Genomic DNA, 72089 nt, shown 5'->3' with positions numbered 1-72089 from the left:
ATTTTTGTTCTCTCCTCTATGGTGCTTATCATAGCCCTCTGAGCGCTTTTAAAATTCTGTTTCAATCACTTGTTGTTTAATGGTAGATTGTAGTTTCTGGTACTATTACCTTGTTGGTATTGGTAGGTTGTAGTTTCTGCTACTACAACCTTGTTGTTTTGTGGTATTTGTAGTCTCTATTACCATGTTGTTCAGTGGTAGGTTGTAATTTCTGCTCTTGTTGTTTAGTGGTAAGTCGTAATTTCTGCTATTATTACCCAATGTTCCAAGTAGTAATTGATTCTACTACGTATTTAAGGAATTCTTCAGTTTTGTCTCGCAACTTCCTGAAGCTCTGATGATACTTGACCATCAGTGTTGGTAGGTAAGACACATAGGCAACAGTTAGGCAACTTTATTCCGAAACGTTTCGCCTACACAGTAGGCTTCTTCAGTTGAATACAGAAAGTAGGCAGGAACAGTAGAGGTGTGAAGACGATGTAATCAGTCCATCACCCTTGAAGTCGTAGAATTTGAGGTTGTCAGTCCCTCCAGGCCGAGGGACTGACAACCTCAAATTCTACGACTTCAAGGGTGATGGACTGATTACATCGTCTTCACATCTCTACTGTTCCTGCCTACTTTCTGTATTCGACTGAAGAAGCCTACTGTGTAGGCGAAACGTTTCGGAATAAAGTTGCCTAACTGTTGCCTATGTGTCTTACCTACCAACCTGTCGGTATTGTATACCATTTTGATGTTCACCATCAGTGTTGTTCTATCACTTATATTCCCGCTTTCGTCTCAGTGTTTGCTACCTTCTGGTAATATTATTTGCCTCTGTAATTGCCATGACAAGGTGTTTTCTCAATTATCCACTTATTTTCAGTTCAACGAGTGAGCGTAGTTTTTTGGGGGGAGAGGGTAATGGTTGATTATTAACAAAATGCAATTTCCTAATTATACAGTTCATCTTAGGGTTTAAACGATGAACGTTGAACTATATGGTGTAGTATTATAGTGAACAACATTAGGAGTGAGGGAAGGGGAAACGGAACAGGGTCTGGCTATAAAAACAGCTAATTGAGGTTTTTCTGACACTGGTACTGACGTCAAATTTTCTTCCGTAGTTCCCACCAACGTCAGGAACTGCCAGAGTCGAGGAGGGGAGTGTGTGCCCGCCGACCAGTGTGGCAAGGCTCCCAGTGATGCCCTGGGAAAGTGTTCGGAGGGCAAGGTCTGCTGTGTCTTCCTCTGGCGATAAATCTTCACGTTCCCCTTAGTCTCCCAGGTCCCTGATCCTCCAGGTCCCTCCTGTTGCAGGTACCTGCTGCTCCAGGTACCTGCGGCTCCAGGTCCACATAGTTTCCTCTCCCTGTGCAGTCTTCGAGTTCAGGTAGCCATCAAGTTCCATCAAAAAACAAATTTCGGCTTTCGTCAGGTCCAAGCAACCCCCAGATATCGGTAACTACCAGGTCCCAGCAACCCCTAGGATTCGGTAACTACCAGGTCCCAGCAACCCCCAGGACTCGGTAACTACCAGGTCCCAGCAACCCCCAGGACTCGGTAACTACCAGGTCCCAGCAACCCCCAGGACTCGGTAACTACCAGGTCCCAGCAACCCCCAGGACTCGGTAACTACCAGATCCCAGCAACCCCCGGGACTCGGTAACTACCAGATCCCAGCAGCCCCCAGGACTCGGTAACTACCAGATCCCAGCAACCCCCAGGACTCGGTAACTACCAGATCCCAGCAGCCCCCAGGACTCGGTAACTACCAGATCCCAGCAGCCCCCAGGACTCGGTAACTACCAGATCCCAGCAGCCCCCAGGACTCGGTAACTACCAGATCCCAGCAGCCCCCAGGACTCGGTAACTACCAGATCCCAGCAACCCCCAGGACTCGGTAACTACCAGGTCCCAGCAACCCCCAGGACTCGGTAACTACCAGGTCCCAGCAACCCCCAGGATTCGGTAACTACCAGGTCCCAGCAACCCCCAGGATTCGGTAACTACCAGATCCCAGCAGCCCCCAGGATTCGGTAACTACCAGGTCCCAGCAACCTCCAGGACTCGGTAACTACCAGGTCCCAGCAACCCCCAGGACTCGGTAACTACCAGGTCCCAGCAACCTCCAGGACTCGGTAACTACCAGGTCCCAGCAACCCCCAGGACTCGGTAACTACCAGGTCCCAGCAACCTCCAGGACTCGGTAACTACCAGGTCCCAGCAACCCCCAGGACTCGGTAACTACCAGGTCCCAGCAACCCCCAGGATTCGGTAACTACCAGGTCCCAGCAACCCCCAGGATTCGGTAACTACCAGATCCCAGCAGCCCCCAGGATTTGGTAACTACCAGGTCCCAGCAACCTCCAGGACTCGGTAACTACCAGGTCCCAGCAACCCCCAGGACTCGGTAACTACCAGATCCCAGCATCCCCCAGGACTCGGTAACTACCAGGTCCCAGCAACCCCCAGGACTCGGTAACTACCAGGTCCCAGCAACCCCCAGGACTCGGTAACTACCAGGTCCCAGCAACCTCCAGGACTCGGTAACTACCAGGTCCCAGCAACCCCCAGGACTCGGTAACTACCAGGTCCCAGCAACCCCCAGGACTCGGTAACTACCAGGTCCCAGCAACCCCCAGGACTCGGTAACTACCAGGTCCCAGCAACCCCCAGGACTCGGTAACTACCAGGTCCCAGCAACCCCCAGGACTCGGTAACTACCAGGTCCCAGCAACCCCCAGGACTCGGTAACTACCAGGTCCCAGCAACCCCCAGGACTCGGTAACTACCAGATCCCAGCAACCTCCAGGACTCGGTAACTACCAGGTCCCAGCAACCCCCAGGACTCGGTAACTACCAGGTCCCAGCAACCCCCAGGACTCGGTAACTACCAGGTCCCAGCAACCCCCAGGACTCGGTAACTACCAGATCCCAGCATCCCCCAGGACTCGGTAACTACCAGGTCCCAGCAACCCCCAGGACTCGGTAACTACCAGGTCCCAGCAACCCCCAGGACTCGGTAACTACCAGGTCCCAGCAACCTCCAGGACTCGGTAACTACCAGGTCCCAGCAACCCCCAGGACTCGGTAACTACCAGGTCCCAGCAACCCCCAGGACTCGGTAACTACCAGGTCCCAGCAACCCCCAGGACTCGGTAACTACCAGGTCCCAGCAACCTCCAGGACTCGGTAACTACCAGGTCCCAGCAACCCCCAGGACTCGGTAACTACCAGGTCCCAGCAACCCCCAGGACTCGGTAACTACCAGGTCCCAGCAACCCCCAGGACTCGGTAACTACCAGATCCCAGCATCCCCCAGGACTCGGTAACTACCAGGTCCCAGCAACCCCCAGGACTCGGTAACTACCAGGTCCCAGCAACCTCCAGGACTCGGTAACTACCAGGTCCCAGCAACCCCCAGGACTCGGTAACTACCAGGTCCCAGCAACCCCCAGGACTCGGTAACTACCAGGTCCCAGCAACCCCCAGGACTCGGTAACTACCAGATCCCAGCAACCCCCAGGACTCGGTAACTACCAGGTCCCAGCAACCCCCAGGACTCGGTAACTACCAGATCCCAGCATCCCCCAGGACTCGGTAACTACCAGGTCCCAGCAACCCCCAGGACTCGGTAACTACCAGGTCCCAGCAACCTCCAGGACTCGGTAACTACCAGGTCCCAGCAACCCCCAGGACTCGGTAACTACCAGGTCCCAGCAACCCCCAGGACTCGGTAACTACCAGGTCCCAGCAACCCCCAGGACTCGGTAACTACCAGGTCCCAGCAACCTCCAGGACTCGGTAACTACCAGGTCCCAGCAACCCCCAGGACTCGGTAACTACCAGGTCCCAGCAACCCCCAGGACTCGGTAACTACCAGGTCCCAGCAACCCCCAGGACTCGGTAACTACCAGGTCCCAGCAACCCCCAGGACTCGGTAACTACCAGGTCCCAGCAACCTCCAGGACTCGGTAACTACCAGGTCCCAGCAACCCCCAGGACTCGGTAACTACCAGGTCCCAGCAACCCCCAGGACTCGGTAACTACCAGGTCCCAGCAACCCCCAGGACTCGGTAACTACCAGATCCCAGCAACCTCCAGGACTCGGTAACTACCAGATCCCAGCAACCCCCAGGACTCGGTAACTACCAGATCCCAGCAACCTCCAGGACTCGGTAACTACCAGGTCCCAGCAACCCCCAGGACTCGGTAACTACCAGGTCCCAGCAACCCCCAGGACTCGGTAACTACCAGGTCCCAGCAACCCCCAGGACTCGGTAACTACCAGGTCCCAGCAACCTCCAGGACTCGGTAACTACCAGGTCCCAGCAACCCCCAGGACTCGGTAACTACCAGGTCCCAGCAACCCCCAGGACTCGGTAACTACCAGGTCCCAGCAACCTCCAGGACTCGGTAACTACCAGGTCCCAGCAACCCCCAGGACTCGGTAACTACCAGGTCCCAGCAACCCCCAGGACTCGGTAACTACCAGATCCCAGCAACCTCCAGGACTCGGTAACTACCAGATCCCAGCAACCTCCAGGACTCGGTAACTACCAGGTCCCAGCAACCCCCAGGACTCGGTAACTACCAGGTCCCAGCAACCCCCAGGACTCGGTAACTACCAGATCCCAGCAACCTCCAGGACTCGGTAACTACCAGATCCCAGCATCCCCCAGTTACCATAATGTGTACATCACCTTCGGGTGACCAGAGGGACACTTTGTTATTTCAGTCTGTGAAATAAAGAAGAATTATAGTATATCACCTCTAACATGAATGTTCTTCATCACCTCTACCATGAATATTAAAAAGTGATCATTTTTTTCCCTCAAGCAATTAACATAGTTATTTTATGCATTTCAGAAATACAAAAAGATAACGCTAAATTTGAAGACACTAAATAATGTGTAATCACGAAGTGTTTGTCTCTCAGTGTAAATATATTGGAGTTTAAACTCTTATTTTAGGGATTAAAGTATTCTTGACTGAGTTGGTTACATGAAGCCTTAATGACACCCGTGTAATCGATAGACTTTGTATCCATTAACCATCCAATCAATATTAGGTACAGGAGTACCTAATAAAGTGGCTACATAGTGTACATATTCACTGAATGACATATACTTCTCGGTGAATAGGTGCTTAATTATTGATTGGATGGTATACCTGGAGTATATCTGGAGAGGGTTTCGAGCGTCAATGCCCCAATGGCCCGGTCTGTGACCAGGCCTCATGGTGGATCAGGGCCTGATCAACCAGGCTGTTACTGTTGGCCGCACACAACCCGACGTATGAACCGCAGCCCGGCTGGTCAGGTACTGACTTTAGGTGCCTGTCCAGTGCCTTCTTGAAGACAGCCAGGGGTCTATTGGTAATTCCCTTAATGTATGCTGGGAGGCAGTTGAACAGTCTTGGGCCCCTGACACTTAGTGTGTTGTCTCTTATCGTGCTAGTGGCACCCCTGCTTTTCATAGGGGGAATGTTGCATCGTCTGCCGAGTCTTTTGCTTTCAAAGGGAGTGATTTTCGTGTGCAAGTTTGGTACTGATCCCTCTAGGATTTTCCAAGTGCGGGAGAGATACATGATTATATAATCATGTATCTCTCCCGCCTGCGTTCTAGGAAGTACAGGTTGAGGAACTTCAAGCGTTCCCAGTAACTGAGGTGTTTTATCGCAGTTATGTGTGCCGTAAAGGGTCTTTGTTTCTTTAAAGGTGTTTATAGGCCGCAATAGCTTGCGTTGTATTAAGTCTTGCTTCCAAGTTTCTGAAGAAGAAAGTGTGCTCCAAGTTGTGTAGAATTTCGGAAGGAAGCAGGCGTAAATTTACTTAGGTAGTTACGCTTAAGTACAATTATAATTTATAGTAACATATGTGATTTAGATTTTGCCACCGAAGTGGCTAGTTGATTGTGTACCCCATATCCATCCTGTGGACGGTAACGCGAGAGCATATGGATACACAAAAGGCCTAGGAACTAGGCCCCGAAAAGGGTTAACAAGTGTACATATTTTTTTTTATCTACAGTTCACTTATCTGTTACAAGCAAATTTAGGAAATTTGCTTAGTATATCTGGTATCTTATGTACACCCAATCACTATATTTATTTGTACAACTATGTATCATGTCCAAATAAAAAATAAATAAATAAATTAATTAATAAGATATCTTGACATGTCACATAGGTTATTATAGTATTTATCTCTGTATTCTTCAATAAGTGGACAATTAAGTACATAGTGTTCAAAACAGTGACCATATGCCTGATCACATAATTTACATTTAGTTTGATCATCATCTGTGTGTCTCCCAAACTGCCAGAAGTACTTGTAACCAAGCCTAAGCCTGGCCACTACAACATCAGTCAGTACTTGTAACCAAGCCTAAGCCTGGCCACTACAACATCAGTCAGTACTTGTAACCAAGCCTAAGCCTGGCCACTACAACATCAGTCAGTACTTGTAACCAAGCCTAAGCCTGGCCACTACAACATCAGTCAGTACTTGTAACCAAGCCTAAGCCTGGCCACTACAACATCAGTCAGTACTTGTAACCAAGTCTAAGCCTGGCCACTACAACATCAGTCAGTCTTCACATTGCAAGTTGCTCCATAAACACACTTATATATGTTCATGTTATCATAGTGGGTTATAGATCTACGCAGGCTTCTAACTGCATTCCTATAACAATCATTTTCATTATTTGCTTCTCTCTTAATATTATTCCTGATGCTAGACACAGATATACCAAAGTTATATTCTACATTCTCCTTCTGGGTACTCTTTTTGGCTAACATATCAGCTTTATCATGAAGGAGTAATCCAATGTGTGATGGGATCCATAGCAATTGTACATTAATTCATTTGTCCCTGATTTTTGAGTATCTATACCTGGATTCTCCAATGAGGATGTTGTTGGAATGATTCCCCTCAAGGAAGGTTCCTTGATGTTGGTGAGGGGCTCTTGATTTAGGGAATTGGATTTGTGCTCCAGTTCCCCGAATTAAGCCTGAATGCCTTCCACATCCCCCCCAGGCGCTGTATAATCCTCCGGGTTTAGCGCTTCCCCCTTGATTTTAATAATAATGTTGGAATGATTATATGAGTCAAGAGCCTTCAATGATGACATAGAATCAGCAATGATGATAGTCAAGCTAAGTGTCATAGGTTAGCTTTAGCGCCATTAGGATTGCAAACAATTCAGTTTGTAGTGCAGACGCCCAGTTGTTGATTCTTATGCCTAACTCAACTAATTTATTATCGTTCTTAACTAGGGAGGTGGCAACAAGAGCAGATGCAGCCCTGCCAGAAGAATCCTGTTTAGATCCATCAGTGTATATAACTTGTGATAACTTGTTACTACCAGCTAGGTGAGAAATTTCTTGAGCAGTTGCTCTAACAAGAGATTTAAGGAAGGGATTACTAGCAATGAGCTTCTTGGGAGGGACTTGTAGGTATGTGATATTAAATGAACACATCTTCCATGGAGGGGTGAAATGCTCTTGTTGCCTACAGTGATACAGTTCATGCAGGTTATAAAACTTAATGCAATTGCACGTTTTCACAATCCATTTAAATCTACGTGTATTTACTTCTAGACACTTATTAAGATTCATTGTGACAGTGTCTGGTTCATTTCTTAGCATTCTAATACAGTCCTATCACTGATACTATTAATACCAAGCTCCTTCCTCATATTAAGAACCTTTGTAGATTTGGGACACCCAAGAATAATTCTGAGAGCTTAATTTTGCAATGTTAACTCCAATGGTCGATTTTAGATTTTTGCCACCGAAGTGACTAGTTTATTGTGCACCCCATATCCATCCTGTGGACGGTAGCGCAAGAGCATATGGATACACAAAAGGCCTAGGAACTAAGCCCCAAAAGGGATTAACAGATATACATATGGGTTTTTATTTACCTACATATCTAAAGTTCACTTATCTGTTACATGCAAATTTAGGAAATTTGCTTAGTATATCTGGTATCTTATTTTCATTAATAAGATATCTTGATATGTCTACTCACAAGCCTGAGTAGATCTATATCCCATTATGGTAACATGAACGTAGATAAGTATGTTTATGGAGCAACTTGCAATGTGAACAGACTGACTGATGTTGTAGCAGCCAGGCTTAGGCTTGGTTACAAGTACTGACTGATGTTGTAGTGGCCAGGCTTAGGCTTGGTTACAAGTATTGACTGATGTTGTAGTGGCCAGGCTTAGGCTTGGTTACAAGTACTGACTGATGTTGTAGTGGCCAGGCTTAGGCTTGGTTACAAGTACTGACTGATGTTGTAGTGGCCAGGCTTAGGCTTGGTTACAAGTACTGACTGATGTTGTAGTGGCCAGGCTTAGGCTTGGTTACAAGTACTGACTGATGTTGTAGTGGCCAGGCTTAGGCTTGGTTACAAGTACTTCTGGCAGTTTGGGAGACACACAGATGATGATCAAACTAAATGTAAATTATGTGGTCAGGCATATGGTCACTGTCTTGAACACTATGTGCTTAATTGTCCATTTTTTGAGGAATACAGAGATAGACAGTATAATAACCTTTGTGACATGTCAAGATATCTTATTAATGAAAATAAGATACCGGATATACTAAATCAAATTTCCTAAATTTGCTTGTAACAGATAAGTGAACTATAGATATGTAGATATAAATCCAGTAAGATATAAATCGCGGGAAGAACTAAAAGCCATAAATGAAATCGAAAGAAACCCAAAGTATTTCTTCTCCTATGCCAAATTAAAGTCGAGAACAACGTCCAGTATTGGGCCCCTACTTAAACAAGATGGGTCCTACACAGATGACAGCAAGGAAATGAGTGAGCTACTCAAGTCCCAATATGACTCAGTTTTTAGCAAGCCACTAACCAGACTGAGAGTCGAAGATCAAAATGAATTTTTTATGAGAGAGCCACAGAATTTGGTTAACACAAGCCTATCTGATGTTATCCTGATGCCAAATGACTTCGAACAGGCGATAAATGACATGCCCATGCACTCTGCCCCAGGGCCAGACTCATGGAACTCCGTGTTCATCAAGATCTGCAAGAAGCCCCTATCACAAGCTTTTACCATCCTATGGAGAGGGAGCATGGACACGGGGGTCGTCCCACAGTTACTAAAAACAACAGACATAGCCCCACTCCACAAAGGGGGCAGTAAAGCAACAGCAAAGAACTACAGACCGATAGCACTAACATCCCATATCATAAAAATCTTTGAAAAGGTCCTAAGAAGCAAGATCACCACCCATCTAGAAACCCATCAATTACACAACCCAGGGCAACATGGGTTTAGAACAGGTCGCTCCTGTCTGTCTCAACTATTGGATCACTACGACAAGGTCCTTGATGCATTAGAAGACAAAAAGAATGCAAATGTAATATATACAGACTTTGCAAAAGCCTTCGACAAGTGTGACCATGGCGTAATAGCGCACAAAATGCGTGCTAAAGGAATAACGGGAAAAGTCGGTCGATGGATCTATAATTTCCTCACTAACAGAACACATAGTAGTCAACAGAGTAAAGTCCGAGGCAGCTACGGTGAAAAGCTCTGTTCCACAAGGCACAGTACTTGCTCCCATCTTGTTCCTCATCCTCATATCTGACATAGACAAGGATGTCAGCCACAGCACCATGTCTTCCTTTGCAGATGACACCCGAATCTGCATGACAGTGTCTTCCATTGCAGACACTGCAAGGCTCCAGGCGGACATCAACCAAATCTTTCAGTGGGCTGCAGAAAACAATATGAAGTTTAACGATGAGAAATTTCAATTACTCAGATATGGTAAACACGAGGAAATTAAATCGTCATCAGAATACAAAACAAATTCTGGCCACAAAATAGAGCAAAACACCAACGTCAAAGACCTGGGAGTGATCATGTCGGAGGATCTCACCTTCAAGGACCATAACATTGTATCAATCGCATCTGCTAGAAAAATGACAGGATGGATAATGAGAATCTTCAAAACTAGGGATGCCAAGCCCATGATGACACTCTTCAGGTCACTTGTTCTATCTAGGCTGGAATATTGCTGCACACTAACAGCACCTTTCAAGGCAGGTGAAATTGCTGACCTAGAAAATGTACAGAGAACCTTCACGGCGCGCATAACAGAGATAAAACACCTCAATTACTGGGAGCGCTTGAGGTTCCTAAACCTGTATTCCCTGGAATGCAGGCGGGAGAGATACATGATTATATACACCTGGAAAATCCTAGAGGGACTAGTACCGAACTTGCACACGAAAATCACTCACTACGAAAGCAAAAGACTTGGCAGACGATGTAACATCCCCCCAATGAAAAGCAGGGGTGTCACTAGCACGTTAAGAGACCATTCAATAAGTGTCAGGGGCCCGAGACTGTTCAACTGCCTCCCAGCATACATAAGGGGGATTACCAACAGATCCCTGGCAGTCTTCAAGCTGGCACTGGACAAGCACCTAAAGTCGGTTCCTGACCAGCCGGGCTGTGGCTCGTACGTTGGTTTGTGTGCAGCCAACAGTAACAGCCTGGTTGATCAGGCTCTGATCCACCAGGAGGCCTGGTCACAGACCGGGCCGCGGGGGCGTTGACCTCCGGAACTCTCTCCAGGTAAACTCCAGGTGTATTCATGTTAACCCCTTGGGGCCTAGTTCCTGGGCCTTTTGTGTATCCATATGCTCTTGCGCTACCGTCCACAGGATGGATGTGGGGTGCACAATAAACTAGCCACTTCGGTGGCAAAATCTAATCTAACTGCATTCCTATAATGATCATTTTCATTATTTACTTCTCTCCTAATATTATTCCTAATGCTAGACACAGATATGCCAAAGTTATATTCTACATTCTTCTGGGTACTCTTCTTGGCTAATATATCAACTTTATCATGAAGGAGTAATCCAATGTGTGATGGGATGAGAGAACTTTATCTAGCTAATATCAACATGGGAGCAGCATAATCAATTAAAGACCTAACATAGGCTATGTACATCACTCTCACGATTCTCACATTAGCACCATAGTTGGGGTTGTAGCCAGCAACAGCTTTGAGAGCATTTAGCCTATCTTTGCATTTCTTATTTAGTTGTGGTATAGTGGATTTGTTAAAGGGTACATCTACACCAAGATATCTGTAAGTTTTAACGTAGTTAATGTTTTCACCCGGCAAATAGATGGGTGGGGGATGTCGTTTGCTTGTTAATATCTTTGTTTTAGAGGAAGATATTATGAGGCCTAGTCGATTACAAATTGCTTGAACTTCATTAAGAATGGTATTCATCTTCTTATGCCCTGTTGTATGGATCATGATATCATCAGCATAGCTTATAGCTATATGTTTAGGTGAGGCAGGTAGAGCATTTAGGAGAGCATTAATCAGAATATTAAATAGCATGGGACTGAGAACTCCTCCCTGCGGTGTACCTAAAGACATTTCTTTAGACTCACCTCTAATAAAGCCTTGGTAGAGGACAGAGGATACTCTGTTTGACAAGTATCCTAATATCCAGCAGAGTAAGCTATCAAAAATACGTGTTCATTTTGGCTAGTTCATGTAGTATAACGGTCGAACTTTACTACTGAATATCAACAAAACATTTTTGTAATGACTTTATTTTATTGTTTTATTTTGGTATTTCATATTTTACTTTACTTTTTATGTTAGTACTCTATTTTATACTGTAAGGTTTAGGATAACACTGTGTACAACACAAATAGTTGTTCATTTCCCAGAAATTTGGCATAAAAAACACGGTCGTAAGTCAGATGGTAGGTGTATTACTAAATTTAACCCTTTGACTGTCGCAACCCCCAATCCTGAGGTGTCGCAAAATTTAAAAAAAAAATAATTTTTTCTTATGAAATGATAGAGAATCTTTTCCCGATTGTAATGACACCAAAAAAAATGAAATTTGATGGAAAACTGACGGAATTATGCTCTCGCGAAGTTAGCGACCTCGGCGCTGTTTACAAATCGGCAATTTCGCCCACTTTGAGCCCTATTTTTGGCTAATTCCATTGTTCCAGTCGACCAAACTCATAGCTATTTCTTTAGAACTCCATTTTTTCTATCGATTGAGTACAAGAAACTGCCCATTTACCGATTTCAACTACCTAATAATGTGGTCAGAAATTTGCAATTTGGCCAATTTCACGAAAACTAAAAAAATGACAATTTCAAAATAAGGTCCAGAATGAACAATGCAGACATTCCTGGCTCTAAAATAACATTTTCTTTGCTCATCAGTCATGTCTCCAGGCCCCTCTGATATTACTCTTGCTTTCTATTTTGAATTTTTATTCAAACAAAAAATAGAAGACTTACTATTATGCAGACTACTGCAATACTGTAATAATTGTATAAATAACATCAACCCATTCATGACTGCATATTAGAATGGCTAGTTGGACATTTATTGGACAATGGCATCATTTGTTTACTTTTAAACATTGGCAAAAATCAAACATTTCCCCTACTTTGAGCTCCATTTCTAGATTCTTTTTATAGTAAAATCAATCAAAATCACCTCTATTTCTATAATATGTTTTCCATTCTATCAAATAAGACCAAGAAAACGAGAATACAACCATAAATACGGTCGGAGTTTTTTTTTTCTCATTATGCACTGCGTGCTCCAGGATTTTTTTTATATGGTGCACACTGACCACACAGACCCATTCTCTCACATGTGGGCCTACCAGCTTTCTCCTGCTTGATTTGAAGCCTCTAGAATTTATGAGTATATATACGTCAAAGTTACTTCAAGAGTGTATCAGTCTGTAGTGGAAGGAAGGCGGGGTAGGGGTCGGCCTAGGAAAGGTTGAAGGGAGGGGGTAAAGGAGGTTTTGTGTGCGAGGGGCTTGGACTTCCAGCAGGCATGCGTGAGCGTGTTTGATAGGAGTGAATGGAGACAAATGGTTTTTAATACTTGACGTGCTGTTGGAGTGTGAGCAAAGTAACATTTATGAAGGGGTTCAGGGAAACCGGCAGGCCGGACTTGAGTCCTAGAGATGGGAAGTACAGTGCCTGCACTCTGAAGGAGGGGTGTTAATGTTGCAGTTTAAAAACTGTAGTGTAAAGCACCGTTCCGGCAAGACAGTGATGGAGTAAATGATGGTGAAAGTTTTTCTTTTTCGGGCCACCCTGCCTTGGTGGGAATCGGCCAGTGTGATAATAATAATAAAATAATATACATCAAACACAGTACCTTGTAAGACATATATATACGGCCGTGACAGTCAAAGGGTTAAAAGGAGAAGCTTTCATTTTTCCTTTTGGGCCACCCTGCCTTGATGGGCCACCCTGCCTTGATGGGCCACCCTGCCTTGATGGGCCACCCTGCCTTGATGGGCCACCCTGCCTTGATGGGCCACCCTGCCTTGATGGGCCACCCTGCCTTGATGGGCCACCCTGCCTTGATGGGCCACCCTGCCTTGATGGGCCACCCTGCCTTGATGGGATACAGCTGGTTTGTTGAAAGAAGATTATTGTTGCTCAAGATTAATAGATTGGCAACTTATTAGGAATTCATCCTGTGTAGGTGTGATTAATGTTATAATTATTTGCAGTTCTGTGATTGTCCATTGCAAGAACTGATTTAGAAAGACTTGCGTGTTTCTTTATCTAGCTAAATGTACAGTGGTACCTTGAGTTTTGAACAGCTCTCAACTTGAACAATTTTGCTAGTGTATTTTTGGGGGTTTGAAATGGACTAATCTAATTTACATTATTCCTTGTGGGAACAGATTTGTTCGGTAATGGCACTTGAGCAGCCTTCTGGAACGAATTATGGCCGAAACTCAAGGTACCACTGTGTATATATTTTGGGTGTTACTTTTTTTTTTTACATTGATCATCTCCCATCAGGTGGTGTGGAGGGTCTTTTGTAATGTCCAGATAATGGTACATGTGCCTTCTTATTTGGGTCATAGATGTGTTAACAAAATTTGCACCTTTTTTAGTTAAAAAAAAAAATCAAGCATTTTTATAGTTCATAATATAAATCCAACTACCTGGTTCCCATAACACTTGTAAATATTTCAGGCTTTTGGTGTCAAGAAACATCATACCAGCACATGAAGTAACTTATATGAAATCACTGCCTCTTTTTGTAAGTGGATCAAGCAGAGAAGAGAGAATAATTTATCCAGATTCAGTAAATTATGCAAATAGTCAGTCTACTGCTGTGAAGACTGACAATAATGTAAGTGTAAATAACATAAGTGAAACTAATGGCAAAACAGCACTTCCAGCTGATGACTTCTTAGCTACAAATAGTAAACCATCAGAATTAGGAAGTGCTTCTACAACTTTGAATTCTGAACATGTCCAGGGATGTTTAACCACCTCCCCAGGTCCTGGATCATCTAGACAGAAGCCTGAAGAATCGTTGCCTTGTAGGAAGAATCATGAACAAGTAGTTCCTTCTATCTCTTTCTCCAGGGTCCTGCTTCCGTCTCATCCTAGCACTGGATCTGAGTCAGAGTCTGTCTACAGTTGTCAAGGATATGAAACAGGTATGAAGACTTAAGTCGATAAATTAGACACGTGCAACTCTTGGGTATCTTTATTGAGGAAACGTTTCGCCACACAGTGGCTTCATCAGTCCATACAAAGGAGAATCTTGAAGAACAGGAGGAGAATGAGGTAATCAGTCCCTCAACCTTGAGTCGATGTGGTCAGTCCATCAATCTTGAATAGAATACGGCATACGTGCTGAGAAGGAGCTTATAAACCGTTGGCAGGAGAGGTGAAGCAGTCAGAGGTAGTGTAACATTTGTTCAATGTTGAAGTAGGTCGTGCCCAAGAATTAGGCAAGCGAAGAATTCCCAAGTATTAAGATCCCAAGAAGTTGCAGTGTCTGACAGGTTTGTAGATGAATGGTTCAGAGAACCGACATGTTGATAAATAAGACACATGTGCAACTCTTGGGTATCTTTATTGAGGAAACGTTTCGCCACACAGTGGCTTCATCAGTCCATACAAAGGAGAATCTTGAAGAACAGGAGGAGAATGAGGTAATCAGTCCCTCAACCTTGAGTCGATGTGGTCAGTCCATCAATCTTGAATAGAATACGGCATACGTGCTGAGAAGGAGCTTATAAACCGTTGGCAGGAGAGGTGAAGCAGTCATAGGTCGTGTAACATTTGTTCAATGTTGAAGTAGGTCGTGCCCAAGAATAAAGATACCCAAGAGTTGCACATGTGTCTAATTTATCAACATGTCGGTTCTCTGAACCATTCATCTACAAACCTGTCAGACACTGCAACTTCTTGGGATCTTAATACTTGGGAATTCTTCGCTTGCCTAATTCTTGGGCACGACCTACTTCAACATTGAACAAATGTTACACGACCTATGACTGCTTCACCTCTCCTGCCAACGGTTTATAAGCTCCTTCTCAGCACGTATGCCGTATTCTATTCAAGATTGATGGACTGACCACATCGACTCAAGGTTGAGGGACTGATTACCTCATTCTCCTCCTGTTCTTCAAGATTCGCCTTTGTATGGACTGATGAAGCCACTGTGTGGCGAAACGTTTCCTCAATAAAGATACCCAAGAGTTGCACATGTGTCTAATTTATCAACATGTCGGTTCTCTGAACCATTCATCTACAAAGACTTAAGTCATTATTTAACCTCCTTTTTTTTTAAAGTATGAAATATATTTTTATCCTACATAATACAGTAACCTGTTGTAGTACAATATTTCCATCTCTTACAGTAATCATAAATCTACTTTTTGGTATTTTATCAGTGAGCTTAATGGTGGATTTGTACCTTTGAGTTTTTTTTTAGATCTGTAGAGTATTTTATGTGTTTGTCACTGACACTTTTTTAAAATATTGTAATGCTTGAAAAAAAAAAATACATTCCTGCCTGAGACAGTATGAAATACCACTTAGGTTGTTAGATTGTCATCCAGAGGCTCAACAGCATGTGTTCAACAATACAACTATCTAAATAAACCTGCAAGCATTGAGAAAGCAAAATGATACATGGTTGAAAAAAAAACTGTGGACACATGCCATGCATTATAATTGGAAGAGAAAGAATACAGAGAAATAAAATGTTAAAATTTTTATTTATTTATTTATTTATTTATTTATGTCTTTGCAAATAGTACATTTAGATTATGTATTTACAATAATGGGTTGCAATGCAAAGAGAGCCTCTATTATGCCTAGGCATTATGGGCCGACTTAACATTATTGGCTTACTGACTACTTAACACTAAGGATTATATCATAGTTGTACAGTAGAATATTAATTATATCATAGTTGTACAGTAGATTATTAATTATAAGCGAATCTAATTTATATAAGACAAAAGATAGTCACATATTCAAAAGTGCTTTTTGTGAAAACAATGATTCAATTATATTCCTGTCAACAATGGATAAAAGGTTCAAAAGTAATTGTTGAAATTATGATATGGGAATACAGAATTGAGTATGTGAGTACTGAGTATTTAGCATTTAGTCTAGGGTGATTAAGTGGCTTTTGAGAAGAGTCTTAAATTGATTTTCAGACTGGGTTACTTTAGTATCTTCTGGTAATGAATTCCATATTTTGGGGCCCTTTATGTGCATAGAGTTTTTACACAGTGTGATATGGACACGAGGTATATCAAAAAGAGATCTGTGTCTTGTGTTATGGTCATGTGTCCTGTTAAGGTTGGTGAGGAGAAGTTTGAGTGGAGGGTTTATATTTGTGTGTATTGTTCTGTGTGTATAGTAGGCACATGAATAAGTATGGATGTTCTTAATGGTGAGCAGATTTAGACTTTTGAAAATTGGTGGGGTATGCTGGCGGGAGTGGGAATTTGTTATCATTCTGACTGCTGCCTTTTGCTGGGTTATTAGAGGTCTTAGGTGATTTAATGTTGTTGATCCCCATGCACAAATTCCATATGTGAGACAAGGGTATATGAGTGAATGGTACAGTGCCAGGAGAGCTGATTGTGGAACATAGTACCTTATCTTTGATAGTATGCCTACAGTCTTAGAAATTTTCTTGGTGATTTGTTGTATATGTGTCTGGAACTTATGGCTGCTGTCAAGGTGGATACCTAGGAATTTTCCCTCTCCCTCTGCAAGTCTTGTGACTGATGATCCGTTTAGTGTTATGTTAGGTGGATCATTTGCAGTTTTGTTTCCAAACTGAATGAAATAGGTTTTATCAGTATTCAGGCTAAGTTTATTAGTAACTAGAAAGTCTTAGTAATGAAATTGTGAGAAACTCCTATGTATCCGTAGCCATTTTTAACCCTTTGACTGTTTCGGTCATATATATACGTCTTACGAGCCACCGTGTTTGACTTATATATATAGTCGTCCCTCAATAATCGTCCGGCCTGAAAGTCGTCCATTTCGGAAATAGTCCTGTTTTTTCGTCAAAATATTGGCTCGGAAATGGTCCGGTAACTCGCTAATAGTCCTTCGTTCCAGACGCGTACGCACGGTCTGAGCGGCCTCGAGCCGCCTCGGCCTTTCCTTCCCAGCCAGTGTGCCATTGTTTACCAGTGAGCGACGGTCCCCTCACGTGCTCCAGTAAAATATTTCATAATATTTCATTTATTTTAGTGCTTGCAAGTTATTTAAGTGCTAAATAAGCTACCATGGCTCCAAAGAAAGCTTTTAGTGCCAAGCCTTTGGTAAAGAAGGTGAGAAATACGATTGAATTTAAGAAAAACATCATTGAACAATATGATAGTGGCGTACGTGTGGGCGAACTGGCCAGGATGTATAACAAATCCCGTACAACCATATCTTCCATCATAGCCAAGAAAAAGGAAATCAAGGACGCTGTTGTTGCAAAGGGGGTAAATATGCTGACAAAAATGAGAACACCAGTACTCGAAGATGTTGAGAAGTTATTATTGGTGTGGATAAATGAGAAACAATTAGCAGGAGACAGTCTTATGACGTCGCTTATTTGTGAAAAGGCTAGGCAGTTGCATGACGATTTGGTAAAGAAATTGCCTGCAACTAGTTATGATGTGAGTGAATTTAAGGCTAGCAAAGGCTGGTTTGAGAGATTTAAGAAGCGTACTGGCATACACAGTGTGGTAAGGCATGGTGAGGCTGCCAGTTCGGACCACAAGGCGGCTGAAAAATATGTGCATGAATTCCAGGAGTACATAAAGAGTGAAGGACTGAAACCTGAACAAGTGTTCAATTGTGACGAAACAGGCCTCTTTTGGAAGAAAATGCCAAAGAGGACCTTCATTACACAAGAGGAAAAGGCAATGCCAGGACACAAGCCTATGAAAGACAGGCTGACGCTAATGTTCTGTGCTAATGCTAGTGGGGATTTCAAAGTGAAGCCGTTACTAGTGTACCATTCTGAAAATCCCAGTGTGTTCAGGAAAAACAATGTTATGAAGAGTAAATTGTGTGTGTTTTGGAAATCTAATAGTAAGGCATGGGTCACGAGGGAAATTTTTGTAGAGTGGTTCAGTGAAGTGTTTGGCCCTAGTGTGAAGAATTACCTCCTGGAAAAGAAATTGGATCTCAAGTGCCTCCTAGTAATGGACAATGCACCTGCTCATCCTCCAAATTTGGATGACTTAATTCTGAAGGAGTTTGGGTTCATCACAGTAAAGTTCTTGCCCCCGAATACCACTCCTCTCCTCCAACCCATGGACCAGCAGGTCATTGCAAACTTTAAAAAACTCTACACCAAAGCAATGTTTGAAAGGTGCTTGAATGTAACCTCAGACACTCACTTGACCCTATGAGATTTTTGGAAAGAACATTTCAGTATTCTCCATTGTGTAAGCCTTATAGGTAAGGCTTGGGAGGGAGTGACTACCAGGACTTTGAACTCTGCTTGGAGAAAATTGTGGCCAGATTGTGTCCACAAGAGGGATTTTGAAGGGTTTGGGGCTGACCCTGATGAGCCTATGTCAGTTGTTAAATCCATTGTGGCACTGGGGGCTTCCATGGGGTTGGATGTGAGTTTGGAGGATGTGGAAGAGTTGGTGGAGGACCACAACAAAGAGCTAACCACTGAGGAGCTGCAAGAGCTTCAGCAGGAACAGCAACAGATGGCAGCTCTGAATCTTGCTGCAGAGGAGGAGGAAGAGAGATGGAAGAAAGTGCCTTCTTCAGAAATTAAGGAGATTTTTGAAATGTGGGGAAGGATGGAAAGATTTATGGAGAAACATCACCCAGAGAAGGATGTTGCAAGCCATATCGGCAACTTGTACAGTGACAGAGTCTTGGCCCATTTTAGGGAAGTTTTAAAGAGATGCCAGAAACAGAGCTCTCTGGACAGTTTTTTTTGCGAGACAGGACTCCAGTGACTCTCAAGGTGGTCCTAGTGGCATTAAGAAACAGAGAAGAGAAGTAACCCCAGAAAAGCAATTGGTACGCAAGGTGTTGATGGAAGGGGATTCCCCTTCCAAACAGTAATTCAACCAATCAGTCTCCTTCTCCAGTCTTCCATACACAAAGAAGAATCGCCAATAAAGGTAAGTGTTTAATTCATCATGTGCCACTGTATTGTTTATGTACTACATCTATATTTCATGTAACAAAATTTTTTGTTTTAATACTTTTGGGTGTCAGGAACGGATTAATTGAATTTACATTATTTCTTATGGGGAAAATTGATTCGTAAATCGTCCATTTCGATAATAGTCCCACTTCCAGGAACGGATTACGGACGATTATTGAGGAACCACTGTACTCATAAATTCTAGCGGCTTCAAATCAAGCAGGAGAAAGCTGGTAGGCCCACATGTGAGAGAATGGGTCTGTGTGGTCAGTGTGCACCATATAAAAAAAATCCTGCAGCACGCAGTGCATGAGAAAAAACACTCCGACCTTTTTTTTAACCCTTTGAGGGTCGACAGGCCCTCTCCGAGACTCGTTCTCAGGGTCGGCCAAATTTAAAAAAAAAAAAACTTTCTCTTATGAAAAGATAGAGAATCTTTTCCCGATCATAATGACACCAAAAGTTTGAAATTTGATGGAAAACTTACGGGATTATGCTCTCGCGAAGTTAGCGGTCTCGGCGATGTTTACGCATCGGCAATTTTGCCCACTTTGAGCCCCATTTTCGGCCAATTCCACTGTACTAGTCGACAGAAAACATGAATATTTCACTAGAACTCCATTTTTTCCATCGAATGAGTGCAAGAAACCACCCATTTATCAATTTTAACTATCCAGTACAGTGGTCAGAATTTAGCAATTTTGCCAATTTCACACAAATTTCAAAAGATGCCAATTTCCGAATAGGGTCCAGAATAAACAAGAAAGACATTCCTGGCACTAAAATGACATTTCCTCTGTTCATAAGTCACGTCTCAAGGCCCCTCTTATATTCTTTTGCTTTCCACTTTGAATTTTTATTCTCACAAAAAATAGAAGATTTATTGTTATGCAGACTACTGCATTAGTGTAAAAAATGGTATAAATAATATTGGCGCACTTGCGAAAGAATATTACACTCACCAGTTGATGTGTATTGGACGTTTGGCATGATTTGTTTACTTTTGAACTTTGGTAAAAATCGAACATTTCTGATACTTTGAGCTCAATTTCAAGGTACTTTTCATTGTAAAACCAGTCAAAATCATCTCAATTTCTGTAATATGTCTTCCATTCTATAAAATGAGACCAAGAAAACTAGAATACAACAATAAATACCATACGAAAATACAGTGCAAAGTCGCTGTTTTAATCCAAAAACACTGTCGTTTTTTTTTTTCTCATTACGCACTGTGTGCTGCAGGATTTTTTTTATACTGTGCACACTGACCATATAGACCCATTCTTTCATATGTAGGCCTACCAGCTTTCTCCCACTAGATTTGAGGGCGCTAGAATTTAGGCGTACTAGTACGTCAAAAACCCTGGGTCGTAAGCTGTACTAGTATGGCCGAAACCCTCAAAGGGTTAATTAAAATGCCGACTTTGTGGTCTATTTTCACATAGGAATTATGGTTGTATTCTCGTTTTCTTGGTCTCATTTGATAGAATGGAAAACATAGAAATAGAGGTGATTTTGATTGGTTTTACTATGAAAAGAACCTTGAAATGGAGCTCAAAATAGGGGTAATGTTTGATTTTTGCCGATGTTCAAAAGTAAACAAATGATGTCATTTTCCAATAAGTGTCCAAGTAGCCATTCTAATATGCAGTCATGAATTGGTTGACATTATTTATACAATTATTACAATATTGCAGTAGTCTGCATAACAGTAAATCTTCTATTTTTTGCTTGAATAAAAATTCAAAATAGAAAGCAAGAGTAATATCAGAAGGGCCTGGAGACATGACTGATGAACAGAGAAAGTGTTATTTTAGAGCCAGGAATGTCTGCATTGTTCATTCTGGACCCTATTTTGAAATTGTCATATTTTTTAATTTTTGTGAAATTGGCCAAATTGCAAATTTCTGACCACGTTATTGGGTAGTTGAAATGGGTAAATGGGCAGTTTCTTGTACTCAATCGATAGAAAAAATGGAGTTCTAAAGAAATAGGTATGAGTTTGGTCGACTGGAACAATGGAATCAGCCGAAAATAGGGCTCAATGTGGGCAAAATCGCCAATTTGTAAATATCACCAAGGTCGCTAACTTTGCAAGAGTGTAATTACGTCAGTTTTCCATCAAATTTTGTTCTTTTGGTGTCATTACAATCGGGAAAAGATTCTCTATCATTTCATAAGATTTTTTTTTTTTTCAGAAATTTTGCAACACCAGGAGACACCTCAGGGTTTGGGGTTGCGACAGTCAAGGGGTTAAAATAGCCTTTAGTCATATGAAAGGAAAAATGCTAAAAAAAAAAAAAAAAAAGATTAGGATTTGTAAAATAGCAATTTATTTTAGCATTGGTAGTATAGTGTCCACAACTAAAAGAAATATGAACAAACTAGAAAAAAGTTCAAAGATAAACAGCATATAGCTGTACCAGTTTTTTTTTTTCTTGGATTTAGATTTAAATTAGCTTTATATTCATTAAGTGTGAAAGTAGTGAGAGAATGTGTGCTGCAGGGAAATAATCTACATACAGTAGTATTAATGTAGTTTTTAAATTTACTATAGCTTACAGCTATGTAAGAGGTAGAATACATTTGCAACAAAAAATTAAGCTACTGCACTAGAATGTAAGTAAAAAACAGGACCCTTTAATGCACTGTGAATCACTTTAAAAATGGCAATATTTTGCTTGGTTTACAAGCTTTTCTAAGCCATTACTAAAATATTGAATAAGCAAGTCATTGACAACTAAAATCATTCACTAAGTATGTGTGGACTGAATATTTAGTTCACGTTACTTAATTGGCTGTTTGTGTGGTCATGCACATGCGTAGCTTTGAGAAAAATGTGCTCCCAGTATTAAAAAAAGAAAGTTATGAAGTAATGATGAAAGCATTTAATACTGGCTAACAGGAAGAAAAGGAAAATGTGATTACCACATCTAAAAGGATACAATAAAACAATTGACAAGGAAGATTTACATACATTATCATTAGCAAGAATATGCTATAACTATTAACTCTTTCAGGGTCCGTGCCGTAGATCTACGGCTTTACATTCAGGGTCCAAACCGTAGATCTATGCCAAAATTCTAGCGAGAGAAGAGGTCTGCGTGGTGTGTGTGCGCCGTAAAAAAAATTCTAGGCGCCCGCATAGCATTGTGGGAACACCGGCTCAGTTACCTTTGTTCACCATGCCTCGTTGCAAGGCAGCTCTCACTCCAAGGAAAATTGAGACTCTCCTCGTCCTATCTGATAGTACTGACTGATGGAAGTGGAAATGAAGATGAATTCTATGACTGATCAGTTAGTGACCAAAAGGACTGACCAGGTTATCGATAATAGTGCAGAAAACCCTGACGATCCTCAACCTTCTACCTCTGGTGTGGGCACGCCTCAGTCATGTTCAGTTATACCTCATCGCAAGAGAAAACTATTATTTTTGCATGGCCAGGCCTCTGACTTCAGTAATGATGATGTTAGTGATGTGGATTGTGATTTTATTGCTCTTGATGATCATTCAAGTAGTGATAGTGAGGAAACATATTCACCAGTGAAGCGTCGGTATATACGCCGCCGCATGTGCTCGGGTAGTGTTCTCTATGCAGGGGACGGAGTACATCCCGTGGCCCTACACCAGGAATAGACAGTGAAAGTGAGGATGATGTGGCTGCACTTGGCATGGATAGACCACAGGCATCAGTAGGTGGTGATAGTGGTGATGGTAGTGCCATGGCCATGCTTGACTCACCAGCCCAGGCTGGGACCCGCACTGCTGACTCCACAGTTCAAGGACAAAACGGAGCATCAGCCACCAGCCCACCACAACCACAACTACCAGCACAGCCAGCTTATGATGTCCAGTATCCAACAGCAAACCGTATGTGGGATTGGCAGCAAAATCCCAATTTTGTTCCCAAGTCCCACCACTTTGATGACTCTCAAAGTGGAATTCTACCAACTTGTTCCCTTGGAAACACTGCAAATGAACTGGAATTCTTTGAACTATTCTTTGACCAGCCATTGATGGAAACTATTGTCAAGGAAAGTAACAAGTATTTTGAGTACACCATGGCAAATACGATGATATCACCACAGTCAAGACTACACCGGTGGAAAGAGACAACTGTTGCAGAAATGTATTTGGTTTTTGCAACAATAATGCTTATGCGTCATGTCTATAAGCATAATATAAAATCATACTGGTCCACAGATCCGCTAATTTCTACCCCGGTCTTCAGTGAAATCATCCCAGTGAACAGGTTTATCTTACTGGTACGTATGCTTCACTTTTCTGAGAAAACCAGGCCTGACAAAAGTGACAGGTTATATAAGATTAGAAATGGGTTTATGTATCTGAAACAAAAGTTCAACATGTACTTTTATCCATTCAAGAATCTTGTACTTGACGAGTCTTTGATTTTGTTCAAAGGTAGACTGTCGTTCAAACATTATGAAATGGTAACAACATAGGAAATACTCAAAGGAATTGATAGGGTAGACGGAGGTGGGAAATGGGTACTCAGGGGCAGAGCTGGAATTGAAGGACACAGATGAACCAAAGGGATGTAAAAAAAAAGTATGTCTTTAGTCTCAGAGTAGCTGGGAAGTGGAATGATCTTGATGAGGAAGTGATCATGGCAGGAAAGAGAATGATTCTGACAAGTAGAAAGTTGAAGTTAGGAGCTAAGACTCAACCTTTCATCCATATATGTGTACAGGTCCATAATTGCAGTTCTTGTTATTGCTTTTTTGTGATACAGTACAACTGATTCTCTTGTCCTTGCTTCATCACTCTCCATGTTCTATCCCAGCCAACGTGAATTCTAGAAGGCCATAAGTGGCAGAAAAGAGCAGTTGCCAAAATTTACAGTGACAAAGTGCTTTGCATAAGAATTCTGGAATTGCTGCTAGGCTAAATAATGTCATACAGTAGCAGTGTAATGGAGGACTTGTATGGGTTTATTGCTTTGTGAATCTTAATTACACAATGGCTTTTTCACTAGAAAGGGAGATGTTTGGTGACCTCTAGAGCTACATACACAAAAGCTTGACCAAGAAAAACTTCATTGCAAGTTAAAGGTACTTAGTGTTCCCGGAATGCACTGCATGTTAGTGGCTTTCTTTTGTGCTTAACAATATTTTATTACAAGTAAACTGCATTTTGTATACTGCAGAAAGAAATAAAGTTGTTTGTCTAGATCCTCAACAGCTTGTTCTGCCCAGGTCTTTGGCAGCTTTTTTCACATTTCATTTTTCTGGATATTTGTTCCTTTTATACTAACAGGTTGGGCACACTTTTATACTAACAGGTTGGGCACACTTTTATACTAACAGGTTGGGCACACTTTTATACTAACAGGTTGGGCACACTTTCAAACTTGGAATTCTAGGAGAGATTGCTTTTCATTACTCATGCTGTGTAGCTTTTCTGTACTGGAAGAAATTAATGCAATGTTCCCTTTCCTCTTTCACCCATTCAGAGAAAAGTGTGTCATTGAGAATATTGTAATTTTATTATTAATGTACAGTACTTCTAATGTAATTTTCCTTGGCAGCATTGTGTCTCAACAGTGAGTATGTGGAGAATGAAGAAGAATGTGGGGAGGATATTGAAGATGCTTCAGAGTCAGGAAAGGACCTAAAGCATTTAGATGATGATGCTTCCTCAGTGATGGAGGTTTGTAAGTTGTGAATACTAAAAGAAAGTTAACATTTTACATACAGTTCCTGTTAAGCACACTTTCTGCAATATGCATAAAAACATACTGTGTTGTGATCGTTATTGTTATTTACTTAGTTTTCATGTTTAAAAAGTGCAATAAAAGATATATGACATTCACTAATAGTTCACAGTTCTCTGTTCTGCCATTCTTTAAGCAGATTAATGGCTCACCAAACACTGAGTCATATCGTATCCTCAATATTATGCTCATGTCTTTGTTGTCAGCAAAGATCCTAATAATGATGATTGATTTTGCATGAAAAAAAATTTGTTTTCCATTTAATTTTACTTTAGTATTTTTCTCTCTTTTCTGGGCATTGTAAGATGCCTTCAGTTTTAACCGCAATATTTTCTGTTATTAGAGTCAGTAATATATGTCTTATCTTGAGAGTCTGGTTCCTCTTATAACTTCCATCTATTTTTATCTCCATCTGTAGAGGAAGTGTCATTTCTTATGCATATTGTACTCTCATTTTTAATGGTATGAATTCAGAGCATGTTTTTATGACCAATACACTCCTTTCAAGGCATTGGCTTATATTTATGCTATATAATCTTTCCAGTATGTTTCAGGGAGATCTTGATATTCCTAGTTTATGTTTATTGTAGAAATCTAGTTGATCCATTTAATGGTGTGTGTCGGGCTCTTCAGTTTTGGTGTTAATGCATGTCTAGAATTCAATTTAATTATGGTCAGAGGTTGATTACCTGGAGTTTACCTGGAGGTAAACGTGATTGCACAATTATTTTTGACAAAATTTTTAGAGTATTTTTGAGTGAACAACAGCTGCCACAATCGTAAAGAGTGTGGAACCCGAGAGAGAGAGAGAGATTGAGATTTTTTTAACATGGCCATTTTCCACCAAGGCAAGGTGACCCAAAAAGAAAGAAAAAAAAAAACTTTCATCATCATTCAATACTTTCACCATCATTCACCACATCACAAGCATTTGATACTGCATCTGTTTAATGTTCATTATTATATTTTAGCACAATTCTTCTAAAACATCAACACTGAAGACAGTTCTGGTGTGACTTGCCTTTAATGTTAGGAGTGGCAGATATGATTTTCATAGAAATCCCTTTTTAAACACAATTAAGACTACATAAATAGTGGTACATTTTTCTTTCTTTCAACACACCGGCCGTATCCCACCGAGGCGGGGTGGCCCAAAAGGAGAAATGAAAGTTTCTCCTTGTACATTTAGTAATATATACAGGAGAAGGGGTTACTAGCCCCTTGCTCCTGGCATTTTAGTCGCCTCTTACAACACGCATGGCTTATGGAGGAAGAATTCTGTTCCACTTCCCCATGGAGATAAGAGGAAATAAACAAGAACAAGAACTAGAAAGAAAATAGCAGAAAACCCAGAGGGGTGTGTATATATATATGCTTGTACACGTATGTGTAGTGTGACCTAAGTGTAAGTAGAAGTAGCAAGACGTACCTGTAATCTTGCATATTTATGAGACAGACAAAAGACACCAGCAATCCTATCATGTAAATTAATTACAGGCTTCCGTTTTACACTCACTTGGCAGGACGGTAGTACCTCCCTGGGTGGTTGCTGTCTACCAACCTACTACCACAGGATGGTAGTACCTCCCTGGGTGGTTGCTGTCTACCAACCTACTACCACAGGATGGTAGTACCTCCCTGGGTGGTTGCTGTCTACCAACCTACTACCACAGGATGGTAGTACCTCCCTGGGTGGTTGCTGTCTACCAACCTACTACCACAGGATGGTAGTACCTCCCTGGGTGGTTGTTGTCTACCAACCTACTACCACAGGATGGTAGTACCTCCCTGGGTGGTTGCTGTCTACCAACCTACTACCACAGGATGGTAGTACCTCCCTGGGTGGTTGTTGTCTACCAACCTACTACCACAGGATGGTAGTACCTCCCTGGGTGGTTGCTGTCTACCAACCTACTACCACAGGATGGTAGTACCTCCCTGGGTGGTTGCTGTCTACCAACCTACTACCACAGGATGGTAGTACCTCCCTGGGTGGTTGTTGTCTACCAACCTACTACCACAGGATGGTAGTACCTCCCTGGGTGGTTGCTGTCTACCAACCTACTACCACAGGATGGTAGTACCTCCCTGGGTGGTTGCTGTCTACCAACCTACTACCACAGGATGGTAGTACCTCCCTGGGTGGTTGCTGTCTACCAACCTACTACCACAGGATGGTAGTACCTCCCTGGGTGGTTGCTGTCTACCAACCTACTACCACAGGATGGTAGTACCTCCCTGGGTGGTTGCTGTCTACCAACCTACTACCACAGGATGGTAGTACCTCCCTGGGTGGTTGCTGTCTACCAACCTACTACCACAGGATGGTAGTACCTCCCTGGGTGGTTGCTGTCTACCAACCTACTACCACAGGATGGTAGTACCTCCCTGGGTGGTTGCTGTCTACCAACCTACTACCACAGGATGGTAGTACCTCCCTGGGTGGTTGCTGTCTACCAACCTACTACCACAGGATGGTAGTACCTCCCTGGGTGGTTGCTGTCTACCAACCTACTACCACAGGATGGTAGTACCTCCCTGGGTGGTTGCTGTCTACCAACCTACTACCACAGGATGGTAGTACCTCCCTGGGTGGTTGCTGTCTACCAACCTACTACCACAGGATGGTAGTACCTCCCTGGGTGGTTGCTGTCTACCAACCTACTACCACAGGATGGTAGTACCTCCCTGGGTGGTTGTTGTCTACCAACCTACTACCACAGGATGGTAGTACCTCCCTGGGTGGTTGCTGTCTACCAACCTACTACCACAGGATGGTAGTACCTCCCTGGGTGGTTGCTGTCTACCAACCTACTACCACAGGATGGTAGTACCTCCCTGGGTGGTTGCTGTCTACCAACCTACTACCACAGGATGGTAGTACCTCCCTGGGTGGTTGCTGTCTACCAACCTACTACCACAGGATGGTAGTACCTCCCTGGGTGGTTGCTGTCTACCAACCTACTACCACAGGATGGTAGTACCTCCCTGGGTGGTTGCTGTCTACCAACCTACTACCACAGGATGGTAGTACCTCCCTGGGTGGTTGTTGTCTACCAACCTACTACCACAGGATGGTAGTACCTCCCTGGGTGGTTGCTGTCTACCAACCTACTACCACAGGATGGTAGTACCTCCCTGGGTGGTTGCTGTCTACCAACCTACTACCACAGGATGGTAGTACCTCCCTGGGTGGTTGCTGTCTACCAACCTACTACCACAGGATGGTAGTACCTCCCTGGGTGGTTGCTGTCTACCAACCTACTACCACAGGATGGTAGTACCTCCCTGGGTGGTTGCTGTCTACCAACCTACTACCACAGGATGGTAGTACCTCCCTGGGTGGTTGCTGTCTACCAACCTACTACCACAGGATGGTAGTACCTCCCTGGGTGGTTGTTGTCTACCAACCTACTACCACAGGATGGTAGTACCTCCCTGGGTGGTTGTTGTCTACCAACCTACTACCACAGGATGGTAGTACCTCCCTGGGTGGTTGTTGTCTACCAACCTACTACCACAGGATGGTAGTACCTCCCTGGGTGGTTGCTGTCTACCAACCTACTACCACAGGATGGTAGTACCTCCCTGGGTGGTTGTTGTCTACCAACCTACTACCACAGGATGGTAGTACCTCCCTGGGTGGTTGTTGTCTACCAACCTACTACCACAGGATGGTAGTACCTCCCTGGGTGGTTGCTGTCTACCAACCTCCTACCTTTAAGTGGTACATTTATAAAAAAAAATATTTCAGAATGTTGGGGCTGGAGTTTTAGCTTCACATGCCCTCTGTGGTTCTGAGAGAGAATTCTGGCCTGATGATAATGACACCGATGAATCAACCGATGAAGACCCAGAGTTAGTGGCTGACCACTGGAAGTGTCTCACCTGTGATGAGAAAAACAAACCCTTTGTAAGATACTGCAGTAAATGCTGGCAGGTGAGTTGTACTTTGTAGGATACTGCAATAAATGCTGGCAGGTGAGTTGTACTTTGTAGGATACTGCAATAAATGCTGGCAGGTGAGTTGTACTTTGTAGGATACTGCAATAAATGCTGGCAGGTGAGTTGTACTTTGTAGGATACTGCAATAAATGCTGGCAGGTGAGTTGTACTTCTACCATGTTGGCATTAAGGTATCATTGGCTGATTTTAGGATCCCAAGGTATACAGTGCAGTATTCATTGTGTCCTCAATGGTCTTTAAATTGGTGGTGTTATGTCGGATACATTCAGTGAATGTGCTGGAATTTTTCATGAAGGAAATGGGTCATTGTGCCAAGGAACATAAATATGAGATTAAGAAATAAGAAAATAGATGTGGGAGACTGGAAAGTGCCAAGAAAGATGTAATTTGGAAACTATAATTTTGAGAGAGTGGGTCTTGATCCAAAAAAATTAAACATCCTTTCTTTGGATCACACCTTATTGCCTCCCACTTCCCCAGGAGCTGTGTGACCCCTATGAGTTTAGCACTTCACTTCCGCCATGAATATAATAACTAGATGTATTTTAACCACTGTGAAATTCGAGAAAGATATCCCCATCTTGCGTAACCCCAGTCTCCTATGCAGTACCTCAGTGTACACAGTAGGAATAATGAAAAGTGCAGTATAAGTTACAAATTCAGTTAAAGATTTAGTCTACCTAGTTGGGTTATTGAGGCTAGGACTTTGGGTAGTTTCAAATTTAGGTTGGATAAGTACATGAGTGGGAGGGGTTGGATTTGAGTGGGACTTGCACATCAGAGCTTATTTCTTGGGTAGCATTGAAAATTGGGTTGGTCAAATGCTTGTTAGTGGGATGAATTGTAAAGGACCTGCCTAGTATGGGCCAACAGGCCTCCTGCAGTGTTCCTCCTTTCTTATGTTCTTATGAATCAGAAGGACCATTCACGAGTTATCACCTTGAAAATAATCTCCCAATTTCTTCAATAAAAATGGCAAATTAGAATATACACAGCCCAAACCTTCACTTAGCTCAGTGGTGACGTGTACTTAGCTCTGTGAAGACCTGTTTGTGTGCTCTCTGTGAATCTGAACCAGGATGCCCTCTCTTGAGCAGCTTTACCAGCAGCTGAGAGAAGAACTCAGAGTTGCTAAACTGGAGATACGGCGATTAACGGAGGAGAACAAGAGGATTCGTAGTAATCCACCTGTTGTGAGTCCTCAGGTTAAGAGGGGAGCTTGGTCAGTGGCCGGGCAACATGGAACCAAGCTGAAGCTTAAGAAAACGGTTGGAGAGGCAGAAACAACGAGAAACCAGAAGACTGCCGTGGAAACTTCCAACTCATTCTCGGTGCTACCTGACGAATGTGAGTGTTCTACTGGGAATGCCACAACGAGCACCAAAGAAGCATTGGCAGACGTGAGTGAGACATCCCTAGAAACCCCAACGAAGACCATCGAGAACGTCATGATGAATTCTACAAGTGGTGTAATGCTACCTGGCGAATGTGAGTCGACTACTCGGAGCATCACGACGGACGACGCCAAGGAAGGTAATAACATTGTTGTTGTTGGGGATAGCCAGATTAGGTACATGGATAGGGCATTCTGTTTGAAGGATAGGAGTAGGAGGCAGAGAGTATGTTTTCCTGGGGCTGGGATGAAGGATATTGTTAGCCGTCTGGATGACATCATGAGAGGTAATGGGAGCAATCCTATTATCTGTCTCAGTGCTGGAGGCAACGATGTTGGCAGACGTAGGAGTGAGGACCTGATTAGCAGGTATAGGTCAGCAATAGAGATAATTAGGAAGAAGGGTGGCAAACCTGTCATATGTGGCATTTTGCCAAGGAGAGGAGTTGGAAATGAATGGTTGTCCAGAGCAATTGGTGTCAATTGCTGGCTGGACAAATACTGTAAGGAAAATGCGGTAACATTCATTGACAACTGGGACCTCTTCTATGGCAGAAATGACATGTATGCCAGGGATGGGGTTCACTTGTCTAGGTGTGGGGTGGGAGCACTGGCCAACGCAGTGGAGGGAGCTGTTAGGTCTTTAAACTAGGAATAGTTAGTGGTATGGGTTTTGGCGGGAAAACTGTGAAGTCGCAGGGTAGTAACATGAGTACTAGGAGAACTAGTAATAGGCAAAATGAGGAGGATATTGGAAAGCCAGTGGCACTAATTGACAATGACAGTAATAGGTTTAGTGGAATAACAGAAAGGAGCAGGAAGGGTAAAGAGATAGGAGGGTCATTAAATATTTATTACACAAATAGTCGCAGTGCTAGGAATAAGATGGACGAGTTGAGACTAGTTGCTAGTGCAGGTAACATAGATGTATTTGCCATTACTGAGACGTGGTTTAATTCAAAAAGTCGGGACATGCCTGCAGAATGTCACATTCAGGGTTTTAAATTGTTCCAAGTAGATAGAAGTATCGGGAAGGGGGGTGGGGTGGCATTGTATGTCCGAGATCGCTTGAACTGTTGCATAAAAACGGGTATTAAGTCTGAAGTAACACATACAGAGTCTGTTTGGATAGAATTTTCAGAGGGACATGAAAAATTAATTTTAGGTGTGATATACCGTCCCCCAAATTTAGATAGGGACCAGGGGAGACTACTATGGGAGGAAATTGTTAGGGCCACAAGGCACGATAATGTAGTAATTCTAGGAGACTTTAACTTTAGTCATATTGATTGGAATTTCTTGACTGGGAATTTGGAATCATACAATTTCTTAGAAGTAGTTCAGGATTGTTTTTTGAAGCAGTTTGTGACAGAACCTACAAGGGGCAATAACCTGCTTGACTTAGTTCTGGCAAACAATGAATCCCTTGTTAATAATTTAGAAGTTTCAGAGGAACTGGGTGCTAGCGACCACAAATCAATTACATGTAGAATTGAATGGAAGTATGATAGTAGGGATAACTCAGTAACAGTCCCAGATTTTCGCTTAGCAGATTACGATGGGCTTAGAGAACACTTATCATCTGTTGACTGGGGTAACGAAGAGAGCTATCAATATGAGTTTTCTGAACACAATACATGCTGCTCAAAGAACGTTTATCCCTTATAAGGAAATCAGATCAAATAGAAATGACCCGAAATGGATGAATAATAGGCTGAAATATCTACTAGGGCATAAGAAAGGAATTTATAGGCGTATCAAAAGAGGCGAGGGTCATCTTATGAATCAGTATATTGACATTAAGAAGGACATTAAAAAGGGGATAAGAAAAGCTAAAAGGGACTATGAAATTAAAGTTGCTAGGGATTCTAAAACTAACCCAAAAAGTTTTTTCCAGGTCTATAGAACAAAAGTCAGAGATAAGATAGGTCCCCTTAAAAATAACTATGGGCATCTTACTGACAAAGAGAATGAAATGTGCTCGATTTTAAATAATTATTTTCTCTCGGTTTTTACACAGGAAGACACTAATAATATTCCGGTAATTAATTTTTATAGTGGATCAGAAGAAGATAAATTATGTAACATCACAGTCACTAGTGAAATGGTTGTGAAGCAGATAGACAGACTGAAGCAAAATAAGTCACCGGGTCCTGATGAGGTTTTTTCAAGGGTTCTAAAGGAATGCAAAATGGAAGTCTGTGAACCATTAACTAATATTTTTAATTTATCTCTTCAAACAGGTGCAGTGTCTGATATGTGGAAGATGGCTAATGTAATTCCTATTTTTAAAACAGGGGACAAGTCGTTACCGTCAAATTACCGCCCAATAAGCCTGACCTCAATTGTAGGCAAATTACTAGAGTCAATTATAGCTGAGATTATAAGAAGCCATCTCGATAAGCATAGCTTGATTAATGATACTCAGCATGGATTCACAAGAGGCCGGTCTTGTCTAACTAATTTATTAACTTTCTTCAGTAAAGCTTTTGAGGCTGTTGACCACGATAAAGAATTTGATATTATTTACTTAGATTTTAGTAAGGCATTTGATAGAGTTCCGCACCAAAGACTGTTGAAGAAAGTAGCAGCTCATGGCATTGGGGGAAGGGTGCTCTCGTGGATCGAATCATGGCTCACAGACAGGAAGCAAAGAGTGTCCATAAATGGGGTTAAATCCGAGTGGGGATCAGTAACAAGTGGCGTTCCACAGGGATCAGTCTTGGGCCCGTTGTTGTTTATAATATATATCAATGATCTAGATGAAGGAATTACTAGTGATATGAGCAAATTCACCGATGACACGAAGATAGGTAGGATAATTGATTCAAACGTAGATGTTAGGGAACTTCAGGAGGATTTAGACAAACTCTACTCTTGGTCAGAAAAGTGGCAGATGCAGTTCAATGTAGATAAATGCAAGGTTCTGAAGCTCGGGAGTGTCCATAACCCTAGCACTTATAAGTTAAATAATGTAGAACTTAACCATACAGATTGCGAAAAGGACTTGGGGGTTATGGTAAGCAGCAACCTTAAACCAAGACAGCAATGCCTAAGCGTACGTAATAAGGCAAATAGATTACTGGGATTTATATCAAGAAGTGTAAGCAACAGAAGTCCAGAGGTCATACTGCAACTTTATACATCATTAGTAAGGCCTCACCTAGATTATGCAGCTCAATTCTGGTCTCCATATTACAGAATGGACATAAATTCGTTAGAAAACATTCAGTGTAGGATGACTAAATTAATACATAGCATTAGAAATCTTCCTTATGAAGAAAGATTGAAGACTCTTAAGTTACATTCACTTGTTAGACGAAGAATGAGGGGAGACCTGATCGAAGTGTATAAGTGGAAGATAGGTATTAATAAAGGGGATATTAACAAGGTCTTGAGGATATCTCTCCAAGAGAGAACCCGCAGTAATGGATTTAAATTAGATAAGTTCAGATTTAGAAAGGACATAGGAAAGTATTGGTTTGGAAATAGGGTAGTAGATGAGTGGAACAGTCTACCTAGTTGGGTTATTGAGGCTAGGACTTTGGGTAGTTTCAAATTTAGGTTGGATAAATACATGAGTGGGATGGGTTGGATTTGAGTGGGACTTGCACATCAGAGCTTATTTCTTGGGTAGCATTGAAAATTGGGTAGGTCAAATGTTTGTTAGTGGGATGAATTGTAAAGGACCTGCCTAGTATGGGCCAACAGGCCTGCTGCAGTGTTCCTCCTTTCTTATGTTCTTATGTTCTAAGTAAATCACCAACTTTGAAAGTTTACAGCTAACTTGAGGAAGTATTTTCTTGGTTATCTCTGAGAGATCAGTATCCTAAAATACACACACCACTCATTAACCTTGATGCCACTCAGAAATTGCATTGTAAAGTTATTGGTATTGAATGGTTGAAACCAGTCGGATGCGATACTCAGATTCTTTTTTAACACATAAGCTATCTCCCACCAAGGCAGGGTGACCCAAAAAAGAAGAAACACTGTCATCATCACTCACTCCATCACCGTTTTGCTAGAGGCGTGCCAATATGTATTACAGTTCAAAAACTGCAGCATATCTCCACCCCTCTTTCAGAGTGCAGGCACTATACTTCCCACCTCCATGACTTAAGTCTGGCTAACTGGTTTCCCTGAATGTCTTCATAAATGTTACTTTGCTCACACTCCAACAGCATGTCAAGTCATAAAACCACTTGCCTCCAGTCACTCCTATCTAACACGCTCACACATACTTGCTGGATATCCAAGCTCCTTGCACACAAATCTTCCTTGACCTCCTCCCTCCAACCTTTCCTAGGATGACCTCTACCCTATCCTCCCTCCACTACAGATTTACATCCCCTCCAAGTCATCAATTTTGTTCCACCCTCTCTAAATGTCCAAACCATCTCAACAATCCCTCCTCAGCCTCTGATTAATACTTTTAATAACCTTGCACCTCCTTTTAATCTCCAAGCTACGGATTTTCTGCATAATCACACCACATATTGCCCTCACACATTACATTTCCACTGCCTCCAGCCTCCTTACCACAACATTCACAACCCATGCTTCACACCACTGCTGTTCAAAAGAGAAACTTATGTCCTTTCGCTCACCATTACAGGTATTCCTCAAAATCCAACAAAATTTTCCCTACATAGTCTAAACCCAAAACATGTCACCCATTTCATACTTATTTTAATCATGGGGATGCACTAAACTCATAGGGGTCAAAGTGCCTGGGGAATGGGTGGCATTCAGGTTTGTTCCCAGGAAGGAGAGAATTAGTCCAGCTCCCCTCTTCAGTTGAGAAGGCATACTCCACTTATTTAATTCAAAATAATACTATACCATTTCAAGATTAAAGTGCAGAATGGCACCTACACACTCCACTTTCTAATTATAATACACAGGTGTTCAAATTTTGAAGCCAATCAGATGTTTTCTATAGTTAACACACTGAAACCAATACATGTATCTGGAATGATCCCTCTAAAATTGAGCAGAGGCCACTTGCACTTAGCATTTGTTCCACAAACCTTTCTCTAGTTATAGTTCACCAGGCTTGAAGCTGATTGGATAAGGCATCCTGAAGTTATAATGAAAGCATCAGAGGAAGTTAGAGGCAAGAACATTGTACCTTACATTATGACCAGCTCTGGCATAAGGTCATATTTGCGAAACTTAGAAATGCCATAAAACAAAAGTGAGTTTTCAATATTTCCCAGTTTTCTTCTTACATTTCTTCTCTTTAAAATTCTCTAAAACTTGAAATAATCTTCCAACTTGAAATAATCTTCACTTTAATATATTGTAATTGTTGCCCTTTAAGTGGTCATATTTGTTATAGATTCATTGCCTGCAATTCTTATTTATTGTGAGTTACCTAAGGAATAATTATCAATTAATCATTCATTTTGCCATCATTTAAAAGGATTTTTCCCATTTACAGCTAAGGAAAAACTGGCTACCAGAACGACCTAAGAGGCGGAAGAGGAGAAAACCAAGATCTAAGAACAAGCACAAGAAACATCAAACAAATGTTATACCAAAACGGGAAAATTATCCGATTCAGAGTCCATTAGATCCCTCAGCATATTCTGAGGTGTTAAAGGAGAACACCTTCAACAAGTTTTTCCATGGATCCTTGTAGATCACAAGATTCAGGTATTTTCCTCTCTCAGGACAATTTGACTGATTTTAGTCAGGAACTAAAACGTGAAGATTCCCAAAGCTCAAATCTCGGCAATAATTTGACAGATTTCCTGCCTGAAAATTTAGGATCAGTATCACATCAACACATACATGAGATACTAAACAAGGAGAAGTCAGCTTGTTTTATGGTAACAAGAGAGAGCAGTGCTGCACCACAAGCTTTTGATGGTGAATCTAAGGATCAGGAAAATGAAATAAATAATTTTTTTAAATTTTTGTTATCAAAAGCTGGAAAGGAGTGGCTTAATTCTGCAGATGGGAGATGCTTTCTAGCCTCTCCAGAGGTCAAGGAAGTAATAAGGAGAAGACTGAGGCATTCTTCAGCAGCTTCAGAAGTATCCCAGTCTACAAACTTGCTTTCTGTTTTATGCTCAGTGTGTCATGTGTGCCCAAAGAATGCCTTAATAATTCATGGCCGAGTTGCTGACTTAGTTGGATGTTATCAGTGCGCCCACCATCTTCTGGAAAGGGGATCACGATGTCCAGCATGTCGACGAAAGATTCACATGGTTTGTAAACAGATGTAATAAAATATCCTTTACTACTATATAACTCATTCATCACTATTTGCTTTCCAAGATTCTCTTATTAAAAATGTAATGTCAGTATAGACCATATCTTATCTCTTTTGTAACATGATTCAAATACAGTGGACCCCCGCATAACGATCACCTCCGAATGCGACCAATTATGTAAGCGTATTTATGTAAGTGTGTTTGTACGTGTATGTTTGGGGGTCTGAAATGAACTAATCTACTTCACAATATTCCTTATGGGAACAAATTCGGTCAGTACTAGCACCTGAACATACTTCTGGAGTGAAAAAATATCGTTAACCGGGGGTCCACTGTATATAGTATTAATTTTTTTACCTCTGAAGAGAGGCTCCTTGATGCCAGTAAGAGACTTTTGATCTAAGGAATTGAACATACCACCTTCTTTGGATCAGACTTGATTGTTTCCTATCTTCCCAGGCGCTCTCTAACTAAATATGGGTTTAATGCTCCCCATACATATTTCAAACTTAATTTTTTTATTAAAAAAAAAAAAGTATTATTGCAGTGACTTGTTCATCTAGTTTTGAGAATGGTGTGCATCTGTGTCTGTATGGAAGTAAAAAATTAAATCTAGTGTGTTCATATACAGTATGTTGTTTACGTTCATGTAGATATAATGTTGTGCTTGTGTCTGTTTAGTTTTGCATGCACATGCTAAAACCTTACATAAGATTTTTTAATGGAAAACTGTGTACGTATGTAGCTGTGTGTGTGTGTGTGTGTGCGCGCGCGTGTGTGTGCACGTGTGTGTGTGTGTGTTCATGAGATTGCTTGTTTAAGTTTACATGGTGTACTGAAGGTATTTATTTGAAAAGGACTAAAACTTCATATCCTGGAAAAGCTATGATCCTGTCTGTATAGGAAAGCATAGAGCTTTGCCCCTACCCACCCCTCAAGGAAGGTTCCTTGATGTTGGTGAGGGGCTCTTGATTTAGGGAATTGGATCTGTGCTCCAGTTCCCCGAATTAAGGCTGAATACCTTCCACATCCCCCCCCCCCTGGGCGCTGTATAATCCTCCGGGTTTAGCGCTTCCCCCTTGATTATAATAATAATAATTTGCCCCGACCCTCCATACTGTCATTGCTCACACTACTAGAATAAATAACATTGGATGGGACAGCACTATAACATAATATACTTGTGTATATTTTATAGGAAAGCAATACTGGTGACCCTAATCTTGCTGCTATTATTTTGGCTTAAATAACTTAGCAGTATTTCTTTTTCTTCTTTTTTACCATTTTGACACAAATATTTACTATAAAATGTGTTTGATTTCAGTTAAATTTTCTATAATTTAAGACTCCCCTCCCCACATTTTACCTAATAGGAGAGATATTATTATAATCAAGGGGGAAGCACTAAACCCGTAGGATTATACAGCGCCTATAGGGGGATGGAAGGCATTCAGGCTTAATTCAGGGAACTGGAGCACAGATCCAACTGGAGCACAGATCCAATTCCCTAGATCAAGAGCCCCTCACCAGCGTCAAGGAGCCTTCCTTCAGGGGAATAGGAGAGATAATACAATATGTTGTACAGGCCAAACTTATTGGTGTCCCACTAATGTGGCCTTGGTGTTATATCTCATGGATGCAACCTTGCTTTATCTCTACAATAGTGATCAGGGTTGTATTATTATTATAATCAAGGGGGAAGCGCTAAACCCGGAGGATTATACAGCGCCTGGGGGGGGGATGTGGAAGGCATTCAGGCTTAATTCGGGGAACTGGAGCACAGATCCAATTCCCTAAATCAAGAGCCCCTCACCAACATCAAGGAACCTTCCTTGAGGGGAATCAGGGTTGTAGACGAGCTACAAGAGCACCAAGCTTGACTATGAAGACTTCATAGATGTACTTTTAAAATTATAAAGGAATTATAATTGATAGTTGTTTTTGGTAGTTATATGCTATTATACTGTATATATTGCAAAACATTAATTATATGTATAATATATATCTGTTTTACCCACTCAAGGGAAGTGCCTTGATGCTGGCAAGGAATTTTGTCTATTCTTCCTCTCCTTGGATTGAACCAGATTTCCTCTTGTTTCCATGTTCTGTAATGACCCCTAAATTGTTATTATTTTATTATCTCACTAGCCGATTCCCACCAAGGCAGGGTGGCCCAAAAAAGAAATACTTTCACCATCATTCACTCCATCATTCAGCACTAAACCACAAAGTTAATGGCCCCTACAGGTTTATTACTAACCCCATTAATATATTTTGTTCATTACTTGTTTCACAAAACTATAATTGGTAATGAATGGTCATTGCAAACAGTAATTGAATTGTGTAATAACAGATTGCCCAGATTGTATGACTTCTACAAATATATCATTCTCTGTGAAAAAAAAAATTTATACTTCTGATTGACTGTATAAATCATTATCAAATTAAGTGCTAAATCCATAAGGGTCATACAGCACTGCACACCCTTAGACATGGAGAAAATCTGCATTTATTGTATATAACCTCAAAATAGTTAACCGTTTCTTAAGGTTTTTATTAGCACTGATGTTCAAGGAAGATGTAACATTTTACAAAATGCTTGAGGAATTCATAAAGTAAGTAGAGATAAGCTATTTGAAAGGCAGGAAATGGTATTCAGGCACAGATGAAGTTAGGTACGTCAGGAAGTATTTCTTGAGTCTCGAGGTGGAATGACCTCAATGAGAAGTGGAGGCATAGGGCTAGAAGGGATTATTATTATTATAATCAAAAAGAAGCGCTAAGCCACAAGGACTATACAGCGCTGCAGGGCAGGAAGGAAGCAAGGGCATCAGGTGGCAAAAGGGAGATGGATGAGTAATAGGTTACGGATAACAGCGGGGCAGTGGATGGTGAAAGGGTAAAGGGCAGCAAGAGACTGAACTAGAAAGGGCTGAGGGGAGTGCGAAAAGTATCATCAGAGTTTGTGGAGTAAATCAGTCGTTGTCAAGAAGTCAATGAGAGAGTCAGGATTAAAGGAGGGTCCATCAGCAAGAAGGGAAGGTAAAGAGAGAGTAGTAGAACGAAGACGACGTTGGAGGTAAATTCTGCATGCTCATTGATAGAGGGCAGTCTAACAGAATGTGGCTAATCGATACTGGAACTTGACACTGCTCACAGAGAGGAACAGGGTGCCTCTCCATGAGATACCCATGAGTAAGACGAGTGTGACCAATGCGAAGGCGGGAGAGAGTGGTCTCCCAACCTCGGCACTGATGACAAGAAGACGGCCAGTAACCTATGCTCGGTTTAATAGAATGAAGTTTGTTACCGAGCAGATTTGACCAACGTTGTTGCCAACGGGTGCGAAGGTGGGCAGCTATTGCAGCAAAATAGTCCAGAAATGGAACACCTCGATAGGAAATTGGTAGGTCATGTACTGCTGACCGCGCAGCAGTGTCTGCCTGTTCATTGCCCTGTACGTCGACATGACCAGGGACCCAACAAAAAACAATATCTTTATGTTTGGTAGAGATACGGCATAGCCAAAGTTGGATACGGAGAACTAGGGGATGAGATGTATCAAATTTTCGTATAGCCTGTAGAGCACTAAGGGAGTCTGAGACTACTACAAATGATGACACAGGCATAGATGCGATACGAATAAGTGCTGTAAGAATGGCATACAGTTCAGCAGTAAAAATGCTAGCTGAAGATAGTAAATGTCCCCGCACGATGCTGTCCGGAAACACTGCTGCGAATCCGACGCCGTCTGAAGACTTAGAGCCATCTGTGTACACAGCGGTGGCATGAGAATGGGAGTGGAAGTGATCAAGAAAAAGAGAGCAGGAAGCCACCATAGGCAGTTGAGCTTTCAAGCAAGGGAGTGAGAAAGAACAGACCCGAACAGCTGGAACTTCCCAGGGGGGTAGGGAAAAGTGAGATGCTACATGAACATATAAAGGTGGTAACTGAAGGGAAGACAAGAGTGAATGTAGGCGAAGAGAAAAGGGATGGAGCAAACGGGCGGCGAACGAATAAAGAATGTCTACTAATATCGGCTAGAAGGGAGAGAATCTAGTAAGCAGCAGATTTAGAGGCAAGGCCAGGAGCCACGACTACCCTAGCAAGCACGTAAAGGTTACCTGGAGTTTACCTGGAGAGAGTTTCGGGGGTCAACGCCCCCGCGGCCCGGTCTGTGACCAGGCCTCCTGGTGGATCAGCGCCTGATCAACCAGGCTGTTGCTGCTGGCTGCACGCAAACCAACGTACGAGCCACAGCCCGGCTGATCAGGAACTGACTTTAGGTGCTTGTCCAGTGCCAGCTTGAAGACTGCCAGGGGTCTGTTTGTAATCCCCCTTATGTGTGCTGGGAGGCAGTTGAACAGTCTCGGGCCCCTGACACTTATTGTATGGTCTCTTAACGTGCTAGTGACACCCCTGCTTTTCATTGGGGGGATGGTGCATCGTCTGCCAAGTCTTTTGCTTTCGTAGTGAGTGATTTTCGTGTGCAAGTTCGGTACTAGTCCCTCTAGGATTTTCCAGGTGTATATAATCATGTATCTCTTCCTCCTGCGTTCCAGGGAATACAGGTTTAGAAACCTCAAGCGCTCCCAGTAATTGAGGTGTTTTATCTCCGTTATGCGCGCCGTGAAAGTTCTCTGTACATTTTCTAGGTCGGCAATTTCACCTGCCTTGAAAGGTGCTGTTAGAGTGCAGCAATATTCCAGCCTAGATAGAACAAGTGACCTGAAGAGTGTCATCATGGGCTTGGCCTCCCTAGTTTTGAAGGTTCTCATTATCCATCCTGTCATTTTTCTAGCAGATGCGATTGATACAATGTTATGGTCCTTGAAGGTGAGATCCTCCGACATAATCACTCCCAGGTCTTTGACGTTGGTGTTTCGCTCTATTTTGTGGCCAGAATTTGTTTTGTACTCTGATGAAGATTTAATTTCCTCATGTTTACCATATCTGAGTAATTGAAATTTCTCATCGTTGAACTTCATATTGTTTTCTGCAGCCCACTGAAAGATTTGGTTGATGTCCGCCTGGAGCCTTGCAGTGTCTGCAATGGAAGACACTGTCATGCAGATTCGGGTGTCATCTGCAAAAGAAGACACGGTGCTGTGGCTGACATCCTTGTCTATGTCGGATATGAGGATGAGGAACAAGATGGGAGCGAGTACTGTGCCTTGTGGAACAGAGCTTTTCACCGTAGCTGCCTCGGACTTTACTCTGTTGACGACTACTCTCTGTGTTCTGTTAGTGAGGAAATTATAGATCCATCGACCGACTTTTCCTGTTATTCCTTTAGCGCGCATTTTGTGCGCTATTACGCCATGGTCACACTTGTCGAAGGCTTTTGCAAAGTCTGTATATATTACATCTGCATTCTTTTTGTCTTCTAGTGCATTTAGGACCTTGTCGTAGTGATCCAGTAGTTGAGACAGACAGGAGCGACCTGTTCTAAACCCATGTTGCCCTGGGTTGTGTAACTGATGGGATTCTAGATGGGTGGTGATCTTGCTTCTTAGGACCCTTTCAAAGATTTTTATGATATGGGATGTTAGTGCTATTGGTCTGTAGTTCTTTGCTGTTGCTTTACTGCCCCCTTTGTGGAGTGGGGCTATGTCTGTTGTTTTTAGTAACTGAGGGACGACCCCCGTGTCCATGCTCCCTCTCCATAGGATGGAAAAGGCTCGTGATAGGGGCTTCTTGCAGTTCTTGATGAACACAGAGTTCCATGAGTCTGGCCCTGGGGCAGAGTGCATGGGCATGTCATTTATCGCCTGTTCGAAGTCATTTGGCATCAGGATAACATCGGATAGGCTTGTGTTAATCAAATTTTGTGGCTCTCTCATAAAAAATTCATTTTGATCTTCGACTCTCAGTCTGGTTAGCGGCTTGCTAAAAACTGAGTCATATTGGGACTTTAGTAGCTCACTCATTTCCTTGCTGTCATCTGTGTAGGGCCCATCTTGTTTAAGTAGGGGCCCAATACTGGACGTTGTTCTCGATTTTGATTTGGCATAGGAGAAGAAATACTTTGGGTTTCTTTCGATTTCATTTATGGCTTTCAGTTCTTCCCGCGATTCCTGACTCCTAAAGGATTCTTTTAGCTTAAGTTCGATGCTTGCTATTTCTCTGACCAGTGTCTCCCTGCGCATTTCAGATATATTGACCTCTTTTAGCCGCTCTGTTATTCTTTTCCGTCGCCTGTAAAGGGAGCGCCTGTCTCTTTCTATTTTACATCTACTCCTCCTTTTTCTTAGAGGAATAAGCCTTGTGCATACATCGAGTGCCACCGAGTTAATCTGTTCTAGGCATAAGTTTGGGTCTGTGTTGCTTAGTATATCTTCCCAGCTTATATCGGTTAGGACTTGGTTTACTTGGTCCCACTTTATGTTTTTGTTATTGAAGTTGAATTTGGTGAATGCTCCCTCGTGACTAGTCTCATTTTGTCGGTCTGGGGCTCCACGCATACATGTCTGAACCTCAATTATGTTGTGATCTGAGTATATTGTTTTTGATATGGTGACATTTCTTATCAGATCATCATTGTTAGTGAAGATGAGGTCTAGTGTATTCTCCAGTCTAGTAGGCTCTATTATTTGCTGGTTTAAATTGAATTTTGTGCAGAGATTTAAAAGCTCGTGTGAGTGTGAGTTTTCATCAGAGCTGCCTCCTGGTGTTATTTCTGCAACAATATTATTTGCTATATTCCTCCATTTTAGGTGCCTTAAGTTGAAATCCCCCAGGAGCAAGATGTTGGGTGCAGGAGCTGGAAGATTTTCCAGACAGTGGTCAATTTTTAACAGCTGTTCCTGGAATTGCTGGGATGTTGCATCCGGAGGCTTGTAGACTACCACAATGACTAGGTTTTGGTTCTCGACCTTTACTGCTAAAACTTCCACTACGTCATTTGAGGCATTAAGCAGTTCTGTGCAAACAAGTGACTCTGCAATGTACAGGCCAACCCCCCCCCTTTTGCCTGTTCACTCTGTCACATCTGTATAGGTTGTAACCTGGGATCCATATTTCGTTGTCCAAGTGATCCTTTATGTGGGTCTCAGTGAAAGCCGCGAACATTGCCTTTGCCTCTGCAAGCAGTCCACGGATGAAAGGTATTTTGTTGTTTGTTGCTGGCTTTAGACCCTGTATATTTGCAAAGAAGAATGTTATCGGACTGGTGGTATTGTTGGTACTGGGGGGGGATTTTTTTTCCGGCATTAGTATCTGTATCTGTTGGTTTGGAGTGGAGGCCATCGACTGTGGTTCCACTCCAGGAATGACTGGATTTGGTGTACGATTTCTGCCATTTCCTGCCAGTTTTTTTTTCCTTCCTGGCACTAAAAAACCTCTCCCTCTTGAGTGGCTGTGGCTACCCAGGTTTTCCCATGGCCTGGATGTTTTGTATCTTTTTGTCCCCTTTAGATGGTATGCCTGGCAATTTAAGTTATAGCACAGTCTTTCCTGTACTGAAGAGGTACACATTTCAGGGTGAAAAAGCTTACAGGAAGGGAGTTTGCATTTTCCTGTTGTCATATGGGCATGACATTTTCTAGGGTGGTCATAGTTGCATGTCCCATCTGTTTTTCCAGATTTCCCATGCCAGCAGATACCAAGTGCATAGTATGTGCACAGGCTTGGTTTCCGTTTGCCTTGGGTTTCTGTGACTGTATTCCCTGTTGGTGCATGTTTCCCTGTCTTACTCCTATCCTCCCTAGCACCAACAATGGAGCTCCCACCAGTTGTTTTTGGTAATTTATCCTCACTATTGCTATTGGAGTCCTCTTGTTTGCTATTTCCTGCGGTATTTCTAGTTTGCAATATTGGTTTTATCTTATCTTTGACTACACTTGTTTCCCTACTATGGCTCCTGTCCTCTATGAGGTCATTTATATGTATTCCTTCCTGCGTATAATTCCCGACTACCTGGACAAAATCTCCAGCTTCACCATTACTGTCTCCCAGGACAGTATCTCCAGCTTCACCATTTCTGTCTCCCAGGACAGCACCTCCAGCTTCACCATTACTGTCTCCCAGGACAGCACTATCAGCCCCACATTTACTGACTACCAGGACATCACCTCCAGCCTTACAGTTTGTGACTACATGGCCAGTATCAAGGGCAGTACCATTCAGCCCAGACTTTTTATGTTCCCATCTGTTGTAGAAAGCTTCCAGGTTTTCTATGAAAGCAGCTTTGATGTTATCCTCTTTTAATACCCTTGTGATTTTAGTCCACAGATTTTCCTCATTTGGGCATACCCAAAAACACTTCTCTGTTTTAATACTGCTTGTAGCTAGTTCTGGGATATCTGCACAAGGAGCGTGACACCAATTTCCACAAAAATGACAATTTATGCATGTGGAAGCCCGTTTGTTTGACTGACCACAGACTACACACAGCTTCATAATGATTTGAATGGTTGATTTACTGCAATTCTACTAGCAACCTCTTGAATATTATATTAATAACCTTAAATGAAGCTCTAGCTATTTGTATTTCTGTTTCTAACTCTTTTTGTATATTGGACAGCTTACCGTCACGTTCCTGATTTTTAATGTTTGTGTTTATAAGGGCGCCTACAAACCCATCCGTTTACAGTCTGCTTTATTGTCCAACGAAACTGTTTGAAACCAGTCCCGGGTTCGGACCAGTCAAGGGTTCGGACCAGTCAAGGGTTCGGACCAGTCGATCTGCTCTGATCAGTGGGTCACTTATTTAAAACATACTGGTCGGTGATTTGAGCTAACACATGAAGGATCTACTGGAAATTATCTACCCGAGTAATATGTGATTTGACTGATACAAAAGTATAACTTGCGTGTTGAAGAGCCGGTGATATCTGGCAGCTCCTACAATGACGTACAGTCGACCTCTTTGTTTATCAATCGCTGTATCTGGCTTTTCTATTTTTGTTTTTTCCGTCTCCACCACAATAAATGCTATATTATCACTATAGTTGACTGGTGCAAATTTTGGAGGAAGGACGCTTTTTCTGTAGTAATAATTGCTTCTCGTTGTGTATATTGCGACCGCTGGTAACTACAGGTTATATGAAATTCACAGTAACGTCTCGTATTTCAAGAAAAAGAAACTAATGAAAGTCACTCCACTCCACTAAGTACCATTATAATACTGGTTAGTTGCTACTACAACACTGTATTCTGCTATTCACTTAACACACACTGCCAGCCTCAACACACACTACTAGCATCAACACTCATTGCTTCCCTCTTAACACACACTACCAGCCTCAACACACACTGCTTCCCTCTTAACACACACTACCAGCCTCAACACACACTGCTTCCCTCTTAACACACACTACCAGCCTCAACACACACTGCTTCCCTCTTAACACACACTACCAGCCTCAACACACACTGCTTCCCTCTTAACACACACTACCAGCCTCAACACACACTGCTTCCCTCTTAACACACACTACCAGCCTCAACACACACTGCTTCCCTCTTAACACACACTACCAGCCTCAACACACACTGCTTCCCTCTTAACACACACTACCAGCCTCAACACACACTACCAGCCTCAACACACACTGCTTCCCTCTTAACACACACTACCAGCCTCAACACACACTGCTTCCCTCTTAACACACACTACCAGCCTCAACACACACTGCTTCCCTCTTAACACACACTACCAGCCTCAACACACACTGCTTCCCTCTTAACACACACTACCAGCCTCAACACACACTACCAGCCTCAACACACACTACCAGCCTCAACACACACTACCAGCTCAACACACACTGCCCCTCTTAACACACACTCCCAGCCTCATCACACACTGCTTCAGTCTTAACACACACTACCAGCCTCAACACACACTGCTTCCCTCTTAACACACACTACCAGCCTCAACACACACTGCTTCCCTCTTAACACACACTACCAGCCTCAACACACACTGCTTCCCTCTTAACACACACTACCAGCCTCAACACACACTGCTTCCCTCTTAACACACACTACCAGCCTCAACACACACTGCTTCCCTCTTAACACACACTACCAGCCTCAACACACACTGCTTCCCTCTTAACACACACTACCAGCCTCAACACACACTACCAGCCTCAACACACACTGCTTCCCTCTTAACACACACTACCAGCCTCAACACACACTGCTTCCCTCTTAACACACACTACCAGCCTCAACACACACTGCTTCCCTCTTAACACACACTACCAGCCTCAACACACACTGCCAGCCTCAACACACACTGCTTCCCTCTTAACACACACTTCCAGCCTCAACACACACTGCTTCCCTCTTAACACACACTACCAGCCTCAACACACACTGCTTCCCTCTTAACACACACTACCAGCCTCAACACACACTGCTTCCCTCTTAACACACACTACCAGCCTCAACACACACTACCAGCCTCAACACACACTGCTTCCCTCTTAACACACACTACCAGCCTCAACACACACTACCAGCCTCAACACACACTACCAGCCTCAACACACACTACCAGCCTCAACACACACTGCTTCCCTCTTAACACACACTACCAGCCTCAACACACACTACCAGCCTCAACACACACTGCTTCCCTCTTAACACACACTACCAGCCTCAACACACACTGCTTCCCTCTTAACACACACTACCAGCCTCAACACACACTGCTTCCCTCTTAACACACACTACCAGCCTCAACACACACTGCTTCCCTCTTAACACACACTACCAGCCTCAACACACACTACCAGCCTCAACACACACTCCATCCCTCTTAACACACACTACCAGCCTCAACACACACTGCTTCCCTCTTAACACACACTACCAGCCTCAACACACACTGCTTCCCTCTTAACACACACTACCAGCCTCAACACACACTACCAGCCTCAACACACACTGCTTCCCTCTTAACACACACTACCAGCCTCAACACACACTGCTTCCCTCTTAACACACACTACCAGCCTCAACACACACTGCTTCCCTCTTAACACACACTACCAGCCTCAACACACACTGCTTCCCTCTTAACACACACTACCAGCCTCAACACACACTGCCAGCTTCAACACACACTCCCCTCTTAACACACACTACCAGCCTCAACACACACTACCAGCCTCAACACACACTGCTTCCCTCTTAACACACACTACCAGCCTCAACACACACTGCTTCCCTCTTAACACACACTACCAGCCTCAACACACACTACCAGCCTCAACACACACTGCTTCCCTCTTAACACACACTACCAGCCTCAACACACACTGCTTCCCTCTTAACACACACTACCAGCCTCAACACACACTGCAAGCCTCAACACACACTGCCACCCTCTTAACACACACTACCAGCCTCAACACACACTGCTTCCCTCTTAACACACACTACCAGCCTCAACACACACTGCTTCCCTCTTAACACACACTACCAGCCTCAACACACACTGCTTCCCTCTTAACACACACTACCAGCCTCAACACACACTGCTTCCCTCTTAACACACACTACCAGCCTCAACACACACTGCCAGCCTCAACACACACTACCAGCCTCAACACACACTGCTTCCCTCTTAACACACACTACCAGCCTCAACACACACTGCTTCCCTCTTAACACACACTACCAGCCTCAACACACACTGCTTCCCTCTTAACACACACTACCAGCCTCAACACACACTGCTTCCCTCTTAACACACACTACCAGCCTCAACACACACTGCTTCCCTCTTAACACACACTACCAGCCTCAACACACACTGCTTCCCTCTTAACACACACTACCAGCCTCAACACACACTGCTTCCCTCTTAACACACACTACCAGCCTCAACACACACTGCTTCCCTCTTAACACACACTACCAGCCTCAACACACACTGCTTCCCTCTTAACACTCACTACCAGCCTCAACACACACTGCTTCCCTCTTAACACACACTACCAGCCTCAACACACACTGCTTCCCTCTTAACACACACTACCAGCCTCAACACACACTGCCAGCCTCAACACACACTGCTTCCCTCTTAACACACACTACCAGCCTCAACACACACTACCAGCCTCAACACACACTGCTTCCCTCTTAACACACACTACCAGCCTCAACACACACTGCTTCCCTCTTAACACACACTACCAGCCTCAACACACACTGCTTCCCTCTTAACACACACTACCAGCCTCAACACACACTGCTTCCCTCTTAACACACACTACCAGCCTCAACACACACTACCAGCCTCAACACACACTGCTTCCCTCTTAACACACACTACCAGCCTCAACACACACTGCTTCCCTCTTAACACACACACTACCAGCCTCAACACACACTGCTTCCCTCTTAACACACACTACCAGCCTCAACACACACTGCTTCCCTCTTAACACACACTACCAGCCTCAACACACACTGCTTCCCTCTTAACACACACTACCAGCCTCAACACACACTGCTTCCCTCTTAACACACACTACCAGCCTCAACACACACTACCAGCCTCAACACACACTACCAGCCTCAACACACACTACCAGCCTCAACACACACTACCAGCCTCAACACACACTACCAGCCTCAACACACACTACCAGCCTCAACACACACTCTTAACACACACTACCAGCCTCAACACACACTGCTTCCCTCTTAACACACACTACCAGCCTCAACACACACTGCTTCCCTCTTAACACACACTACCAGCCTCAACACACACTGCTTCCCTCTTAACACACACTACCAGCCTCAACACACACTGCTTCCCTCTTAACACACACTACCAGCCTCAACACACACTACCAACACACACTACCAGCCACAGCACACACTGCCAGCCTCAACACACACTACCAGCCTCAACACACACTACCAGCCTCAACACACACTGCTTCCCTCTTAACACACACTACCAGCCTCAACACACACTGCTTCCCTCTTAACACACACTACCAGCCTCAACACACACTACCAGCCTCAACACACACTACCAGCCTCAACACACACTACCAGCCTCAACACACACTGCTTCCCTCTTAACACACACTACCAGCCTCAACACACACTGCTTCCCTCTTAACACACACTACCAGCCTCAACACACACTGCTTCCCTCTTAACACACACTACCAGCCTCAACACACACTGCTTCCCTCTTAACACACACTACCAGCCTCAACACACACTGCTTCCCTCTTAACACACACTACCAGCCTCAACACACACTACCAGCCTCAACACACACTACCAGCCTCAACACACACTACCAGCCTCAACACACACTGCTTCCCTCTTAACACACACTACCAGCCTCAACACACACTGCTTCCCTCTTAACACACACTACCAGCCTCAACACACACTCCCTCAACACACACTGCTTCCCTCTTAACACACACTACCAGCCTCAACACACACTGCTTCCCTCTTAACACACACTACCAGCCTCAACACACACTGCTTCCCTCTTAACACACACTACCAGCCTCAACACACACTGCTTCCCTCTTAACACACACTACAAGCCTCAACACACACTGCTTCCCTCTTAACACACACTACCAGCCTCAACACACACTGCTTCCCTCTTAACACACACTGCTTCCCTCTTAACACACACTGCTTCCCTCTTAACACACACTACCAGCCTCAACACACACTGCTTCCCTCTTAACACACACTACCAGCCTCAACACACACTACCAGCCTCAACACACACTGCTTCCCTCTTAACACACACTACCAGCCTCAACACACACTGCTTCCCTCTTAACACATTTGCCAGCCTCAACACACACTACCAGCCTCAACACACACTACCAGCCTCAACACACACTACCAGCCTCAACACACACTACCAGCCTCAACACACACTACCAGCCTCAACACACACTACCAGCCTCAACACACACTACCAGCCTCAACACACACTACCAGCCTCAACACACGCTGCTTCCCTCTTAACACACACTACCAGCCTCAACACACACTGCCAGCCTCAACACACACAACCAGCCTCAACACACACTACCAGCCTCAACACACACTTCAACACACACTACCAGCCTCAACACACACTGCTTCCCTCTTAACACACACTACCAGCCTCAACACACACTGCTTCCCTCTTAACACACACTACCAGCCTCAACACACACTGCTTCCCTCTTAACACACACTACCAGCCTCAACACACACTGCTTCCCTCTTAACACACACTACCAGCCTCAACACACACTACCAGCCTCAACACACACAGAACCCCACTCAACACACACTACCAGCCTCAACACACACTGCTTCCCTCTTAACACACACTACCAGCCTCAACACACACTGCTTCCCTCTTAACACACACTACCAGCCTCAACACACACTGCCAGCCTCAACACACACTACCAGCCTCAACACACACTACCAGCCTCAACACACACTGCCAGCCTCAACACACACTACCAGCCTCAACACACACTACCAGCCTCAACACACACTGCTTCCCTCTTAACACACACTACCAGCCTCAACACACACTGCTTCCCTCTTAACACACACTACCAGCCTCAACACACACTGCTTCCCTCTTAACACACACTGCCAGCCTCAACACACACTACCAGCCTCAACACACACTGCTTCCCTCTTAACACACACTACCAGCCTCAACACACACTACCAGCCTCAACACACACTACCAGCCTCAACACACACTACCAGCCTCAACACACACTGCTTCCCTCTTAACACACACTACCAGCCTCAACACACACTGCTTCCCTCTTAACACACACTACCAGCCTCAACACACACTGCTTCCCTCTTAACACACACTGCCAGCCTCAACACACACTGCTTCCCTCTTAACACACACTGCCAGCCTCAACACACACTACCAGCCTCAACACACACTGCCAGCCTCAACACACACTGCTTCCCTCTTAACACACACTACCAGCCTCAACACACACTGCTTCCCTCTTAACACACACTACCAGCCTCAACACACACTGCTTCCCTCTTAACACACACTACCAGCCTCAACACACACTGCCAGCCTCAACACACACTACCAGCCTCAACACACACTACCAACCTCAACACACACTGCTTCCCTCTTAACACACACTACCAGCCTCAACACACACTGCTTCCCTCTTAACACACACTACCAGCCTCAACACACACTGCTTCCCTCTTAACACACACTACCAGCCTCAACACACACTGCTTCCCTCTTAACACACACTACCAGCCTCAACACACACTGCGACCCTCTTAACACACACTACCAGCCTCAACACACACTGCTTCCCTCTTAACACACACTACCAGCCTCAACACACACTGCTTCCCTCTTAACACACACTACCAGCCTCAACACACACTGCTTCCCTCTTAACACACACTACCAGCCTCAACACACACTACCAGCCTCAACACACACTGCTTCCCTCTTAACACACACTACCAGCCTCAACACACACTGCTTCCCTCTTAACACACACTACCAGCCTCAACACACACTACCAGCCTCAACACACACTGCTTCCCTCTTAACACACACTACCAGCCTCAACACACACTGCTTCCCTCTTAACACACACTACCAGCCTCAACACACACTGCTTCCCTCTTAACACACACTACCAGCCTCAACACACACTACCAGCCTCAACACACACTGCTTCCCTCTTAACACACACTACCAGCCTCAACACACACTGCTTCCCTCTTAACACACACTACCAGCCTCAACACACACTGCCAGCCTCAACACACACTGCTTCCCTCTTAACACACACTACCAGCCTCAACACACACTGCTTCCCTCTTAACACACACTACCAGCCTCAACACACACTGCTTCCCTCTTAACACACACTACCAGCCTCAACACACACTACCAGCCTCAACACACACTGCTTCCCTCTTAAGACACACTACCAGCCTCAACACACACTGCCAGCCTCAACACACACAACCAGCCTCAACACACACTACCAGCCTCAACACACACTGCTTCCCTCTTAACACACACTACCAGCCTCAACACACACTGCTTCCCTCTTAACACACACTACCAGCCTCAACACACACTGCTTCCCTCTTAACACACACTACCAGCCTCAACACACACTGCTTCCCTCTTAACACACACTGCTTCCCTCTTAACACACACTACCAGCCTCAACACACACTGCTTCCCTCTTAACACACACTACCAGCCTCAACACACACTACCAGCCTCTACACACACTGCTTCCCTCTTAACACACACTACCAGCCTCAACACACACTGCTTCCCTCTTAACACACACTACCAGCCTCAACACACACTACCAGCCTCAACACACACTACCAGCCTCAACACACACTACCAGCCTCAACACACACTGCTTCCCTCTTAACACACACTACCAGCCTCAACACACACTACCAGCCTCAACACACACTGCTTCCCTCTTAACACACACTACCAGCCTCAACACACACTACCAGCCTCAACACACACTACCAGCCTCAACACACACTACCAGCCTCAACACACACTGCTTCCCTCTTAACACACACTACCAGCCTCAACACACACTGCCAGCCTCAACACACACTGCTTCCCTCTTAACACACACTACCAGCCTCAACACACACTGCTTCCCTCTTAACACACACTACCAGCCTCAACACACACTGCTTCCCTCTTAACACACACTACCAGCCTCAACACACACTGCTTCCCTCTTAACACACACTACCAGCCTCAACACACACTACCAGCCTCAACACACACTGCTTCCCTCTTAACACACACTACCAGCCTCAACACACACTGCTTCCCTCTTAACACACACTACCAGCCTCAACACACACTGCCGTCCTCAACACACACTACCAGCCTCAACACACACTGCTTCCCTCTTAACACACACTACCAGCCTCAACACACACTGCTCTCCTCTTAACACACACTACCAGCCTCAACACACACTGCTTCCCTCTTAACACACACTACCAGCCTCAACACACACTACCAGCCTCAACACACACTGCTTCCCTCTTAACACACACTACCAGCCTCAACACACACTGCTTCCCTCATAACACACACTACCAGCCAAAACACACACTACCAGCCTCAACACACACTACCAGCCTCAACACACACTACCAGCCTCAACACACACTACCAGCCTCAACACACACTACCAGCCTCAACACACACTGCTTCCCTCTTAACACACACTACCAGCCTCAACACACACTGCCTCAACACACACTACCAGCCTCAACACACACTACCAGCCTCAACACACACTACCAGCCTCAACACACACTGCCGTCCTCAACACACACTGCTTCCCTCTTAATACACACTACCAGCCTCAACACACACTACCAGCCTCAACACACACTGCTTCCCTCTTAACACACACTACCAGCCTCAACACACAACACACACTACCAGCCTCAACACACACTGCTTCACACTTAACACACACTACCAGCCTCAACACACACTGCTTCCCTCTTAACACACACTACCAGCCTCAACACACACTGCCAGCCTCAACACACACTGCTTCCCTCTTAACACACACTACCAGCCTCAACACACACTGCTTCCCTCTTAACACACACTACCAGCCTCAACACACACTGCTTCCCTCTTAACACACACTACCAGCCTCAACACACACTGCTTCCCTCTTAACACACACTACCAGCCTCAACACACACTACCAGCCTCAACACACACTGCTTCCCTCTTAACACACACTACCAGCCTCAACACACACTGCCAGCCTCAACACACACTACCAGCCTCAACACACACTGCTTCCCTCTTAACACACACTACCAGCCTCAACACACACTGCTTCCCTCTTAACACACACTACCAGCCTCAACACACACTACCAGCCTCAACACACACTGCTTCCCTCTTAACACACACTACCAGCCTCAACACACACTGCTTCCCTCTTAACACACACTACCAGCCTCAACACACACTGCCAGCCTCAACACACACTACCAGCCTCAACACACACTGCCAACACACACTACCCCTCAACACACACTGCCAGCCTCAACACACACTACTAGCCTCAACACTCACTGCTTCCCTCTTAACACACACTACCAGCCTCAACACACACTGCTCTTAACACACACTCCCCTCTTAACACACACTACCAGCCTCAACACACACTGCTTCCCTCTTAACACACACTACCAGCCTCAACACACACTGCTTCCCTCTTAACACACACTACCAGCCTCAACACACACTACCAGCCTCAACACACACTGCTTCCCTCTTAACACACACTACCAGCCTCAACACACACTGCTTCCCTCTTAACACACACTACCAGCCTCAACACACACTACCAGCCTCAACACACACTACCAGCCTCAACACACACTACCAGCCTCAACACACACTACCAGCCTCAACACACACTGCTTCCCACTTAACACACACTGCCAGCCTCAACACACACTGCTTCCCTCTTAACACACACTACCAGCCTCAACACACACTGCCACCCTCTTCACACACACTACCAGCCTCAACACACACTACCCCTCTTAACACACACTACCAGCCTCAACACACACTGCTTCCCTCTTAACACACACTACCAGCCTCAACACACACTGCTTCCCTCTTAACACACACTACCAGCCTCAACACACACTGCTTCCCTCTTAACACACTACCAGCCTCAACACACACTGCTTCCCTCTTAACACACACTACCAGCCTCAACACACACTGCCAGCCTCAACACACACTGCCATCCTCAACACACACTACCAGCCAACACACACTGCCTCTTAACACACACTACCAGCCTCAACACACACTGCTTCCCTCTTAACACACACTACCAGCCTCAACACACACTGCTTCCCTCTTAACACACACTACCAGCCTCAACACACACTGCTTCCCTCAAAACACACTACCAGCCTCAACACACACTACCAGCCTCAACACACACTGCTTCCCTCTTAACACACACTACCAGCCTCAACACACACTGCTTCCCTCTTAACACACACTACCAGCCTCAACACACACTACAAGCCTCAACACACACTGCTTCCCTCTTAACACACACTACCAGCCTCAACACACACTACCAGCCTCAACACACACTGCTTCCCTCTTAACACACACTACCAGCCTCAACACACACTACCAGCCTCAACACACACTACCAGCCTCAACACACACTACCAGCCTCAACACACACTACCAGCCTCAACACACACTACCAGCCTCAACACACACTGCTTCCCTCTTAACACACACTGCTTCCCTCTTAACACACACTACCAGCCTCAACACACACTGCTTCCCTCTTAACACACACTACCAGCCTCAACACACACTGCTTCCCTCTTAACACACACTACCAGCCTCAACACACACTGCTTCCCTCTTAACACACACTACCAGCCTCAACACACACTCCCAGCCTCAACACACACTGCTTCCCTCTTAACACACACTACCAGCCTCAACACACACTACCAGCCTCAACACACACTGCTTCCCTCTTAACACACACTACCAGCCTCAACACACACTACCAGCCTCAACACACACTACCAGCCTCAACACACACTGCTTCCCTCTTAACACACACTACCAGCCTCAACACACACTGCTTCCCTCTTAACACACACTGCCAGCCTCAACACACACTACCAGCCTCAACACACACTGCTTCCCTCTTAACACACACTACCAGCCTCAACACACACTGCTTCCCTCTTAACACACACTACCAGCCTCAACACACACTGCTTCCCTCTTAACACACACTACCAGCCTCAACACACACTGCTTCCCTCTTAACACACACTACCAGCCTCAACACACACTGCTTCCTCTTAACACACACTACCAGCCTCAACACACACTACCAGCCTCAACACACACTGCCCCTCTTAACACACACTAACACACACTGCTCAACACACACTGCTTCCCTCTTAACACACACTACCAGCCTCAACACACACTACCAGCCTCAACACACACTGCTTCCCTCTTAACACACACTACCAGCCTCAACACACACTGCTTCCCTCTTAACACACACTACCAGCCTCAACACACACTGCTTCCCTCTTAACACACACTACCAGCCTCAACACACACTACCAGCCTCAACACACACTGCTTCAACACACACTGCCTCAACACACACTACCAGCCTCAACACACACTGCCAGCCTCAACACACACTACCAGCCTCAACACACACTGCTTCCCTCTTAACCAGCCTCAACACACACTGCTTCCCTCTTAACACACACTACCAGCCTCAACACACACTGCTTCCCTCTTAACACACACTACCAGCCTCAACACACACTGCTTCACTCTTAACACACACTACCAGCCTCAACACACACTGCTTCCCTCTTAACACACACTACCAGCCTCAACACACACTGCTTCCCTCTTAACACACACTACCAGCCTCTTAACACACACTACCAGCCTCAACACACACTGCTTCCCTCTTGACACACACTACCAGCCTCAACACTCACTACCAGCCTCAACACACACTGCTTCCCTCTTAACACACACTACCAGCCTCAACACACACTGCTTCCCTCTTAACACACACTACCAGCCTCAACACACACTGCTTCCCTCTTAACACACACTACCAGCCTCAACACACACTGCTTCCCTCTTAACACTCACTACCAGCCTCAACACACACTACCAGCCTCAACACACACTACCAGCCTCAACACACACTGCTTCCCTCTTAACACACACTACCAGCCTCAACACACACTGCTACCAGCCTCAACACACACTGCTTCCCTCTTAACACACACTACCAGCCTCAACACACACTGCTTCCCTCTTAACACACACTACCAGCCTCAACACACACTGCTTCCCTCTTAACACACACTACCAGCCTCAACACACACTGCTTCCCTCTTAACACACACTACCAGCCTCAACACACACTGCTTCCCTCTTAACACACACTACCAGCCTCAACACACACTACCAGCCTCAACACACACTGCTTCCCTCTTAACACACACTCACACTGCTTCCCTCTTAACACACACTACCAGCCTCAACACACACTGCTTCCCTCTTAACACACACTACCAGCCTCAACACACACTGCTTCCCTCTTAACACACACTACCAGCCTCAACACACACTACCAGCCTCAACACACACTACCAGCCTCAACACACACTACCAGCCTCAACACACACTGCTCAACACACACACTCAACACACACTGCTCTTAACACACACTACCAGCCTCAACACACACTGCTTCCCTCTTAACACACTCTACCCCACTCAACACACACTACCAGCCTCAACACACACTGCTTCCCTCTTAACACACACTACCAGCCTCAACACACACTGCTTCCCTCTTAACACACACTACCAGCCTCAACACACACTACCAGCTTCTTAACACACACTACCAGCCTCAACACACACTACCAGCCTCAACACACACTGCCAGCCTCAACACACACTGCTTCCCTCTTAACACACACTACCAGCCTCAACACACACTGCTTCCCTCTTAACACACACTACCAGCCTCAACACACACTGCCACCTCAACACACACTGCTTCCCTCTTAACACACACTACCAGCCTCAACACACACTGCTTCCCTCTTAACACACACTACCAGCCTCAACACACACTACCAGCCTCAACACACACTACCAGCCTCAACACACACTACCAGCCTCAACACACACTACCAGCCTCAACACACACTACCTCCCTCTTAACACACACTACCAGCCTCAACACACACTGCTTCCCTCTTAACACACACTACCAGCCTCAACACACACTGCTTCCCTCTTAACACACACTACCAGCCTCAACACACACTGCTTCCCTCTTAACACACACTACCAGCCTCAACACACACTGCTTCCCTCTTAACACACACTACCAGCCTCAACACACACTGCTTCCCTCTTAACACACACTACCAGCCTCAACACACACTACCAGCCTCAACACACACTGCTTCAACACACACTGCCTCTTATCACACACTACCAGCCTCAACACACACTGCCAGCCTCAACACACACTACCAGCCTCAACACACACTGCTTCCCTCTTAACACACACTACCAGCCTCAACACACACTGCTTCCCTCTTAACACACACTACCAGCCTCAACACACACTGCTTCCCTCTTAACACACACTGCCAGCCTCAACACACACTGCTTCCCTCTTAACACACACTACCAGCCTCAACACACACTGCTTCCCTCTTAACACACACTACCAGCCTCAACACACACTACCAGCCTCAACACACACTACCAGCCTCAACACACACTACCAGCCTCAACACACACTGCTTCCCTCTTAACACACACTACCAGCCTCAACACACACTGCTTCCCTCTTAACACACACTACCAGCCTCAACACACACTGCTTCCCTCTTAACACACACTACCAGCCTCAACACACACTGCTTCCCTCTTAACACACACTACCAGCCTCAACACACACTGCTTCCCTCTTAACACACACTACCAGCCTCAACACACACTGCTTCCATCTTAACACACACTGCTTCCCTCTTAACACACACTACCAGCCTCAACACACACTGCTTCCCTCTTAACACACACTACCAGCCTCAACACACACTGCTTCCCTCTTAACACACACTACCAGCCTCAACACACACTGCTTCCCTCTTAACACACACTACCAGCCTCAACACACACTGCTTCCCTCTTAACACACACTACCAGCCTCAACACACACAACACACACTCCTTCACTCTTAACACACACTACCAGCCTCAACACACACTACCAGCCTCAACACACACTGCTTCACACTCAACACACACTACCAGCCTCAACACACACTGCTTCCCTCTTAACACACACTACCAGCCTCAACACACACTGCCAGCCTCAACACACACTACCAGCCTCAACACACACTGCTTCCCTCTTAACACACACTACCAGCCTCAACACACACTGCTTCCCTCTTAACACACACTACCAGCCTCAACACACACTACCAGCCTCAACACACACTACCAGCCTCAACACACACTACCAGCCTCAACACACACTACCAGCCTCAACACACACTGCTTCCCTCTTAACACACACTACCAGCCTCAACACACACTACTTCCCTCTTAACACACACTACCAGCCTCAACACACACTGCTTCCCTCTTAACACACACTACCAGCCTCAACACACACTGCTTCCCTCTTAACACACACTACCAGCCTCAACACACACTGCTTCCCTCTTAACACACACTACCAGCCTCAACACACACTGCTTCCCTCTTAACACACACTACCAGCCTCAACACACACTGCTTCCCTCTTAACACACACTACCAGCCTCAACACACACTGCTTCCCTCTTAACACACACTACCAGCCTCAACACACACTGCTTCAATCTTAAGACACACTACCAGCCTCAACACACACTGCTTCCCTCTTAACACACACTACCAGCCTCAACACACACTGCTTCCCTCTTAACACACACTACCAGCCTCAACACACACTACCAGCCTCAACACACACTGCTTCCCTCTTAACACACACTACCAGCCTCAACACACACTGCTTCCCTCTTAACACACACTACCAGCCTCAACACACACTACCAGCCTCAACACACACTACCAGCCTCAACACACACTGCTTCCCTCTTAACACACACTACCAGCCTCAACACACACTGCTTCCCTCTTAACACACACTACCAGCCTCAACACACACTGCTTCCCTCTTAACACACACTACCAGCCTCAACACACACTGCTTCCCTCTTAACACACACTACCAGCCTCAACACACACTACCAGCCTCAACACACACTACCAGCCTCAACACACACTACCAGCCTCAACACACACTACCAGCCTCAACACACACTACCAGCCTCAACACACACTAACACACACTACCAGCCTCAACACACACTGCTTCCCTCTTAACACACACTACCAGCCTCAACACACACTGCTTCCCTCTTAACACACACTACCAGCCTCAACACACACTGCTTCCCTCTTAACACACACTACCAGCCTCAACACACACTGGTCCCCTCTTAACACACACTACTAGCCTCAACACACACTGCTTCCCTCTTAACACACACTACCAGCCTCAACACACACTGCTCAACACACACACCTCCCCTCTTAACACACACTACCAGCCTCAACACACACTGCTTCCCTCTTAACACACACTACCAGCCTCAACACACACTGCTTCCCTCTTAACACACACTACCAGCCTCAACACACACTACCAGCCTCAACACACACTACCAGCCTCAACACACACTACCAGCCTCAACACACACTACCAGCCTCAACACACACTGCTTCCCTCTTAACACACACTACCAGCCTCAACACACACTACCAGCCTCAACACACACTGCTTCCCTCTTAACACACACTACCAGCCTCAACACACACTGCTTCCCTCTTAACACACACTACCAGCCTCAACACACACTACCAGCCTCAACACACACTGCTTCCCTCTTAACACACACTACCAGCCTCAACACACACTGCTTCCCTCTTAACACACACTACCAGCCTCAACACACACTTCTTCCCTCTTAACACACTGTTTCAGTCTCAACACACACTACCAGCCTCAACACACACTGCTTCCCTCTTAACACACACTACCAGCCTCAACACACACTGCCAGCCTCAACACACACTGCTTCCCTCTTAACACACACTACCAGCCTCAACACACACTGCTTCCCTCTTAACACACACTACCAGCCTCAACACACACTGCTTCCCTCTTAACACACACTACCAGCCTCAACACACACTGCTTCCCTCTTAACACACACTACCCTCAACACACTCAACACACACTGCCAGCCTCAACACACACTGCTTCCCTCTTAACACACACTACCAGCCTCAACACACAGTGCTTTAGTCTTAACACACACTACCAGCCTCAACACACACTGCTTCCCTCTTAACACACACTACCAGCCTCAACACACACTGCTTCCCTCTTAACACACACTACCAGCCTCAACACACACTGCTTCCCTCTTAACACACACTACCAGCCTCAACACACACTACCAGCCTCAACACACACTACCAGCCTCAACACACACTGCTTCCCTCTTAACACACACTACCAGCCTCAACACACACTGCTTCCCTCTTAACACACACTAGCACACACACTACCAGCCTCAACACACACTGCTTCCCTCTTAACACACACTACCAGCCTCAACACACACTGCTTCACTCTTAACACACACTACCAGCCTCAACACACACTGCTTCCCTCTTAACACACACTACCAGCCTCAACACACACTGCTTCCCTCTTAACACACACTACCAGCCTCAACACACACTGCTTCCCTCTTAACACACACTACCAGCCTCAACACACACTGCTTCCCTCTTAACACACACTACCAGCCTCAACACACACTGCTTCAGCCTCTTACACACTGCTTCCCTCTTAACACACACTACCAGCCTCAACACACACTGCTTCCCTCTTAACACACACTACCAGCCTCAACACACACTGCTTCCCTCTTAACACACACTACCAGCCTCAACACACACTCCCACCCTCAAAACACACACTACCAGCCTCAACACACACTACCAGCCTCAACACACACTGCATCCCTCTTAACACACACTACCAGCCTCAACACACACTGCTTCCCTCTTAACACACACTACCAGCCTCAACACACACTACCAGCCTCAACACACACTGCTTCCCTCTTAACACACACTACCAGCCTCAACACACACTGCTTCCCTCTTAACACACACTACCAGCCTCAACACACACTGCTTCACTCTTAACACACACTGCCAGCCTCAACACACACTACCAGCCTCAACACACACTGCCACCCTCATCACACACTACCAGCCTCAACTTAACACACACTGCCAGCCTCAACACACACTGCTTCCCTCTTAACACACACTACCAGCCTCAACACACACTGCCAGCCTCAACACACACTGCTTCCCTCTTAACACACACTACCAGCCTCAACACACACTACCAGCCTCAACACACACTGCTTCCCTCTTAACACACACTACCAGCCTCAACACACACTGCTTCCCTCTTAACACACACTACCAGCCTCAACACACACTGCTTCTCTCTTAACACACACTGCTTCCCTCTTAACACACACTACCAGCCTCAACACACACTGCTTCTCTCTTAACACACACTACCAGCCTCAACACACACTGCTTCCCTCTTAACACACACTACCAGCCTCAACACACACTGCTTCCCTCTTAACACACACTACCAGCCTCAACACACACTACCAGCCTCAACACACACTACCAGCCTCAACACACACTACCAGCCTCAACACACACTACCAGCCTCAACACACACTACCAGCCTCAACACACACTACCAGCCTCAACACACACTACCAGCCTCAACACACACTACCAGCCTCAACACACGCTGCTTCCCTCTTAACACACACTACCAGCCTCAACACACACTGCTTCCCTCTTAACACACACTACCAGCCTCAACACACACTGCTTCCCTCTTAACACACACTACCAGCCTCAACACACACTGCTTCCCTCTTAACACACACTACCAGCCTCAACACACACTGCCAGCCTCAACACACACTGCTTCCCTCTTAACACACAATACAAGCCTCAACACACACTGCTTCCCTCTTAACACACACTGCTTCCCTCTTAACACACACTACCAGCCTCAACACACACTGCTTCCCTCTTAACACACACTACCAGCCTCAACACACACTGCTTCCCTCTTAACACACACTACCAGCCTCAACACACACTGCTTCCCTCTTAACACACACTACCAGCCTCAACACACACTGCTTCCCTCTTAACACACACTACCAGCCTCAACACACACTGCTTCCCTCTTAACACACACTACCAGCCTCAACACACACTGCTTCCCTCTTAACACACACTACCAGCCTCAACACACACTGCTTCCCTCTTAACACACACTGCCAGCCTTAACACACACTACCAGCCTCAACACACGCTGCTTCCCTCTTAACACACACTACCAGCCTCAACACACACTGCTTCCCTCTTAACACACTACTCAACACACACTGCTTCCCTCTTAACACACACTGCCTCAACACACACTGCTTCCCTCTTAACACACACTACCAGCCTCAACACACACTGCTTCCCTCTTAACACACACTACCAGCCTCAACACACACTGCTTCCCTCTTAACACACACTACCAGCCTCAACACACACTGCTTCCCTCTTAACACACACTACCAGCCTCAACACACACTACCAGCCTCAACACACACTGCTTCCCTCTTAACACACACTACCAGCCTCAACACACACTGCTTCCCTCTTAACACACACTACCAGCCTCAACACACACTGCTTCCCTCTTAACACACACTACCAGCCTCAACACACACTGCACACACTGCCCCTCTTAACACACACTACCAGCCTCAACACACACTACCAGCCTCAACACACACTGCTTCCCTCTTAACACACACTACCAGCCTCAACACACACTGCTTCCCTCTTAACACACACTACCAGCCTCAACACACACTGCTTCCCTCTTAACACACACTACCAGCCTCAACACACACTGCTTCCCTCTTAACACACACTACCAGCCTCAACACACACTGCTTCCCTCTTAACACACACTACCAGCCTCAACACACACTGCGTCCCTCTTAACACACACTACCAGCCTCAACACACACTACCAGCCTCAACACACACTGCTTCCCTCTTAACACACACTACCAGCCTCAACACACACTGCTTCCCTCTTAACACACACAGGCAGCCTCAACACACACTGCTTCCCTCTCAACACACACTGCTTCCCTCTTAACACACACTACCAGCCTCAACACACACTGCTTCCCTCTTAACACACACTACCAGCCTCAACACACACTGCCTCAACACACACTACCAGCCTCAACACACACTGCTTCCCTCTTAACACACTACTAACACACTGCATCCTCAACACACACTGCTTCCCTCTTAACACACACTACCAGCCTCAACACACACTGCTTCCCTCTTAACACACACTACCAGCCTCAACACACACTGCTTCCCTCTTAACACACACTACCAGCCTCAACACACACTGCTTCCCTCTTGACACACACTACCAGCCTCATCACTCAGTACCAGCCTCAACACACACTGCTTCCCTCTTAACACACACTACCAGCCTCAACACACACTGCTTCCCTCTTAACACACACTACCAGCCTCAACACACACTCCTAACACACACTACCTCAACACACACTGCTTCCCTCTTAACACACACTACCAGCCTCAACACACACTGCTTCCCTCTTAACACACACTACCAGCCTCAACACACACTGCTTCCCTCTTAACACACACTACCAGCCTCAACACACACTGCTTCCCTCTTAACACACACTACCAGCCTCAACACACACTGCTCAACACACACTGCCCCTCTTAACACACACTACCAGCCTCAACACACACTGCTTCCCTCTTAACACACACTACCAGCCTCAACACACACTACCAGCCTCAACACACACTGCCAGCCTCAACACACACTACCAGCCTCAACACACACTACCAGCCTCAACACACACTACCAGCCTCAACACACACTACCAGCCTCAACACACACTACCAGCCTCAACACACACTACCAGCCTCAACACACACTGCTTCCCTCTTAACACACACTACCAGCCTCAACACACACTGCTTCCCTCTTAACACACACTACCAGCCTCAACACACACTACCAGCCTCAACACACACTACCAGCCTCAACACACACTGCTTCCCTCTTAACACACACTACCAGCCTCAACACACACTACCAGCCTCAACACACACTGCTTCCCTCTTAACACACACTACCAGCCTCAACACACACTGCTCAACACACACTCCCCTCTTAACACACACTACCAGCCTCAACACACACTGCTTCCCTCTTAACACACACTACCAGCCTCAACACACACTACCAGCCTCAACACACACTGCTTCCCTCTTAACACACACTACCAGCCTCAACACACACTGCTTCCCTCTTAACACACACTACCAGCCTCAACACACACTGCTTCCCTCTTAACACACACTACCAGCCTCAACACACACTGCTTCCCTCTTAACACACACTACCAGCCTCAACACACACTACTAGCCTCAACACACACTGCTTCCCTCTTAACACACACTACCAGCCTCAACACACACTGCTTCCCTCTTAACACACACTACCAGCCTCAACACACACTGCTTCCCTCTTAACACACACTACCAGCCTCAACACACACTGCTTCCCTCTTAACACACACTACCAGCCTCAACACACACTGCTTCCCTCTTAACACACACTACCAGCCTCAACACACACTGCTTCCCTCTTAACACACACTACCAGCCTCAACACACACTGCTTCCCTCTTAACACACACTACCAGCCTCAACACACACTGCTTCCCTCTTAACACACACTACCAGCCTCAACACACACTGCTTCCCTCTTAACACACACTACCAGCCTCAACACACACTGCTTCCCTCTTAACACACACTACCAGCCTCAACACACACTGCCAGCCTCAACACACACTGCTTAACACACACTACCAGCCTCAACACACACTGCTTCCCTCTTAACACACACTACCAGCCTCAACACACACTGCTTCCCTCTTAACACACACTACCAGCCTCAACACACACTGCTTCCCTCTTAACACACACTACCAGCCTCAACACACACTGCTTCCCTCTTAACACACACTACCAGCCTCAACACACACTGCTTCCCTCTTAACACACACTACCAGCCTCAACACACACTGCTTCCCTCTTAACACACACTACCAGCCTCAACACACACTACCAGCCTCAACACACACACAAACACACTAAACACACACTACCAGCCTCAACACACACTGCTTCCCTCTTAACACACACTACCAGCCTCAACACACACTGCTTCCCTCTTAACACACACTACCAGCCTCAACACACACTGCTTCCCTCTTAACACACACTACTCAACACACACTGCTTCCCTCTTAACACACACTACCAGCCTCAACACACACTGCTTCCCTCTTAACACACACTACCAGCCTCAACACACACTGCTTCCCTCTTAACACACACTACCAGCCTCAACACACACTGCTTCCCTCTTAACACACACTACCAGCCTCAACACACACTGCTTCCCTCTTAACACACACTACCAGCCTCAACACACACTGCTTCCCTCTTAACACACACTACCAGCCTCAACACACACTGCTTCCCTCTTAACACACACTACCAGCCTCAACACACACTGCTTCCCTCATAACACACGCTACCAGCCAAAACACACACTACCACCCTCAACACACACTACCAGCCTCAACACACACTGCTTCCCTCTTAACACACACTACCAGCCTCAACACACACTACCAGCCTCAACACACACTACCAGCCTCAACACACACTACCAGCCTCAACACACACTACCAGCCTCAACACACACTGCTTCCCTCTTAACACACACTACCAGCCTCAACACACACTGCTTCCCTCTTAACACACACTACCAGCCTCAACACACACTGCTTCCCTCTTAACACACACTACCAGCCTCAACACACACTGCTTCCCTCTTAACACACACTACCAGCCTCAACACACACTGCTTCCCTCTTAACACACACTACCAGCCTCAACACACACTGCTTCCCTCTTAACACACACTACCAGCCTCAACACACACTACCAGCCTCAACACACACTGCTTCCCTCTTAACACACACTACCAGCCTCAACACACACTGCCAGCCTCAACACACACTGCTTCCCTCTTAACACACACTACCAGCCTCAACACACACTGCTTCCCTCTTAACACACACTACCAGCCTCAACACACACTGCCAGCCTCAACACACACTGCTTCCCTCTTAACACACACTACCAGCCTCAACACACACTACCAGCCTCAACACACACTACCAGCCTCAACACACACTGCTTCCCTCTTAACACACACTACCAGCCTCAACACACACTGCTTCCCTCTTAACACACACTACCAGCCTCAACACACACTGCTTCCCTCTTAACACACACTACCAGCCTCAACACACACTCAACACACACTACCAGCTTGCCCTCTTAACACACACTACCAGCCTCAACACACACTGCTTCCCTCTTAACACACACTACCAGCCTCAACACACACTGCTTCCCTCTTAACACACACTACCAGCCTCAACACACACTGCTACCCTCATAACACAGCCTCAACACACGCTGCTTCCCTCTCAACACACACTACCAGCCTCAACACACACTACCAGCCTCCACACTCACTACCAGCCTCAACACACACTGCTTCCCTCTTAACACACACTACCAGCCTCAACACACACTGCTTCCCTCTTAACACACACTACCAGCCTCAATACACACTGCTTCCCTCTTAACACACACTGCCAGCCTCAACACACACTGCTTCCCTCTTAACACACACTACCAGCCTCAACACACACTGCTTCCCTCTTAACACACACTAAAAGCCTCAACACACACTGCTTCCCTCTTAACACACACTACCAGCCTCAACACACACTGCTTCCCTCTTAACACACACTACCAGCCTCAACACACACTGCTTCCCTCTTAACACACACTACCAGCCTCAACACACACTACCAGCCTCAACACACACTGCTTCCCTCTTAACACACACTACCAGCCTCAACACACACTGCTTCCCTCTTAACACACACTACCAGCCTCAACACACACTACCAGCCTCAACACACACTGCTTCCCTCTTAACACACACTACCAGCCTCAACACACACTACCAGCCTCAACACACACTGCTTCCCTCTTAACACACACTGCTTCCCTCTTAACACACACTACCAGCCTCAACACACACTGCTTCCCTCTTAACACACACTACCAGCCTCAACACACACTGCTTCCCTCTTAACACACACTACCAGCCTCAACACTCACTACCAGCCTCAACACACACTGCTTCCCTCTTAACACACACTACCAGCCTCAACACACACTGCTTCCCTCTTAACACACACTACCAGCCTCAACACACACTGCTTCCCTCTTAACACACACTACCAGCCTCAACACACACTGCTTCCCACTTAACACACACTACCAGCCTCAACACACACTGCTTCCCTCTTAACACACACTACCAGCCTCAACACACACTGCTTCCCTCTTAACACACACTACCAGCCTCAACACACACTGCTTCCCTCTTAACACACACTACCAGCCTCAACACACACTACCAGCCTCAACACACACTGCCAGCCTCAACACACACTGCCAGCCTTAACACACACTGCCAGCCTCAACACACACTGCTTCCCTCTTAACACACACTACCAGCCTCAACACACACTGCTACCCTCTTAACACACACTGCCTCAACACACACTGCTTCCCTCTTAACACACACTACCAGCCTCAACACACACTACCAGCCTCTCTTAACACACACTACCAGCCTCAACACACACTGCTTCCCTCTTAACACACACTACCAGCCTCAACACACACTACCAGCCTCAACACACACTGCCAGCCTCAACACACACTGCTTCCCTCTTAACACACACTACCAGCCTCAACACACACTACCAGCCTCAACACACACTACCAGCCTCAACACACACTGCTTCCCTCTTAACACACACTACCAGCCTCAACACACACTGCTTCCCTCTTAACACACACTGCTTCCCTCTTAACACACACTGCCAGCCTCAACACACACTGCTTCCCTCTTAACACACACTACCAGCCTCAACACACACTGCTTCCCTCTTAACACACACTACCAGCCTCAACACACACTGACCAGCCTCAACACACACTACCAGCCTCAACACACACTGCTTCCCTCTTAACACACACTACCAGCCTCAACACACACTGCTTCCCTCTTAACACACACTACCAGCCTCAACACACACTGCTTCCCTCTTAACACACACTGCCAGCCTTAACACACACTGCCAGCCTCAACACACGCTGCTTCCCTCTTAACACACACTACCAGCCTCAACACACACTGCTTCCCTCTTAACACACACTACCAGCCTCAACACACACAACCAGCCTCAACACACACTACCAGCCTCAACACACACTGCTTCCCTCTTAACACACACTACCAGCCTCAACACACACTGCTTCCCTCTTAACACACACTACCAGCCTCAACACACACTACAACACACACTGCTTCCCTCTTAACACACACTACCAGCCTCAACACACACTGCTTCCCTCTTAACACACACTACCAGCCTCAACACACACTACCAGCCTCAACACACACTGCTTCCCTCTTAACACACACTACCAGCCTCAACACACACTGCTTCCCTCTTAACACACACTACCAGCCTCAACACACACTGCTTCCCTCTTAACACACACTACCAGCCTCAACACACACTGCTTCCCTCTTAACACACACTACCAGCCTCAACACACACTGCTTCCCTCTTAACACACACTACCAGCTTCAGCACACACTACACACTACCAGCCTCAACACACACTGCTTCCCTCTTAACACACACTACCAGCCTCAACACACACTGCTTCCCTCTTAACACACACTACCAGCCTCAACACACACTACCAGCCTCAACACACACTGCTTCCCTCTTAACACACACTACCAGCCTCAACACACACTGCTTCCCTCTTAACACACACTACCAGCCTCAACACACACTGCTTCCCTCTTAACACACACTACCAGCCTCAACACACACTGCTTCCCTCTTAACACACACTACCAGCCTCAACACACACTGCTTCCCTCTTAACACACACTACCAGCCTCAACACACACTACCAGCCTCAACACACACTGCTTCCCTCTTAACACACACTACCAGCCTCAACACACACTGCTTCCCTCTTAACACACACTACCAGCCTCAACACACACTACTTCCCTCTTAACACACACTACCAGCCTCAACACACACTGCTTCCCTCTTAACACACACTACCAGCCTCAACACACACTGCTTCCCTCTTAACACACACTACCAGCCTCAACACACACTGCTTCCCTCTTAACACACACTACCAGCCTCAACACACACTGCTTCCCTCTTAACACACACTGCCAGCCTCAACACACACTACCAGCCTCAACACACACTACCAGCCTCAACACACACTACCAGCCTCAACACACACTAACTCAATCACTCTGATAGATGGGAGAGGCAGTACAAAGGATTCAGGTGACCGGGTACAAGCTTACCATCTCCGAGGGAGTCCCCCCCCCCTTCCCGGGGCCCGACTCACTGACGCAACTGTTGCTACTTCACAACAACACTGCTGGGTTTAAAGAACGCGGTAATGGATGGGTAGCTGGTCCCCCGAGGGAACCGGATTCCGGGATAATGACCATGGAAAATAATGAGATAATGGGGGGTCTGTATGACCTTAGGGCTGACAGGGTAGGAGTTTAATATGTTTAATCATCCCCCAAGGGGATAGAGAGTCTTATTACTAAGTAGGAACAGAAGTAGAGTAATGATCACTTCTGACTCCCCAAACTCTATTACTCTGATAGATGGGAGAGAGGCAGTACAAAGGATTCAGGTGACTGGGTACGACTTAATAATTGGGTGGGGTCTCTGATGGAGTGTTGCGGCCAGCCTGCTTCTTTGGAGGTCATCGGGTGTGATTATCAGCCCTGCGCCCGCTCTCCGGCTACATCGGGGGCATCTGTGTGAAAAAGGATAATAACCTAATTTTTCAAAGGGTGAAAACAAAAAAGTCTCTCTTAGCAAATATATTTATTAGTTAACATTACATTGTTTTATTCCTCCTCTCCCTCAGAACAGCTAGCTTCTAAGAGCATGAAACTACGAGCAGTGGCGGAAGATCTACCTCTCTCGCGTCGATGCTTGACCCTGGGGAAAAAATCTCTTACGGTTTTTTCTCTTCCCCGCCAAAGATTGCAACTGTCTCTCATCTCTAGTTCCTCTTCTTCTGT

General features: G+C 45.3%; 1 protein-coding gene and 1 long non-coding RNA gene across 2 annotated transcripts in view; both read left to right on the top strand.

Moving 5' to 3' along the window:
• The window catches only part of LOC128695500 (uncharacterized), a 3557-nt gene extending 1883 nt beyond the window's left edge, over nucleotides 1–1674 (top strand). The window contains exons 2-3 of the long non-coding RNA XR_011391150.1: nucleotides 1110–1454; nucleotides 1659–1674. This is a non-coding gene — a long non-coding RNA (uncharacterized lncRNA). The remainder of the gene's footprint in view (nucleotides 1–1109; nucleotides 1455–1658) is intronic.
• A 12368-nt stretch (nucleotides 1675–14042) lies between these two features.
• LOC138851329 (E3 ubiquitin-protein ligase Mdm2-like) lies at nucleotides 14043–36796 on the top strand. Its single transcript, XM_070080358.1, has 4 exons — nucleotides 14043–14519; nucleotides 25060–25181; nucleotides 29000–29185; nucleotides 36051–36796. Exons 1-4 carry the CDS (start codon nucleotides 14093–14095, stop codon nucleotides 36249–36251), a joined length of 936 nt encoding a protein of 311 aa, XP_069936459.1. The 5' UTR covers nucleotides 14043–14092; the 3' UTR covers nucleotides 36252–36796.
• Nucleotides 36797–72089: the final 35293 nt, after the last annotated feature.

This window comes from Cherax quadricarinatus, unplaced genomic scaffold, assembly GCF_038502225.1.
Source record: "Cherax quadricarinatus isolate ZL_2023a unplaced genomic scaffold, ASM3850222v1 Contig341, whole genome shotgun sequence".
Lineage (NCBI taxonomy): Eukaryota > Metazoa > Arthropoda > Malacostraca > Decapoda > Parastacidae > Cherax > Cherax quadricarinatus.
This window is presented reverse-complemented; position numbering and strand designations above follow the sequence as displayed.

What these genes read in the sequence shown, in the direction of transcription:
- LOC138851329 (XM_070080358.1), top strand. Translation starts at nt 14,093, where the DNA reads ATGAAATCACTGCCTCTTTTTGTAAGTGGATCAAGCAGAGAAGAGAGA. An exon ending in TTGTCAAGGATATGAAACAG is followed by an intron (nt 14,520 to 25,059) that starts GTATGAAGACTT and finishes TTTCCTTGGCAG; the next exon opens with CATTGTGTCTCAACAGTGAG. An exon ending in ATGCTTCCTCAGTGATGGAG is followed by an intron (nt 25,182 to 28,999) that starts GTTTGTAAGTTG and finishes AAAATATTTCAG; the next exon opens with AATGTTGGGGCTGGAGTTTT.